Genomic DNA, 72,089 nt, shown 5'->3' on the forward strand with positions numbered 1-72,089 from the left:
CATGAATTAACATTTTCTGATTGGTCTTAGCTATCCCCATGGCTGATAATTGTATATTAGCCCTAGTGAGAACAACTGTGATCATACCATAGATAATTTGAGGGGGCCATGTAAAGGATGCAGCATTTAGGAACTACCTCTATCCATTAGTGGCATGAGGGGAAATCCTGGAGTACATTTCCTATTACCCATCCTTAGATCCAAGTTGCATTTGAATATGGATGGATGAGCTTTGCTTTATTTTTATGGATAGTTTGTTCCGGAACAGTGGTAGCCTCTGTGATATATATCCATCTTTCCACAACATTCAGTTTAGATATCGGGACTGAGTATTTCTGATGCCATTTGACTTGCTGTTGTTCACTAGGTCTATCTGTATTATGTCGGAGGATGCTTTGTATGCCAGACATGTCACCTCTAAGCACTCTGTAGGATACTGAGTATAATAATAAATCTTTGAGGTGGTCCATGCAAGACCTATTGTTTAGGACTTGTATCCTTTTAGTAAAGTATCTCTGAAGATATTCATTTTGTTGCATGGGGCTGGACAGATAAATGCCAAAGTGGGCATTATACAAAATGATTGACATATTGAGAGCTTTGTAAAGGGGGCAACAACAACTCTAGATCTAGTCACACTCAATTTGTTTATAAGCTGTGCAATATAGAAAGGCTTTATAATGCTGGGCACATGTTGGTCAAAAGTTAGGTCACTGTACACACAAGTTCCCAAATGCCAACCAATTGGATCAGTTCTCATAGGGCATTGCCATGATTTTGACACCATTTATTATTTGGGACAGACCTTCCTGCATGATGGTTAAGTCATTTGGGGATTAATAACTTCTCCTAGCTTGCAGTCATCTCAAACTTAGCTGGTCAAAGCTCTTTGGTATTTTCTTTTACTTTTGAGATGTATATGCCAAACCGAAAAAGTATCAGCACTGAACCCTGTGGGACTCCATTGGTGACTGGTCTCTTCCCCTGTTTTGATCTCCTGCATCCTGTGAGCCAAGTTGGCAATGCAGCTGGTGATCTAAGTGTTTGCTCCTACATTATTCATCTTTTGCACTACACCTGAGTAGGGGATTGTATCAAAAAGCTTGGCCAGGTCAAGGTAATGTGGTGTGAACTGTTTTACCTTCATCCATTGCTTTGGTAACAAGAGTAAAGTTTAAAATTTGCTCATGATTTTGAGCCTTTCACACTTTCCTTTAGGCTGTTTTCAAACACATTTTAGGGCCATGCATACATGTATGCATTCCTTGATTCACCTTCTTGATTGTATTAAATTATATTCCTTGTATAATACAGCACACATTAGACTTAAGTTAGAGCCCATTTTAAATTTATTGTTTAAACATTGTTCCAGTAGGCAATGAAACAAAAATGCATTAACCAATAATGACAAAACTGCCCTATTAAGAACATTTCCATCATAAAGGTCTACTTCCACACACAACTGCACTTTAAATTTATTGTTTGAACACGTTTCCAGTAGGCAATGAAGCAAACTGCATGCACCAGTATAATGACAAAACTGCCCTATTCAGAACATTTCCATGATAACAGTCTACTTCCACACACAATTGCATTTTAAATTTATTGTTTGAACGTTTTTCCAGTAGGCAATGAAGCAAACCGCATGCACCAATAATGACAAAACTGCCCTATTCAGAACATTTCCATGATAACAGTCTACTTCCACACACAATTGCATTTTAAATTTATTGTTTGAACGTTTTTCCAGTAGGCAATGAAGCAAACTGCATGCACCAATAATGACAAAACTGCCCTATTCAGAACATTTCCATAATAACAGTCTACTTCTACACACAATATATAAATACAGAATCACAGTAGTGTAATCCATAGGCATGTTGGCTACAGTAACCTTTGTGAGATACTCTGCAGGTGTGGGTATGTCTGTCTAATAACTTACAGCTTACTGTGAAAAAATCAGTACTTAAAATGACAAGAGCTCTGTATCATATACAGCAAAGCAGCAGTCACTCCCCTGCACCCTGACATATAAAATAAGCTCTTATTAATCAAAAATAAATATTTCAGTAAATTCTGAGCTCCTACCTGCATTATACACACAATGAAAAATGTTGCCAGTCTGGAAAAAGGCAGGGTCTACAACTTTGAATCTTAGGGGTACTATAAGTAATTATAGCCTGTTTTAAAAGGAACAGTCAAAAAAAATGTTCACCTTTTTATTCAAGAAATCTGGGCAAAGCCAAAAATAATGGACAGAGTCTCCAAAAAGGAACAAATTTTAAACATTATTTTTTATTTGTAAACCAGGTAAGCTTACTGAGAAAGGTAAAGAAAAAATACCTGCCCCAAAAAATGAAACGAGCAGCTGCAACTGTCCCAATGCACCTTGCCTTGGTGTGCTGTGTTTTCATGAGTGGTGTGTTTGTTAAAAGAAAAAGCACTTGTTTAAAGGGGAAAAAAGTTAAAAAAAGAAAAACAGTTTGTGGAGCAAACAGCAGTAGGTATCCATCTACACATTTACCTGAGACGTCAGTAGCCCCTGGCAGCCATCCACATAATTTCTATTATAATCAACCACTCACTCTGTTTCTGTTTTTGTTAAGCTCTTCTGAATGAAAACAGAGCTCAGTGACTTCACTTCAGCAAGCTGGTCTTCAGTATGCTGAAGAAAACACCTCGTGTCTGTATGTTTTTATATAAATGCATTTGAAGTGCTGTAATGCATGAACCTGATCACTGTATGTTGAAGCAGTACCAGTTTTTTTATAATTAATTTAAATTGTTAAAAAATATATATTTTTTGGAAATAATTGCTTCCTTTTAGATCTGGGTAATGCATCTTTTTTTTTTTTTTTTTGGTGTGGGGAGGGTAATGTGTTCTGCTCTTTGCTTCACAACAGTTGCTCATTAAATTAGAAGCACAGGTGAAACAACACTGCTCCAGACAGTGGATGCCCTAAGTATATAAAAGCTTGAGTGAAGGCAGCATTTCATTATAAATGTACAGCTGCTCTTAACATCTATCAAATCCATAAAGACAGAAAATCAGATGTCAGCTATGACTATGAGCTTTACAACAGGAGTAAAGTTTGCATACTAAAAACACCCATCAACATTGCCAGCAGCCAGTAGCTGAAGTGATATAATTAGCTCGTAGTTCAAAAGTTCAAAAAAAATCATGGAGATGCAACTGGTGCCCAGAGATATGAACCATAGCTCTATATCAAGAACTTTGTAACTGAAGTATCAATATGTAAAACAAAGCTCTCAACATTTTTTGAGGCAAAGAGAATCACTCTTTTTGAAATATGCAGTTTCAGAAAGTCTTCATACCATCCTATACTGAGAATGCTTAGCAATATTGATGATGCACAAAGACACTAAGATCAAAACACGAGTAATACAAGGGTCTACTACAACCATGTGAGCCCCATGCACTTGAAATTCACTGTCTTGAATCCTTGGACTCAAGCATTTTGTAGATCACGTAGGCTGCTACTTGCACTGAGACTCGAATGTGGGTTCAGGCATGCAGCTGTCACAGCTTACATGGACACATTATTCCAGTCCAAGCGAAATAAGTTCAGTAGATGTGGTGAAGGAATGGGTTGATGGGAGTGTTGTTTAAGGCACCTGTTGGGAAGAGAGTTTTATGGTTAGGGAGTGGGAGGGAGGTCTTAGGGTTAAGGAGCAAGATGGAGTTTTTTGGTTAGAGAGCAGTAAGGAGATTTAGGGTTAGAGTTAGAGTCACAGTAGGGATAAACAGGTTTATTGGGTACTGTTGAGAACTAAGTAGCTACAAGAGATTGTGTTAGTGGGAGTGGAGTTTGACCATTTGCCTGTTCAAGTAAGTGGCAGCAAGTGCATTGCTAGCATGCAAACATAATGCTCAGCTAACATGAAGGGAAAGGCATATATTAAACTATTTCTGATATTTAAAGATGCAAAATGTCAGAATATTAGAAATATTTGAATTAGAGGAAAAGTGAATTAAAAACAAAAAATAACATGTTCTGCCTAATACACATTCTAGTAGGGTACCTAAGAAAGTTAAACATGATTGCAGATATGATGAGCAGAAAAATATGATATAACGGTTGCATTTCCATATACAGTAGAGGTAAGGTTTCCAACCAGAATCACTGTCCTACCAAAATCAATGTCTGTGTTGTTAGAAATAATTTTCTAAATAATACATGAGTATCTCACTAAAGAAAGGGCAGAAACACACACACACACACACACACACACACACACACACACACACACACACACACACACACACACACACACACACAGCAGCTTACTCACTCTGAAAAGCAAAAAGCATCGAGATTCCACAGCACAACTGTTTCCACTCCATCTTCAGTCAGTCCTTGCAGCTAAAGTAAACCCATTAGCAGAAACTGTCCGTTTCTCCTCCCAGAACATAAGCAATTCCACAGCACAACTGTTTCCACTCCATTCCATCTTCAGTCAGTCCTCGCAAAAGAAAACCCATCAGACTATCAGCAGAAACTGTCAGTTTCTCAAACCATCCATTTCAGTTCCTGCTCGCGCCATGCGATGATGTCAGCATACTTTTCAACCATAGTCCACTCTGGAATTCAAATTCCTGATGCAGAAACCGGTCGCAAACACCTGTTGTGTCTGTGCGATGGGACGGGATGCAAAGAGCACTGCACTCTTAATGAGGAACTCTCGCTCTTTAAAAAAAAAACTTTTTTTTTTTTTAATGAAAATAAAACTAATCCCAACTAGCCGATTTCAGGGGGGGTGCATGTGCACCCCCTTGCACCTGCCTGCGGGTGCCCTTGCTCGTAACTTTGGCATTTCTACCAGAAGAGGAGGTATACAAGGCTTACTTAGAACTAGAGAGCACATTTCCTTTGGAGGGGAAATATCTAGTTAAGTATTTTGGTGACTAGTATGTTATGGGAAGGAAATGTCACTTCAGTACAAGATCTGGTTCTCTATCACGATTTCCTCCTTTGTTTCCCATTACTTTTTAGAATGTGTACGAGCAGAATGAACTGGGTTTACCTCGCACACAGAATGCAGTTGAAGAATGGCATCGCAGACTGAAATGCCTCTTAGGAGCTAAGGCGACTAACTTGTCTGTGTTAATGTAGACCTTAGCAAAAGAGCAGGGCAGGGTGGATGAATTGAGAGTATGTCTTGCTAGTGGTAGTCCACCCACTCCAAAGAGATGTAAAGCTGTGATTAGTCAAAGGAAGTTTGACACAATTTTGGCTAATAGACAGGACTATACTACTGTTAATTTCCTGAAAGCCATAGCAAGATTACTTCAGTTATGAGCAAGTTGTGACAGTGTTCACATATCACAGTGGTTTTGGACATTTAGTTCAGCGGGTGCTGTTTCACAGTTTGGGTGTAATGTAATGATAATGGGAGCAACAACATAAGTAAATGTCATACGAGTACTTCAGTGTTGGGCAGGGTATATCACATTTGACACTGGTTTTGTCAACGTTTTGGGGATTTCTATGGCTCGTCATAATAGTATTCATGATTTGCAGCTTTCGGGATAGTGGCGGTTCATGATTATAATTTCGAGATACTGAAATTCGGGATTTCAGTATTTCGAAATTATATAGTGAACCTATATATATATATATATATATATATATATATATATATATATACACCACATATTACGACAGTCCATAAACCACGAAACCACACATAACCGACAAATAACCTAACGGTACACAAACAACCACGAAACATAACACAAAACAAAATCCCCATTCCACAAAACCACACACACACAACAACACAACACCAAAACACCCTAAACCTTGCACTAACCCTATCCTAACTCCACCCTACCCACACTATCCGCCCCGCTCCTAACCCTATTACCTACCCGCCCTCTCAAACCTAGCCTCCCTAACTCGCCCCTTTAACCCTCCCCTAACCCTAACCCCTAACTCCTTCTACCCCCTATATCCCTAACTACCTCTCTCCCCCCCCCCTATCATCACAGACCGTCCAATCTCCACACCTTACCTCCACCCACCGACCCTGCACACTACACCACACGTCACAATCACCCATCATGTCACGGCGTTGTCATTGCGCCCCCATTCCTCGGCGTTGGCCCATTGTCGATGTTCTGCAACCTCGGCTGCGTCGGTCTTCTTCGCTCGATCTTCTGGGCTCGCGGGTCTTCTTTGCTTCTTCGATGCCGGGTGAAGTGTCAGGTAGAACCATATATATATATATATTCACATCACCTAAAACCCATTTAATTGACTTTCATTTCACTCATTTGACTGAATCTCATTTCACCGAAAGCTTACAGTGCTAAATTTCAAAAGACTAAATGTTAAACCGTAAACAAACATACTCAACACTAATAACTGCCTCTTTCCAGAAATTAAAACCTACTTAGTTACCCTCAACAGAAATCGGACAATATAAAACCAAACTACCCCACAATATCCCCCCATCCCCCCAACTATACATGCTAACTACAGGATTGCACTACAGTGGGGAAAGGGCATATACCTTTTACTTGCCTTACACGCTGCCACTACTGCTGGGAATGCACAAAACATCCACCATATTACTTTAGATACTTCCCATAAAAATGTAAAGAGACATACCCATATTTAAAAATACTGCAACACTACTTTCTGCATGACTGTCGGTATTGTGACAGCACTGTAAGTTACAGAAATTCTGTTTATCACAAACAAGTCATGGTTGAATGTAAACCCACATAATGTCTATGGCTTACAATTCAGTGAAATGAAATTCAGTCAAATGAGTTTTCAGTATTTTGAAAATTAGGTGATTTGGTCTCAGTGAAATGAAAGTCAGTCAAGTGGCTTTTAGGTGATGTGAAGTAGACCCATATATATATATATATATATATATATATATATATATATATATATATATATATATATATATATATATATATATATATATATATATATATATATATATATATATATGTATATATATATATATATATATATATATATATATTTATATATATTCATTTTGAATGCAAACTTTTTTGCCATGATTTTTCCACTCATCCATTTTTATTTATTTGCAATTTGATTACTGGGGGAAGTCCACTGGGCCAAATTGACCCATTTTCAGTGGTGGCCCAGGGAGAAAAGCTCCAGGATGCATTATACAATTTAGATACAACTGATAGTTAATATTAAAGATATTATGTAGAATAGTTACTCATAAATGCATTCAATATCATGCATAGTTAAATTCATTAAACTTGAAGGTAGGGATCATACAGTTTCATTTAAGGAAAACAGATCAGGGTTAGGTGTGGAAACAGTTTACATACAAACCTTTTAAGAAAATGTAAATACGCTTTACATACACACGTCAACAGTAGAATGCTATTTACAAGTTTGGGCTGTGTGAGGGTAGCTGTAGGAGTTGTTGAGAGGTTAGAGAGAAGTTATAGAAATTGTTGAGAGCTTAGATAGTCTCATAGGAAGATAACTATGAGTTGTAGAGCTTGGGAACCAGAGTAAGAACCCCCTTGGATTAGGTTGGGTGAAGGCAGGTACATTTCCATTTAGTTGACAGGTGTCTGAATAGTTGGGTTTTGAAGTTTTCTGAGTTTGGTATGGTTCTTAGTGTGGAGGGAACGGAATTCAATTTTTTGCCTAGTGAGAAAGATAGAAGAAGTTGGCCAGCAGGATGTTTAGGTTTATGGATAGTAATTACGTTCTGATTTTCAGATCCAAGAGCTCTGTTGGGTGTATAAGGGGGAAGGATGTTAGAGTGGGACATTTTGTTGAGTGAAATATGAGTCTATGTGTAGTAGTGAGTTGGAGATAGTTTAGGTAGTTTGAGAGTTCAAGCCAATTCAGGGATTGTAGGGTTAGGCAGTGATGGGTGGTATTTTTAGATTTAGAGGCAAATTTAGAGATTTTATTGTAGCAGTTTTCTAGTTTAGAGGTGATAGAGGACAACAGGTTGGTTAGGAGAGGGGCTCCGTATAAGGAAGGAAGAAGATAAGTCGAGGCCAGAGTTTGCCTGGTGGAGTCGGAGAGAAAGCAATTATTACTATACAGCATACCTAGCTTTTGGTGGGTTTTCTTAATATTTTGTTGAATATGAATATCAAACTTGAGGTGTTCATCTACAGTAATGCCAACTAGTTTAGCAGAGAGGACTACTTCCATAGGTGAGTTGGTTTGACTATAGACTTTGAAGTTGTTTTTATCGTAGGAGAGGGTCTTTGTGGGAAGGAATAGTAGAATCTTTGAATTAGTTGCATTGAGAGAGAGATGGTTTTGGCGCATCCAGTTTTCAGTTGTTGAGAAGGCAGTTTGGGTTTTAGTCAGCAATTCAGAGAGGTTTGAGGCAGAGCAAACTAAGGTTGAATCATCTGCGTATTGAATGATTTTAGCATCAGGAATAGCAGTGTGAAAGTTATTGATGAAGATGTTAAAAAGCATTGGCCCAAGAATAGCTCCCTGTAGTATGTCAGCTGGGATAGGTAGGAAGGATGAGATGGAGTTCTTCCATTTGACTGCCTGTGATCTGTCTGATAGATAGCTGGAGAACCAGGATAAAGCATTATGTGAGATATTAAGGTTTGAAAGATGACAGAGAAGGTGCTTGTGGGGAAACAGTATCAAAAGTTTTAGACAGATAGAGTAAAACAGTAGAAACTAAGTGGCCTGAATCTCGGGCTTGATTGACAGTTTCTAGGAAAGAGAGTAGAGCGGTTATTATGCTAGGGCATGGACGGAAGCCATGCTGGGTAGGAGTGAGAAGATTGTTTTGGGTCAGGAAAGGCATAAATTGGAGGTGGATGCATTTTTCTAGGATTTTGGAGATTGGTGAGAGCAAAGCAATGGGACGAAGGTTTGAGATGCTGGTATTTTTGCCTCCTTTATGAAGAGGAAGAATATAAGCTGAGCGCCAGAGTTTGGGGACGTATGATTCTTTTATGGATCAGTTGATAATGATGCTGATTGGGAGAGCAATGCCATCAGCAACACATTTTAGGAAGGAAGAGGGAATATTGTCGGGAGCATTAGAGCAAGGTTTAAGTTTGGACAAAAGTTTTTTTATAAGGTTAGTGGAGATGGGTTTGAGTTCAAACAGATGAGGTGAGTTAGAAGGGGGAGAGTGTAGAGCAGTTGGGTTATTATTGGGAACTGTCTTGGTGAGGGTAGTAATAGTGTTTATGAAAAAAGTGTTAAATTCAGAGGATAGTTCGAGGTCAGATTTACTTGGGTCAGGACAGGGATTATTCTTGGAGCCTGGATTGAGGAGTGAGTCTATTGAGTTCCAGAATTTTTGGGGTGTTTTTATTGTTATTGGACTGATGTTTGATATAGTAGGATTTTTTGTCTTTGGTGATTAGTCATTTTGCACAGTTGCGGAGCTGTTTATATTGGAGCAAGGTATTGTCCAGTTTATTGTTTTGGTAAAGCTTCCATAGTTTGTCTCTGTGGTGCAGTTTTGGTAAATCTTCCATAGTTTGTCTCTGTGGTGCATAATCTGTTTTGTCTCTTTGGATAGCCAAGGAGCAGTTTTAGATTTTATCCTTTTGTTTATTAGTGGGGCTAGTGAGTTTAAAGTATCAAGGAAGACAGAGTTGAAGTATTCTATAGCCTTGTCAAAAGGAAGGATGTTTAGAATTTGCCAGTTCATTTGTTTGAAAGTATTTGATAAAGTAGTTGGGTTGAAGCTACTGAGATTACGAGTTTGAATGTATTGATGCTGGTGTGGGGAGGAACTAGTTGAGCGATGCATGAAATGACACCATAGTCTTTGGGAGATATAAGTAAACTCCAGGAGGAAACTAGCTATGGGGGAGGGGGGATAGGTGGAGGAAAAGTGGTTGAACTAGAGGGCTAGAAGGTAGGAGGGACTAAAGGGGTGGAAAGTTGGTAGGAAGAACAGTTCCGGGGGGGGGGGCTTAATAGAGGTGAGTATGGCAGAAAAGGTATCAGCAAAGAGCAGTTTAAAGGCTGTAGTTGGAAGGTATGAGCTAAATATTTCCAGCCAGAAAATGAAGGCTGCCTTTACAGAGGGTGGTTTAGCAGGGGGGAGAAGATATTTACAGTCTAAGGATATTAACTCATAACCAACTGTTTGTGAAAAAAATAAAACTTGTTGGGATTATAAAGAATATCTAGGATTTATATTTGTAGATGATGTCACCTAATGGTAGAAGGTGATAGCAAACAGCAGGGATAGTTGGACCAGTCTTAGGTTTAAATATATTCTAGGGTAGTGATAACAGGAGGGGGAGAGGGCAAATGGTCTGCGGTAGGCTGCTAGAACTCACACACGGGAGGGCAGGTTAATTCTATAGATAATACATCAAGTCTACATTTAATTAGTGTTAAGCAACATACATTTACACAATCTTGTTGGGGGGGTCTTCTCAGTAGTATTTTTCTAAGTACCAGGCAAGCTGGCCAATTCAGGGTGTCTTCAGGTGATGGCCAGAGGTATTCCTTTTGCGTTTAAAGCAGGGAGGGAGTACCTGGGATGGATTAATGTAGAGGAGAGGGAGACAACACTGAGCTAGTTAATACTGCAGATGTAGAGGGGAAAGGTAGAAGGTAAGGGATGTTTAGAGAAGAAGGGAGGGTGTAACAAAGCACAGTAGTAGAGAGAGGCTATGGTTAGATGAGGCTGGAGCAAGTATGTAGAGGAAGATTAGGTTTAGGGGCTTAACAATGGAAAGAAGCAGACATTATGCTATGAACAGCACAAGTTAGGCAATACAGACTCCATTAAATAGAACGAAACATTCATTCAATAGTTCAGCATGTTATCAGTGACTCTAGTCCATTTGAGAGGACAGGGTTATACAGCAGTAAAGCCAAATATAAGCAGCAAAAGCAAGGGGTAAATGATAAAGTAATACTATACAATCTCTAAACAGTGCAATATATAGCACTAAAACAGACTAACACAGTAAACTACCATATGTTCATACTGTGCAATAACATGTGCTGAACAGTTTTCAAAATATAAAAGCCATGTGGTGCCATTATAGAGACAAATGGAAAAGAAAAAGCTGCTAAGCCAGTAATTAAGCTAAAGGCTCTAGCAGGACCATTGATCCATCTTGAAAGAGAAATAAAGGCCTTCAACGATATATGTATATAGGTAAAATTTGTTACCTGAAGGATGTAACATTCTGCTAATGTCAGTTTTCTTTATTTGTATCTCGGATTTGATCTGTTTTTTTATTATTTTATATGCTTGTATGCATGTATGTATTTCTATCTATGTATGTATTCTCGTATGTTTCTTATTATGTTTCTTCATATATCTTGTAAGTTTTGTGGAGCTTTTCTCCACGGGCCTCTACTGAAAATGGATATGTATCCAGCTAGACTAGACCGGTCAACAAATGTAAAATAAATAAAATATGTTCATTGGCGTCCTTTTAACAGGACATCTGGAGAGCAGACTAGGCCAGCAAAGTGTAAAAGTTGAGTCTTGTATACTCAGACTACAGTAATGCAGCTGGCAACAATATAAAGAGAGACCCACTCATCCTAAAAAGCAGCTTACAGCTGCTAAGCTGGTAATTAACCCAAGCAAAGGGCAAATGACACAGTACAAAGCAAGCAGTCAGGCAGTACAGTATATAGGGCAAAATGGTCCCCAAAACTGTGCAGAAGCTGTGCGGAGCCATTATAGTTACAAATGGAAAGAAAAATGGCTGCTAAACCAGAAGGCTTGAAGGGAGATTGTGATTCCACCTTAAGTGGCTATCCAGCACTCAGCGATGCACTTTGGTTGGTGTCCTTTTAACAGGACATCATTACACCAGGTTTCTAGTCGTGACAAGCCAGCAGTATTCAATCAATCCCCTTGTACCCATACAAAAATAATGCAGCATTAGTCAGTGTAGTAGAGAGCCCCACTCATCCCAAAAGCAGCTTGCAGAGGTCAAAAACACATGTAGGTCACAGATAAATGAAGCAGTCAGCACAGCGCCAACAATAACCTTACAACACAGTTACAGACATTGCATTGGGCTGATAGCCATCAGCACAAGGCCATCTATAACCCTAAACACAGTTACGAGTAAAAACGTAATAGATGCTTAAAGGCTTTGAAATGATAGATATGCTAAAAAGACCTACTGGGAGGTGAAAACAAGCAGGCTAAACCGCAAGACCAGCACAGAGGAGCTGTAGATGCTCAAGGCAGGATTTAAAAATGCCACTGTAGTCTGTGGGAGATATAAGTAAACACCAGGAGGAAACTAGCTATGGGGGAGGGGATAGGAGGAGGGAAAGTGGTTGTACTAGAGGGGTGGAAAGTTGGTAGGAAGAAAAGTTCCAGGAGGGGGAGGGCTTAATAGAGGTGAGTATGGCAGAAAAGGTATCAGCAAAGAGCAGTTTCAAGGCTGTAGTTGGAAGGTATGAGCTAAATATTTCCATCCAGAAAATAAAGGCTGCCTTTACAGAGGGTGGTTTAGCGGAGCAGAGCGGAGCGGGGCGGGAGGAAGATATTTACAGTCTAAGGATATTAACTCATAAGTAACAGTTTGTGAAAAAATAAAACTTGTTGGGATTATAAAGAATATCTAGGATTTATATGCGTAGATGCTGCCACCTAAAGGTGGAAGGAGATAGCAAACAGCAGGGATAGTTGGACCAGTCTTAGGTTTAAATATATTCTAGGGTAGTGATAACAGGAGGGGGAGAGGGCAAATGGTCTGCGGTAGGCTGCTAGAACGCACACACGGGAGGGCAGGTTAACTCTATAGATAGTACATCAGGTCTACTTTTAATTAGTGTTAAGCAACATACATTTATACAATCTTGTTGGGGGGGGGTCTTCTCAGTAGTATTTTTCGAAGTACCAGGCAAGTGGCCAATTCAGGGTGTCTTCAGGTGATGGTCAGAGGTATTCCTTTTGCGTTTAAAGCAGGGAGGGAGCACCCAGGATGGATTACTGTAGAGGAGAGGGAGACAACACTGAGTTAGATAATATTGCAGATGTAGAGGGGAAAGGGATGTTTAGAGAAGGGAGGGTGTAACAAAGCACAGTAGTAGAGAGACGCTATGGTCAGATGAGGCTGGAGCAAGTTTGTAGAGGAAGATTAGGTTTAGGGGATTAACAATGGAAAGTAGCAGACATTATGCTATGAACAATACAAGTTAGGCAATATAGGCTCCATTAAATTATCCACATGTCTGCCTGTTACACTTGGAGTTCCCCAAGGATCTATTCTTGGCCCTCTTCTCTTCACCATCTTTGTTAATGACCTGCCCACAATCACCCCCCATGCCACATGCATTCAATATGCAGATGATTCGACTATCATCAGCACTGCCTCCAACCTGGCAGACCTCACTGCTTCAACCCAAGACACCTTCAACCTAATAGAAAAATGGTTCTCAAGTCGTCAACTAGTTCTCAACCCCAACAAAACAAAACTACTTACTTTCTCACCCACTAACAAGACTTTTCCCCCTACCTTCTCTATTACATCCTCCAATGGAATCACTATATCACCAGAAGCTCACACAAAGCTATTAGGTGTTACCATTGATAACTCCATTAAATTTGACACCCATTTCAATCTAACCATCAAAACCGTCAATAAAAAGCTTGGCTGTCTCTATAAAGTAAAACACTTTCTCACTCCTCACGCTAAAATTACAATTGCCAGCACACACCTACTATCAACTCTTTTCTATGCCTCCCCCCTTTTTACAAACCTAAACAAGACAACCCTTAAACTTGCTTCTTGTTACAATCACATAGCTAGATTTGCCACAAATTCCACCTTTAGAATGCACCACTGCACTAACTTGAAGCAACTAGGGTGGTTAGAGTTTTCCAGCCAACTCCATTTCAACCAACTCAAAACGGCTCACCAGATACTGTATCACCCAGAGAAAACACCAGCTCTGAAAAACATCATTCACCCCTATATTAACCTGCAATCTTTACGCTCCTCCAATAAGATCTTAGCTCAAACTACCAAAGCCAATAATTCTGCTGGGGATTCTCTATTCTCAAACTTTGTAGGTAAAATGTGGAACTCCCTACCGACCACGCTCACCTCAGAACCTTGACTCCTACAATTCAAAAAAAAGCTTAAACCCCATCTCAATACTCTCTGGCAATGTCCCTGTTCCAAACCTGATTAACCACTATCATTTACCCTTCTCTTACCTCACTATCCTTAACCACTTTTTAACAAGGCGCCTCGCCTTTGTAACTGACCTATGTTTTTTTTTATATGCTGCTGTTATATTTTTCCCAAGATGTGATGTATCTTTATATTGTATTTAGAACTCAACTATCTTCCTTTTTTGCATTAACAATGTTCATATGTCTGTTATGTACCTGGAGCTTTTCTCCCCGGGCCTCCGCTGAAAATGGACATGTATCCAGTCGGACTCTTCCAGTTAACAAATGTAAAATAAATAAATAAATAAATAAATAGAACAAAACATTCATTCATGAATTCATAGTTCAGCATGCTATCAGTGACCTTAGTCCATTTGAGTGGACAGGGTCATGCAGCAGTAAAGCCAAATATAAGCAGCAGAAAGCAAGGGGTAAATGATAAAGTAATACTATAAAATCTCTAAACAGTGCAATATAGAGTGCTCAACAGACTAACACAGTAAACTATGATATATTCATACTATGCAATAACTTGTGCTGAACAGTTTTCAGAATATAAAAGCCATGTGGTGCCATTATGGAGACAAACAGAAAAGAAAAACAGCTGCTAAGCCAGTAATTAAGCTAAACACTCTAGTAGGACCATTGATCCACCTTGAAAGAGAAATAAAGGCCTTCAACTATATATGTTCATTGGCATCCTTTTAACAGGACTTCTGGAGAGCAGACTAGGCCAGCAAAGTGTACCAGCTGGCGACAACATAAAAAGAGATCCACTCATCCCAAAAAGCAGCTTACAGCTGCTAAGCCGGTAATTAACCTCAGCAAAGGGCAAATGACACAGTACAAAGCAAGCAGTCAAACAGAACAGTATATATGGCAAAATGGTCCCCAAAACTATGTAGAAGCTGTGTGGAGCCCTTATAATTACAAATGGAAAGAAAAATGGCTGCTAAACCTGATTTTAAGTGGAAGGCTTGAAGGGGGATTGTTATTCCACCTTGAGAAGCTATCCGGCATTCAGCGATGAACTTTGGTTGGCGTCCTTTTAAGAGAACATCATTACACCAGGTTTCTGGCAGTGACAAGCCAGCAGTATTCAATCAAGCCCCTTGTACCCATACAAAATGAATGTAGCATTAATCAGTAGTAAAAAGCCCCACTCATCCCAACAGCAGCTTGCAGAGGTCAGAAACACATGTAGGTCACAGATAAATGAAGCCATCAGCACGAGGCCAACAACAACCTTACAGCACAGTTACAAACATTGCATTGGCATGATAGCCATCAGCACAAGGCCATCTATAACCCTAAACACAGTTACAAGTAAAAACGTGGAGTGTAGCACAATAGTTGCTTAGAGGCTTGCAAATGATAGATATGCTGAAAAGACCTACTGGGAGGTGAAAACAAGCAGCCTAAACCGCAGGACCAGCACAGAGGAGCTATGGATGCTCAGGACAGGATTTAAAAATGGCACCACAGTCTGTGGGAGATATAAGTAAACTCCAGGAGGAAACTTGCTATGGGCGAGTGGATAGTAGGTGGAGGAAAGGTGGTTGGAATAGAGGGGGTAGAAGGTAGGAGGGACTAAAGGGGTGGAAAGTTGGTAGGAAGAACATTTCCAGGAGGGGTGAGGGCTTAATAGAGGTGAGTATGGCAGAAAAAGTATCAGCAAAGAGCAGTTATGAGCTAAATATTTCCAGCCAGAAAATCAAGGCTGTCTTTACAGGGTGTGGTTTAGCAGGGGGGAGAAGATATTTACAGTCTAAGGATATTAACTCATAACCAGCTCTTTGTGGAAAAATAAAACTTGTTGGGATTATAAAGAATATCTAGGATTTATATTTGTAGACGATGCCACTTAATGGTAGAAGGAGATAACAAACAGCAGGGATAGTTGGACCAGTCTTAGGTTTAAATGATCTATGATCTATGATCTATGAAATATATTCTAGGGTAGTGATAACAGGAGGGGGGAGAGGGCAAATGGTCTGCGGTAGGCTGCTAGAACTCACACACGGGAGGACAGGTTAACTCTATAGATAGTACATCAAGTCTACATTTAATTAGTGTTAAGCAACATACATTTACACAATCTTATTGGGGGGGGGGGGTCTTCTCAGTAGTATTTTGTTTAAGTACCAGACAAGCTGGCCAATTCAGGGTGTCTTCAGGTGATGGCCAGAGGTATTCCTTTTGCATTTAAAGTAGGAAGGGAGCACCCAGGATGGATTCATTTACACAATCGTGTTGGGGGGGGGGTCTTCTCAGTAGCATTTTTCTAAGTACCAGGCAAGCTGGCCAATTCAGGGTGTCTTCAGGTGATGGCTGGTGGTATTCCTTTTGTGTTTAAAGCAGGGAGGGAGCATCCGGGATGGATTACGGGAGGTGAAAACAAGCAGCCTAAACTGCAGGACCAGCATAGAGGAGCTGTGGATGTTCTTGGCAGGATTTACAAATGGCACCACAGTACATTTGAAAAACAAATCATCCTTTCTTTCATAACTTTAACTACCTGTCTATTACGTTGACAAACTGCATTTTAGAATGCTGCAATTTCTTTTCTAGCTTGCTTTCTAGTCTTTTCTATGCCTTCTGAGAAGTATTCACCTGACAGTGAATCTCTGAGGGACTTTCCTATCTTTGCAAAGGCAGCTATCCAGTGGTGAAGAAGAAGCACTAAATAAATTGCTTGCATAACTCTGAAAGTGCAGTACTTGCTGGATCATACTTCTCAGCATAAGGCTTTAGACTAAAAAGTATTTTCCAGTGCCAAATGATGACTTGGAGCTGACCTGCAGCCCTAGTAGCTAAATTCCTGTTCTTACACCCACATGCCAGCATTTTCCAAAACAATATTTGTAAAAATAGGGGCATATCAATGGTGCCAACATTTTACCATTATCTCTCACATGTACATTTCATAGTTTCTTCTGCAAATACATGTACCTAATTGATTTTAGTATCATTCCACTTTTAGTTACCAGATACTTATTACTCAGGAAAATATTTTAAATTATTTGACATAAAATGACATCTCTATCAAATGACTGTCTACTGATACATCATCAGTACAGTGATCCATGATAAAATTCAGGTCAGCTTATCGTATTTATGAAAGTAAACTAAAGCAACAAGACCATGCTTCCCAGATGAAACAGTTAACATCCCAGACTAACTCCTACATGAACTCAGTCAGGAACTTACAGCACCATTAGGTGCCCTATTCAACCAATGCCTGAGCACCGGCTTTATCCCAGTTAAGTGGAGGTCAGCCATTGCCATCCCTTTACACAAAGGTGGACTGTCCACTGATCCGGGAAATTATAGACTCATCAGCCTAACTAGCTTGATCTGCAAGGCCATGGAATGGATTATCATGGACCTCATTAACAAGGACATTGGCAACCTCCAAACACTCAATCCCACACAGTTTAGCTTCATCAAGGGAAGGTCATATCTGTTAAATTTGGTCAACTTTTTTGAAACAGTCATCAAAGTCATGGATGAGAGGAAGATGGTGCACACTGCCTACCTTGACCTGGCCAAAGCCTTCCACACTATTCCCCACTTGGGTATAATAGATAAACTCTCTCAATTAGGCATTAATCCATATGTTACCAGATGGGTAGCTAACTGGATCATTGATAGAACCTACCTAGTCAAAATAGGGGAAGCCACTTCAAGCAGTAGACCCATATTGAGTGGAGTACCCCAGGGTTCAGTCTAGGGGCCTTTGTTATTTAGGACATACTTTTCTGAGGTGCAGGCCAAACCAGTGGGCTATGGCTGACCAAGTCTGCAGATGACTGCAAATTGGGTGCTGTCATCAATTCCCCTTGTGACATGGGCATCCTCCAAGAGGGTCCCACCCAAACAAATGACTGGTACCAGAAACATGGCCTCAAGCTGAATACCAAAAAATGCATTATCATCCCCTTTGGGGAGAGTGATGTCCTCACACATTACCACATTAATAACAGTGTCTTAAGCACCCAATCAACTGTGAAGGATTTGGGCCTCCAGATTGATAGCAGCCTGACTTTTACCCACCATGTTTCTTCCATTGTACGGAAAGCTTTCTACATGGCCTACCTCATAACTAAGTGTTTCTCATCCAGAGACAAGGAGGTCATAGCATCCCTGTATACTTCCCTTATAAGGCCCATTATTGGGTACAACACCCGTTTGGCATGTACCTCGCAAAGCACATGCAACAGCTGAAGAGACTACAGAGTTTCCTCACCTGGAGAATCAATGGCCTCAAATATCTACCATACACAGATAAGCTAAAAACCTTATATCTCTACTCAGCTTCATACGGACTCCTCAGAGGTGACATCTGTCTGTCATACAAGGTGATCTCGGACCCCGCCTTGATGGGACTGCTGCATATCTGAAAGTCAAGCTCCATTCGAGTAACCCACATGCATGGCCTCAACCTGGTCTGTGGCATCAATAGGACTTGTTGGTGGGACATATCTGTGACCCAGAGACTCCCCGTCTGTGGAATAGGCTCCCTCTTTACATCAAACAGAGTACCTCTTTACCCCTTTTTAAGTGCAACCTGGATAACTGGATGGGAAATAGAAAATACATCCCTGGGATTCCACCTGTGTCCTTGCTGGGCAAGGGCATCAGGTGTTTGTTTTGTTTAAACATGGGCTAATAGCCTAGCAACTTCCTATGATTGTATGATCCTATGATAAAATGTGGAAACAGCCATTGTGTAAATATAAAATGTTAAAATATTATTCTTCCAGAATATAATACACAGGATTATGATTGGCTCAGGTGGAAAAGCTCACCCAGACTCTGGCACGCTTGCTGTTTGGGAAAGGTTAGTTTGCTTTTGATTTCTTGTATTTTGGTTTACTTTATTGCCTTTTCCTATTTTGAATACTGTGATATGTTTTCTTTAAACTGTGTTTTATTTATATTCTGCTTTTAATTGCATTAAAGAGACCATAGCTGTTTCTCTTTTGAATCAGACAGAATTTTTCCCACCCTTCCATCCCATTGCTGTTGTGCTCTTAAACACAACAGTTTCTCTACTTTCTAGTGGCATGTCCCTTATGTTAATTTGACCACATATCTCCTTCCCTCTCCCCTTTCACTGCCTTGTGTGAGTAAGCACAAAATTATCATTTTGTGACATCACTCCCTTTCAGCTATTTAAATTTATTGGCCATCCCACTGTATTCCATAGATGCAAAAGTGTCTACCCCTTTCAATCTATTTTGCTCTTTTAAAATTAGTGGCTCTCCACTTAGACAGCTTAAACTTAAGTCACCCCGTTCATATCTAACTGCTTAGTGCACACTGCAGTGTTCAGGATATTAAACCATTTTTTTCATCTTACCTTTAAACAAGACCACCAGTTATTGGAGATCCCACATTCTGCCTCTCAGTAGTCTTCTTGGGATTAGTGCTTCTGTTTCCTGCTGCTGAGTGAAGGAGTACAGGGACATTATTTCCTGGAGACTGCTGATCACCAGAATGCCTAATAACTGCTTTATAGGTGACAGCTTGGGATCTGTGCTTATATTCTGTTCCTGGTGAGAGACGGAGCAGAGTGCATTGATTCCTGACTGTTCCTGGTTGGACAGTGAGTGTCTGTGCTTAACATTCCTGATTGGTCTGATTGCTATTTGTGGCATCTACCAGGAAAAAGCTTCACCTAGCCTACAAACCTTTGCATCATCTGAGACAAGACTGTGGATCACTTTTTTTTGCATTTACACTTTTCTTTTTTAGAGTTTTGTCTGTCATTTTTTTTCAAACATCTTTATTAAATTTACACATATGACAAAGGCAATCTTACATTTATATAAATGAAAAACATACAAAATGATATCACTTTAGTTATAAACAGTTTACATCACAGACACCATTGAAACAACTGTATTGAGAACATTGTACATCACTTATAAACCATCCAGCCAGTGTCAGGTAAGCATTATATAACTGCTTCTTGTCTTGGAATTGGTGCTAACATTTTGCTTCTGGAGAGAGAAGAAGCAAAGGAGTATTGTATCCCAACAGAGTGAAGCTGTGGTGAGACCAGCATTAGAAGAAGCCAGGCAGTAGCCAATCACGTGACTCCCCTCTTTTTATCATTCTTGAAAAGGTAATTATTTGTTTTCAGTTAAGTACTGCTTGATTTGTTTCTAACTTCAGAATATCTGCCTAAATACTTCATCCTTAAATTTTCAGGGTCTACATATTATTTTCCACTCAAATGTTTGGCAGTGCTCTGTACAGACTCAGACACCTTGAGTGACATTTTTCCTGTAAAAGTACGATTGAAATTTCTCCAGTACCTAGTTGCATACAGGACAACCAGTTTGCAGTGACATGCACTGTCCCCATAGTTGCAAACCGGATACTCCTGACATTGATATTCACACTCCAACTGTCTAATAATAAAGAAGGGTCTGTTGCCATGGATATGAACTTTGCCACTGTCTCCGTTACCAACTAAGTGAATATGGGCATCCTGGGGCAATGTAGAAATTACCTCATGTTTACTGACAACCAGTTAATTCTCAAACAAACTGATATGGTATCTGAGAGATGTATTTACACAGTGTCACTGGAGGTAAAGCTCTCACATAAAAGTACTCCTAATGTCAATAATGTTGTCAGTAGTACACATACTGCACTCATCACACAAAATTCAAAGCAGACATATCAACCCACATATGCTGAGACACTTAAATGTAACCTTCCTAAATCACAAAGACCTCCTAGATGAGGTACACATAACAAATACCCTCAGCAGCCCCAAATGCAGTCTTTCAAAACAACACCCACATCAACACATAGAGCTAAATCTCATGGAGCCTCTACCTCTAAGCCCATAAGGCAAGCCACACAATCCAACATTCTAGTCATTGGAGATGCCATTGTGAGACACACTGATGTCCCTCTCACTAGGCTGAGTAAAGAGAAAGTCACAGTCAGTTGCTTATCAAGGGCTAGGATCCACCACATTATGCATGCACTCAGGTCATTGGACCACAAGTACCAATATGACTCATTTATAGTCCATGTGGGAATAAATGACCTGAGATGTACCTCCCTTGACTATATGAAAAGAGACATCATGAAACTCAGAAAATGTGTCTCAGGCTGGTATGAGCCTAGCACTGAGCAGCTTTTGAATATTAGAAAAAATGTTGTCTTTCCCCATAGTGCCTTTTTTTTAGGCAATGCCAAACTGAAAGTATGTCCGGCATAGCAAATCAAAACCAAGAAAATCTAAAAGTATTACTGCTCAATGCTAGGAGTCTAAACAAAAACCTCCACTCCCTAGAAGCTCTCTTCACCATAGAGAATGCTGACATCTGTGCAGTTGCTGAGACATGGTGTAAAGCCCCAGAGATCACACCAACAGTGCAAGGTTATGATGCCACACATTTAGACCAGCTACTACACAGACAGGGACTAAAGGTGGAGGTGTCTCGATTTTCATCAAAAATAAATATACTTCAAGGCTGGTCAAGCAGGACAATGCATTTGAGCTGCTCCTTGTTCAAATCACCTAGGCAAAATCCAATACTACTTCCTTGCAGGCTATAGGTTCCCCTCTATGACTCAGGAAACCTATACCATATATTTAAACTTATTAGAAACACTAACCATCCAACCCAATACCATATTCATGGGTGACATTAGGTCACTATTAACTGGTAATCCTATATGACACCAAATGTACAGGCACAGAGATTCTTGGGTTTTGTAAACAGAAACTCCCTGTACCACATAGTCGATACACCAACTAGGGGTGCAACCATACTGGATCTGGTCCTCACTAATATTGTTGAGTGCTGCACACCCCCTACTATAATGTCTTCCCTGGTAAGGTCAGACCACAAAATGGTCTCCTTTGAAGTAATAATAAAATCTGGACCCTCAGCTAAACCTGGAATATTCAAGAACTACTCTAAGGCTAACCTCCTGCTCTTAAGTGATAACCTGACAAAATTTCAAGCCCCCATAAACCCTGAGAACACTGCTGCCTATGCAGAACTGTTCGCAGAAACCCTGTAGTAGCATGTTAATAGCTGCACAGAGGCAGATGTACCCAATAGGAAGAAGTACAGAACTAACTCAAAAAAACAAGCCACCCTGGTGGAATCACAAAATCAATAGGATGTATAACAGAAGGAAGAAAATCATGACAAAAATTAGGAGGTGCAGCACTCAGCAGGATAAAACAAGGAGAAAGTTACTGTCAGCTGCCTGTCAGGTGCCAGCATCTGCCACATAATGCATGCACTCAGGTCACTCCACAACAAGTACAAATATGACTCTGTCATTGTCCATGTTGGTGTGAATGACCTGAGATATACCTCCCTGGACTACATGAAAAGAGACATGGAGGAGCTGTCTGATCTTGTAGCCCAGGCAGGTATGACCCTAGTCCCGAGTAGCATCCTGCCATCACCCAGAATGATACCACAGTACAAGGACAAAATGATTGACTTCAACAACTGGCTAAGCTTCTGGTGTCATTCTAAGGGGATCCAGTATCTGTCTGCCTGGGATGACATGTTCGACAAACCACAATGCTTTGCCAGAGATGGCCTGCATCTGTCGCCCTTGGGATTCCAGATACTGGCTAAGGCTCTTGCCACCCCTATAGTGCCTTTTTTAGACAAGATTCAAATGACAAATTCACCACTGTAACAGGTACAAGCAAGCAAAACCTGAGGGTAATACTACTTAATGCTAGAAGTCTAAACCTCAAATTGCACTCACTCGAGGCACTCCTTAAAATGGAGAACATTGACATCTGTGCAGTGACAGAGACCTGGTTCAAGGCTCCAGAGAGCACCCCTGCATTACCAGGCTATAATTCATACCACACCTTTCGGCCACCTAACCTGGACCGAAGCACTAAAGGTGGAGGTGTGTCCATAGGATATCCACACCTCCAGGCTAGTTGCTCAGCATAATGCATCCGAGATTATCCAAGTGCAACTAACTCTGGGCAAGACCGCAATACAAAGTTTAGCTTGCTACAGATCCCCCACCATGCCCCAGGACTCCCGCTCCTCATTTTTTGATACGCTGGAAAATATTAGGGTGCACCCTAACACCCTAATAATGGGCAATTTCAACTACCCCACCATTAACTAGAAAAACATTTTCTGGAATTCATAAATTCCAATGCCTTGGATCGACTTATCCACATCCCCACCAGGGGCAGCAATATCCTAGACCTGGTCATTACCAACATGGGCAACCGGTGTTTCACACCAGAGGTCAATTCCTCGTTGGTCAGATTTGACCACAAGCAAATCACCCTAGACATCCATATCCCACCCCCACCCCCCATTAGGGAAACCACCATAAAAAATTTCTCCAAAGCCAACTTCATGCTTAAGACAGAAGTGGCAAACTTCACGACACCCATGCTGACAGACAATAGAGGTATGACTGCTGAATCCTATACAATTGCAATTTATAAGCACTTACACGAGTGGATGGATCATGCAATCCCTAACAGAACCAATATGCTATCCTCCAAAAAAAGGAAGCCAATCTGGTGGTCCTCTGCCATAAACAAACTATAACAGAAGAAAGAAACTGTTGCAAAAAAAGTAAAGTCCCATGATTGGAGGAACTCCGTGGTCAGCCTCCGTAAGAAGCTGAGATCCCTCATAAAATCCTCCAAAGCTAGTTATGTATTGACATAATTATGGATTAAATGTTTATGTTATACTCACAAGGGGCAGATCAGTAATATTAAACCACTACAAACTGCACTGACACAGTATTGCATTATACATTACATCCCATACTGACTGGTGCAAAGATGTTGACATTTCTAGTTTTACCTGACCTTCTCGTTAGAGTAAGCATTCAGTGCACAGCTGCTGTAGTAAGACTGCAGTCTCATTGTGTGGCATAAAGAAACAGTTTTGTCTTTTAAGGAAAAAATAAACAAAACTTGACCTATTTTTTATATTCTCTCCGATTTATTTTGCTTGTTGTCCCTGTCAGGTTCTTGGTCGTCCCTCTCCAAATCTCACCCTAGGTTATACATTAGACTGTGCAGACTCTGAAGAAATATTTAAGGTTCTCCTCCAAAGTTCGCACAGTAGAACTTGTAATAGTCAGACCCAGGGTCCTCCAATGTGGGTTATGCATTACACTCTGCAAATTCTAAAGATATATATTTTTTGTGGTTCTTTAAAGTTCTGGCAACAGAACTTCTAATAGTTCACATAGGACAAGTTGAGGCCCTTTATCTCTTTATAAATACCACCTAACTCCTTTTGCTGATCTGTACATTTTTGTGATCACTCTACAGAATTTTAGGCAGTATCTGGAATATCCTTCTCCTTTTTGGCATATGCTAAACTGTACTGCTTTGCATATGTGTTATTTTACTAATTGTCTAAGGGATACTACTCCCTCCACTTTGTTTCATGTTTTACTCTTATTCTGATGCACAAGTTGTTCGAATAATTATTTGTAGTGGAAGGTGTTTAGTTGGTGAGTTCATTTTCAATACAAATAAATAACCCTGGGATTCAATAAACTCAGTATATATATATATATATATATATATATATATATATATATAGGCTTAGCGCGAACTCTATATGGAGTTTACATTTTTGCGTGATGAGCAGCAGAGTTAATCGCATATAATCAGGCCGGCAACAGTGTTGCTGGCCAGTAAAACATGTAAACCACCACAAACACCTTCAGACATACACACATGCTTACCTACAGGCAAACTAGTTCTGCATGATTACACAGACAGCCACAGTGGCTACCAGGGTTTAATTTAAGGCAATAACTACATTTCTCATACATTAAAGGAAAGCGTAGTCTGTGCAAAGTACAGTCAGATATGTTTTAGGCATTCTGAAATAAAAGTTTCAGAGGAGATCATCAAAGGTACGTAAACTGCATTAAAATACACTAGTCTGTGGAAGTGTATGTATTGAAAATGAATGGTAGGAATGGAGAAAGGTGAAGACGGCAAGTGAAACATGGTAATGTACAAGAGATAAGGGTGTGTCAAGGTGAAGACGGCAAGTGAAACATGGTAATGTACAAGAGATAAGGGTGTGTCAATGTGCTTACACCCCAAAGACAAGACAGTTGTAGCATGAACAGTAATCACATATGTACCCAATACAGTACATACTGCTGCTTACACCTCTTGTGTGGGTATATTCACACCTCTTGTGTGGGTAACACAGTTATTGTATATTATGTGACTGTCACACAAGGTCACATATCAATGGAGGTGATTTGTTGTGATATAACTATCCTGACATGATCATTAGAGAGGACATTTATCAAGGATTTCATATACAATAGTGAATATGTGCATATTGTGAAGATGTGCAAAATGAGTTGCTTGAATATGACTGTAATGTCAGCATAGGTCTCAGTCAATCAGGACACATAGCAATAGGTTCATGGACAACAGTAGACAGAAGCACACACAGTCATGGAGACTATCAGAATAATACCACCATTAATTGTGTCACTGGCATAAAATCTATAATTGTGAGTTATTACATCTGTTCTGCATAAAGACACATAAAACTGTAATGATTTGTCAGTAATCTATAGGGGGAATAAAGGACACCTTCCTCAAAAATTACCAATTTTTGTATGTGTTAAGAGGGACACTATTACTTCTGTTGTTTAAATTGCAAGTAATCTTGGCTTGTTGAGAGGTTTGTATGACGTATACACGCCATAATCTACACTTGCAAGAATATAACCCATGTTATCGATGCTGTCAATGAGCTAAGGATTTACTGGGTGCATCACAGGACACTTATCAAGGGTCTGTATCATTTAATCAAAATATGTATTCATCGAATACATGTGCATCGAACACTAATCAGCAAAACTCATTTCAATGAACCCCACACTTTTTACCATATTTAGGAACCACTTGCCCACCAGCACTCTGGAACAGACACTGCACTAAATCAAACCCACTCAAGTAGTGGGCTTTGCACCCCACCAACTATATATATATATATATATATATATATATATATATATATATATACCAACTCTGAGAGCACACTACAGTGGGGAAAGGGAAATGTTGCAGTGATGGCCAAGTGCTTCCTAACCCTGGGAAAAAGCCTGGGGTTTGCTGAAATGAATTTCGCTAATTAGTGTTCATGAATATGTATTCGACAAATACATATTTAGATTAAATTATATAGACCCACATATCACACATGCATCTTGTATAACACCTTGAAGGGAAGTCTGCACTGTCAAAGTCTAATGGTTATGCATCACAAAGAATACTTATGTATGGCTGATAAGATGTGTGGCAGCTCACTGTGGCAAAAGTGATACACTTGAGTAATTTATCCCTTGAAGATGTGTGGTGAGGTACATGCAAAAGATGCATTGTACTCAATTACTTGTGTGATGACAGCTGAGAACAATGGGACTATAATGTCCTTTAAAATGGATGGCCTGCCCATACTTAGGAGTTGCGCTACTTGCAAGGGATTTGTCACCACTGTAGGCACATCAAAGTTCTGCTTACTATCTACCTGAGTACCCAGGTCATGTACCACTGGATCTGCTCATAGGTGTGTGCTGTCTATATTGTAAATAGCTTGTGTATTTGCTTTCATAAAGGAACTAATCATGATTTTTGTTTATTTATTGTGTCTCAATGGCTCCGGAAACAATCATTTGTGGGTATTAATACTTTTTTCAGTATATCAGTAGCATTCTTGGATTAAATGATTGTCCACAATTTGCAGTCATCCATAAAGCTGGTTAGACAAAGGATGTATAAGTTTGTCCTGACTTATGAGACTTGAATACTGAGCAGGAAAGGGGCTAGTACGGAACCCTGAGTTATGGACTTGGTCAGTGGAGTCTAGCTAGAGGTGACTTCACACACTTTGATATAATGTGTCCTATATGTGATCCATTTGTCTGCTCACTTGGTGATGTAGGTGTTGATGCCCACTTGAGATAGTTTTGCTGTATTACCTGAGTGTGGACTTGGGTCAAATAATTTCATCATGCATACCCTTAGTGACCTTCTTGGAGATGTCAAACAGATTTAACAGACATGATGTAGCCTTAATAAATCAAACATAGGTTTTGTACACAGTCAGGAGATTGCATCTGTCTTTTTGATACTGTCCATGATGAGTTGTTGGTCTGCCTCACAGTCAAGAAAGTCAGGATTATGAGTCTATAAGCCCCTGCATCAGGTGATGGTCCCACCTTGTTTAGACATGTGACTGCTGCTGTACACCCTTATGCAAGAACATAGGGTATTTGGTGGCTCTGTTTTGTTTGGATCCAACTATGTCTGCTAGGCCAGGTTTTAAGTCACACTATAGGCAGCATGGGATGTTGTCAGGGCCCATTGATTATGGGTCTTTAGCTTTAGAGAGTGCACAGATGGGTTGTACTCCTGAGAAAATAAACTGAGTGATGTTTGCATGTATACTTTGCCTGATGAACATTGGTGACAGAGGGTTGAATTGTAAGCCAAACTGTCAGCTAACAGATTGTTTATTTTCTCTGGTTAAGTATTGCTAGTGGCATCCACAAATGGCTCTGCACTTAGTTGCATATTCCCCTTAATATTTCACACTTATTTAAATAAATGATTTGTGACAACACCTCCAAATACAACCTTAATTACGCATCACATGCCACACAGTAGTACTGTTCACAAAGTCATAAAGCTGTACTAGTGTCATGTAATTACATCAATTGTACAACATATGCCTGTGTTTGAGTGGACTGATACCATATAAGGACACATAACAAATGAGTTGGTTGTGGGTCATGCAGAACATTTACTGGCACAAATGCTGATAGTCACTCAGTGATGCTGGTGACCACCTCAGTAATCCTTGGGAATAGCAGCACAATTAAACATGCAATGAATACCACAGGGTTCAACTGAATCAGAATTTGTGATATTTGTGTGAATATCACAGATTTACATGTGGATGAAACAAGACTTATGTGCCCATGTAATCAGTATGAATTTATATTGATGTATGTCACAGAGTATTTAATGAAGGTAGGTAAACATGTGCACACCTGTGCCAAACTGCAAGTGTCACTGTGATGGTTGAATGAGAACTACCTAGAATGTTCATCTGCTCCATTGCAAAACCACATGCCTTCCTGACAACAATATACCTAGCATCATCCAATGTCAGCAGTTTTCAGGAGGCATACTACTACAGCTGTTATGGAACAAACATGTAATGAAATAGCAGCAGTAGCCACCAATACATTACATCACATCACAGCTTGTACTATCCTCTTGTAAGCATACTGTACATACACACCTCAACTTAGCACATGTCGATGACAGCAACACTAACATCTGAAATGTTCATAGGGTCATATGACATTACTAAGCTAATGGCCAACATCTCATAATATCTTAGATTTCATTAAAATATTTAAAACAAACTCCATATATCTATATACTGAGAGATAGTAGGGTTATGTGCATCATGTGTGTATTGTTTCATTGTAATACATAATGCCTCTCTCCATATGTGACATGTGCAATACCCAATGACAGAATTAGAAATCACACATCCAGTGGTCTGGAGATGGTTTGCAGAAGCTCATGGAAGGACTATGCTTCATGATGTGTGTATGCATCTATGATATAAGGACATCCTCCACTCCTCTGCAGGAAGGATGTCATATGGCCACTGGCCAGAGAGAAAAGGGGGATGCTGGATGCAAAAGGCTACATTATAGGTTCTCCTAAGTGGTAGTGAAAAGAAACGTGATTTAAAAGATCATACAATGATGTTAATGTACCACTAACCACACACACAGCAGTACAGTATGTCTGAGTTGAACATTACACCTGTGTAGCTATTAAAGCTAAATTCCATAAACTGTAATGGTAGCACCAGCACATATGTCTGACTTTATCAGTGTCACATTGCACTTTATGGATTATGATAGCATCACTGTATGCTGAGAAAAATATGTTGGGAGGAGAGTGTGACATGGAAGTGGAGTCACATTTCAGTGTAAAATTATCTCAAAAGTATTATTTGAATGTATACACACTCAAGTTACCTGGTGTCATATTAGAACCCATACATATCTAGTTACAGAAGCTGGAGAACACATTACTTAACGTTATTGCCACAACACAATTTTGACTTGAATAATGGCAGAGTGCACTTAATACAGGACGACACCATCAGTGTATGTTACAAGAAGATGTTCAGAGGAGTGTCTGACATAGCTGTGGACTCGCATACCATTCTAAAACTGCCAACATACTGGTTTTTGAATGAACACACATCAGCTGACAGCAGTAAGACTAGAACCCTACCTAACTATCTTAAGTACACAGCACTTAATGCAAGTGCCACAGCACAAGTCTGACTTTTAGAGTGTCAGACAACACTTTATAGCTGATGGCATATGCTTGTAAGAAGGTGTTGGGAGTCCTGTATAAAATGGCTGGGTAGGCATGTACATCTGTCCAAAGATTTGTTCTCCATGGACTTCATTGCTGTTAGTAGGATACAGACTCATGCTCTTATGATTATATAAACACATCAGTTGACTGCAATATGACTGGAACCCTCACCTAACTAGTAATAAAAGCTAAAGAATTCAGTACTTAACACAAGCACCATGGAACAAGTCTGACTTTTTCACTGCTGCTGGACAACTTATAGTGGATAATATCACTGGATGTTTGAGAGAAGATGTTGCAAGGCCTGTATGAAATGGATGTGTAGGTATGTATGACTGTCAAAATATTTGCTCTTCATGGGACTAAATTGCTAATGATCTTCAGACTACACACACACCATTTGACTGCAGTGAGATTAGAACCCCTACTTAATTATCTATACAAGCTAGAAAACTCAGTGTTTAAAGCAAGGACCACAGCACACATCTTTTACACTGCAGTGGATGATGTTATCATTGTATATTTAGGAGAAGATATTGGGAGGCTTGTATGAAATGAGTGCATAGGCATGTATATATTGTAAATATTAGTTCTGCATGAAACCAGACTGATGACAGTAGTATACAGACCGATGCCCATCTGACTATGCACACACACTCTTAGACATATAATGTGGCTGCTGTGGTAAGTTAACTCTGCTTCACTGAGAAAATTATAATAGTTGAATTGGTTCACCTTCCTCTGCGTAAACATGATAAGTGGAGAGGCATGGCAGTCAGCACTTTAGACCATAGAGAGTGTATGAAAATACCTGCTGCCTAGCTGTCTCTGTGGAAGCAGATATAACAGTACTGAGCTCTTATTTTGAGCACAAATGATTCAGGGTTTGAATCCAGCTCAAACTATTTTTTTACATATGTATTCAAGAAGGCATTAAATAATTACATGTGATAATTTTTGTAAATGTAACAGGGAATGATTACAGTGAAGTACTGCATAAAAACAAACACTACTCGATTTATGTCAACAATATACATACAGATTTGGGTTTAAGCAACCTTGCATGGAGGTATCCATACCATGCCATAAGACATGAAGAGCCATTCACCATCGCTTAGCATTGGTGCATGATGCCAAATTCCACGCAATTACAGAGGACAAAAAGTGAAGGGCTTTACTAGGGATTTATTATGTGTGTGTTGTGTGATTCTATTTTTTGATCACATCAGCAGTGAAAATGGGGTAGATAGGAAAGCAGTGAAATGTGGGACAAACATGGAGAAAGAACAACAGGGAAGCAATATTCAAATGTGCAGGAGGGAATTAGGAAAGAACTATATCTATCCACTTTTTCACCAGTGTAAAATGAATGTGGATAGAATATTCAATGAATTTGGACAGTCACCGCAACAAAGATTGGTGGCAACAACAAAGTCATGTTGTATAGCCAAATAAACCATGTGATGCCCCTGTACTGGCCCTGTAATCAAGGAGCCTCAATCTTCATCACTGGCAACAGGTAGGGGATGTACACACTGGGAGGATGAGAAGAACATACACACAGAAAAGTAGAATTTCCCTTAAGAGCACACAGAGATCACAGTCAGTCTGGGGCTGGTTTCTCCCTCTTTCTCCAGATCTGCAATAAGACTCCCCACTGGCACAGCTATAACATTAAGATCTCAGCTGAGGGGTCAAGCCAAAGCCTCCAGCACCCTTTCTGTCCAACCAGTGTTTTGTGTCCCTACCCAAGTAGCTGACATAACACACACACACACACACACACACACGCACGCACGCACGCACGCACACACACACACACACACACACACACACACACACACACACACACACACACACACACACACACACACACACACAAACACATACACACTTTGATATCTGATTTATATACAAACACACACACACACCTGGGGTAGGCTGGCATAGGTTTACTAGCTATGCCACTTCTGCCCAGACTATAACTTAGTTTCCACTGCTACCAACCCCTACTTATCAGCTACAATAAGGCCCTTACAAAGGGTGTCCAATCCTACTGTGTAATGTTACTATTATCCAAATGATAGTCTGACCAAGAAAAGCTATTGGAGTGGCCTGTATAGTGTCACCAAATAGATATGCAAGTATACTAAGAGCTTAAAGATGTCTCACAAATATCATCCACAAAGATAAGTTGAAATATATTTAATAATAAATAATAAAAGAACAAGACAATACTTAGTCAATTAACACAGTAACTTCAGAGTTCAAAATCACACGAATATTTTAAAACAACATTTCAGAACAGTCTGAAATAAATACAGAAAACATCTAACCTCATATTTACTATATTTCTATCTATATCTAAAAGAGATATCATGCCCTAAATCTTACTTACAGCAAGGAAAGTGCAGATGATGATGATGAGTGGATGTTGTCAGAGCCAAAGAAAAATGCAGTCTCTCTCTGAAAGAGTTCTCAAATTAGTATCAAAATATTATTGCTGGATTACCTTGGATGACATCACTTTTTGTCACCTGACTTCAGTTCCCAGACTAAAACAGAAACTCACAGAATTTAACATCTCTGTGTTAAAAATACATATCTTGCAGAAGTTTGCAAATCTTGGAAGTCGTAAAACAATAAAACGCTTTTCCATTTTAAACCTAGTAATTACTTCTCTTTCAAGATAATACAAAAACTTCTTGCTCTAGACATTGTGTCTGCTACTGAACTGAAAATGACAGATAACATATTTTGTTTATGGCCCAGCTATAAAGTAACTTAACCTCAACTATTCTTAAGTTTTGTAGGTTAATAGGTTCATAGGTTGGTACTAGGCTATCAGCCCTAGGCCCTATACAAGCCTAACCATAACAATTCCCTGGATATTTCTTCCCACAAGTCTTCTATGTTCCAGCAGGGTACACTGTGAATACATCTTAGTTCAGTACATAACATACAGTTCTCTATAAATCATATCACTATTTACAAATGATATAAAATTATTTACAAAATTCTAGATAGCTGGGCTGGCAATATTTCCCTATATCACATCCCCACAAAAAACAACTCAATCTAGTTTTTCAAGTGGCCCTGAGAAACATTGCTTGAGAGGGTTGAGTCTATCAAGGAATACCTTACCCCATTCCCTGTCTTGAGAGCCAATCTGTGTTGATATTTCTAACCCTACTGCAGTGCTGCACTGTCATATCATATGCTTGTAACCCTAGGCTCCAGCTTAGTAACTTGGCATTTTGCTGGCTGGCTCAATGTAGTCATGTTAAGGGATGTTGGTCTGTAACTACAGTGAATTTCCTTCCATACAGATAAGGCTGAAGTTTCTGCAGTGCTCACACTATGGCTAGGCATTCCTTTTCTACAGCTGCATAGGATTCCTCCCTGGGTTGGAGCCTACGACTGAGAATTTTTATGGCTAGGCTTGTATAAGCCCTAGGGCTGATAGCCTAGTACCAACCTATGAACCTTTGAACATATATACCACTGGGTGCTCTCCTCCCTCTGAGGAATCCTGGCTAAGTACAGCCCCCACCACATGGTTTGAAGCATCCACCTGCACAGCAAATTCTGTAATCTGGACTGGCTAGCACAGTGGGCACTCCCAAAGCTCCTTTAAGCCTCTGGTATGCCTGCTCACATGCTGGGGTCAACACTACCTTATCTGGCTTGTTTTTCCTTGTCAGGTCTGTGAGGGGAGCAGCTATGGTACTATAATTGGGGACAATCTTTCTGTAGTACCCTGCTGTCCCTAGGAATGCCCTCACCTGCTTTTTGGTGACAGGGGCAGGTCATGCCTGAATGGCTTCTACTTTGGCAGGTTCTGGCATGGTCTTACTACATCCCACTCTATGTCCCAGGTAGAATATCTCTGCCATACCCACCTGACATTTGCTGGGCTTAATTGTCAGCCCTGCCCTCTGTAGTCTGCCCAGCACCTCTCTGACATGCTGAATGTGCTCATGCCAGAATTGGCTGCAGATGGCAATATTATCTAGGAAAGCAAAGGACAAAGTTTTCTGCCCCTGCAAGGATGCAATCCACCAGCCTCTGGAATGTCACTGGGGCAATTTTCATCCCAAAGAGCATCCTTCTGAACTCATACAAGCCAAAAGGAGTCAGAAAGGCTGACCTCTCATTGCACTGGGGGTCAAGGGCACCTGCCAGTAACCCTTGGTAAGATCACTGGTGGTAAGATACTTACCCCCACACAGCTGCTCTAGGGCTTCATCTATCCTAGGCATGGGGTATGCATCTGACTTTGTGTGACTATTTAATTTCCTGTAGTCCACACAGAACCTGGTGCTGCTTTCCTTCTTTGGTACCAACACCACTGGGGAGGCCGAGGTACTGCTGGACTCCTAAATTACTCCTAGTTCCAACATTTCCTGTATCTCCTCCCTCAGAGTCTGTTTGACACTCTCAGGCCCCCTATAAGGGGCCTGCTAAATAGACATCTGGGGTCCTGTATCCACATGATGCTGCACCAGGTGTGTGCACCTTGGTTTCCCAGTGAGCATGCCCCCAAAATCCTGTAACACTGCTCAACTTTCTCAAACCTGGGAAGGGGATAGCTGCTGGGGCATTGCTTCCCCTTCCACTGAAGTGTCAGTCTGATCCTCATGAGGAGATCAGTCACCAGATCCCCCTCAGACTCCTCCTGCCATCTACTGCAGATACTCAGCACAAGGGCCTCCCTATCATGGTAAGGTTTCATCATGTTAACATTGTTCAATTTGTGCCCCTGCCTCCTGCCTAGCAGTTCTACCATGTAGTTAACATCACTGACCTTCCTTACCACTTTGTAGGGTCCCTCCCAAACTGCTTGTAGCTTGTAGTGTCTGACATGAATGAGAACCATTACCTACTGTCTTACAGCATATTCCCTAGCTCAAGCATTCCTGTCATACCAGACCTTTTCTGCTGTTGGGGTTTTGCCAGGTTTTCCTGGGCCAAGCCTATGAGTTCCCTGAGCCTTGTCCTGAGGTTAGGACATATGCCACAACAGACTCCTTGTGGGATTGACACTCACCCTCCCAATCATCTCAAATCAAATCTAGAGGTCCCCTCACCCTATGCCCATACAGCAACTCAAAGGGTGAAAAACCTGTGGATTCCTGGGGAACCTCTCTGTAAGCAAACAACAGATGGGGCAAATATTTGTCCATCTCCCTCTTAAACTGGTCTGCAAATGCCCATAGCATCATCTTGAGTGCAGTGTTTAACCTCTCAACAAGACCATTATTCCGGGGGTGGTAGGGGGTGGTCTTTAGGTGCTTCACTCCACAGTATTTCCACAGACAAGCCAGCGGGTCTGACATGAAATTGGCACCTTTGTCAGTCAGTATTTTGTTTGGGAAACCTACCCTGCTGAAAATCTCTAACAAAGCATTTGTCACCTTCTCTGCCTCATTGGAGGACAGAGCCAATGCCTCAGTGTATCTGACAGGGTAATCTAACTCTAGGCTATACTTTTTCCCTGTGGAATTTGGAGTACTCAGAGGCCCCACAATAGCCATAGATACCCACTGAAATGGTTCCTCAATCACAAGCAAAGGCATCAAAGGAGCTTTCACCTTCTCTCCTTCCTTGCCTACCTTTTGGCACTGCTCACAGGTCCTGTAGTACCCTGTTATATCTTTAGAAATCCCCAGCCAGTAAAAGTTCTGCATAATATGTCTCTGTACATTTTATGCCCATATGACCTGAAAAGGGAATATCATGGGCTATCGCTAGAAGTGTGCCAGACAGTAGGCTCTGAGCACTACCAACTGCTGTATTCTCTCACCTTCTATCCCTCCCTCAGGGGTCCACTCTCTATACAGTAACCCTTTGTCCCAGTATACAAATTCCACTTTCCCTTGATAATCAGGTGCCTCACTAGCTACATCCCTTAGGCCTCGTAATGTAGGATCTGAGAGCTGAGCTTGTCTCAACTTTCTCTCTTAGTAACCCTTCCCAGCTCCAGTTCCACAGGAAGTCTGGTATTCTCTAACAGCAGTTTCACTTTCAGCCTGGATACTACTACTCACATCTGCCCTTGCAGTCACTGTGTCCAAAGGAATATCAGTGCCCACAAGCAGCTGTGGCTCACCGTCAGTCTCACTGCTTCAGGGTAGCCCCCTCCCTGAAGCAACCACCTCACCAGTCCTGGCTGCAAGTGTGCAGTCTGTCTGGGTCTCTCCCAGGCTACCAGACCCACATGCTTGTCCCCAAGCCTGACTGTGTGTAACTGCATGCACACATGGTACTGCATTATCAAAATCATTCCCTATCATGACATCTGCAGGGATGCACACCTACCTGCTGCCTTCCTTTTGCACCCTCACAGTCAAGGTGAACCCTAGCCAAAAGTATTTCAAATGGGTTCCTTCCTAAATCTCTGACTGCAGTGGACTGCCCAAGTAAGTAGTGCTCCTCTTCAACAATGGCAGGCCTCACAACATTTAGGTCTTATGCTATGTCTCTCTTAACATTGGCCTCATTCCCATCTACTAAGATAAAATATATCTTCTTGTGGTAGTTTGGTACCCTTGTTGTCTCAAGATAACTTACTGCTGACATTTTGTCATTCCCACTCATTGACTCTCTCACCTTTTGTTCTCTACCTTGCCACCATGAACATCTATCTATATGCTACATGGCCCCATTGGTTGCATTTAAAACATTTAACCCTTGGTCCTGGATGTGTACATGGACTAGTGGCTTTCCCTGCTACTGGCAGACTCTGTTGGGGCAGTCTGGGCTGCCCACCATGGGTTCCCTTAGACCCATGAGCAGCACTGGGTGCCACTTTCCTGTGCAGTGATCCCTAGTTTGCTAGGTGTGGGTTTCCCTTCTTCTCCAACTCATCTGCAGTAGTGCATCGTCTATCAGCTAACCAGATCCTCATGTCCTCAGGTAAAGTGCTAAGGGCTTGTTCCCTCACCAAAAGGCCTGTCAGCCCTTCAAAAGTGCTGACTTAACATCCACTCACCCACCTGTGAAAATAGGTGCTTAGTTCAGCAACATATTCAAACATATTTTCATCTATCTTGCATCTATGCTCACAAAACATTTTCCTATAAGCTTCAGGTGTTAACTTAAAGCATTCTAGAAGACAGTTTTTTACAATATTATAATTTAAGCAATCAGTATCAGACAATTTAGAAATAGCAGTTACAGCTTTACCATGGAGTAAGGGGATAAGGAACTGTACCCAGAGCCCTTGGTTAACATTATACTGTTTACATACCCTCTCAAGCATGTGAATGAATTTATCAAAATTATCCCCCTCTGTAAATGTGGGAGAAATTTACTGACCTTTATTGCTTCTGTGGTTTGATTACTCCCTACCCCTTTACCTACATGACTCTGGAGAAGAGTCAGCATCTTCTTTTCATGTTGCCTCTGCCTCTCCTTCTCCTCAGCCTCTAGCCATTGCAGATTTTCATTTTCCTCAGCCTCAAGACATCTCAGTTTCTCATTTTCCTCAGCCTCTAAACATCTCAGTTTCTCATTTTCCTCCACCTCTAGATGTCTCAGTCTCTCTGCTGTTTCCAAATGCTTGGCCTTTAGCTCAAGTCTCTTTAACTCCAGATGGATTTTTAAGTCCTCTGTGGAAAGGTTGAGCTGTCCATTTTTTGAAAATTTTACATCTCAAAGGCCAGCCTGGTTGTCCTCCTGATCTCTGGTCTGTGATGCAGCTGTGCCCAAAGCTTCAATCATTTCTGCCTTAGTCAGGTTGGCATGCACTAATCCTATAGCCTGGAACATCTCAGCCAACTGGTTCTTTGTCAGCTTGCCACACTCCTCTGCTGACATGCTTGCCTGTTCTCCCTGACTAACTAAACTAACAAAAAAAATGTGTCATGAAACTCTGAATGTTCACTGCATGGCTGATTGAGAGTACAAACACCTTCAGTGACTACTGTACACAGGCTACGGGAATTCAATATCCACACCACTACAAGCCAATTAATATGTGATGTGGCTATCTCACCACTGTCAACCAATTAATATGTGATGTGGAAATCCCACCACTGCCACCAATTAATATGTGAAGCTCCTACATTGGCCCAGTAATCAAGCAGCCTCAATATTTACCATTGGTAACAGCTAGGGGACATACACTCTAGGAGGATGACAAGTACACACACAGTAAAATGCAATTTCCCTTAAGAGTACACAGAGATCAGTCAGTCTGGGGCTAATTTCTCCCTCTTTTGCCAGGTCCCCAATAAGTCTCCCCACTGGCACAACTACAGGGTAAAGATCTCAGCTGAGGGGCTAAGCCAAGACCTCCAGCACTCTTTCTCTGTCCAACAAGTGCGTCATGTCCCTGCCCAAATAGCTGACACACACACACACACACACACACACACACACACACACACACACACACACACACACACTTTGAGATTTGAATTATATACAAACACAAACACACACACACCTGGGGAAGGCTGGCACATGTTTACTAGCTATGACCCTTCTGCCCAGACTATAAGGTAGTTCCCACTGCTACCAAACCCTACTTAGCTACTATAAGGCCCTTATAAAGGGTGTCCAGATATTAGTCAAGCAAGGCTATTGGGGTGGCCTGTATAGTGTCACCCAATAGATATGCAAGTACTCTAAGAGCTTAACTATGTCTCACAAATATCAGCCACAAAGATAGGTTTAAATATATTTAATAATAAATAATAAAAGAACAAGACTATACTCAGTCAATCAACACAGTAACTTCAGAGTTCAAAATCACAGGAAATATTTTAAAACAATGTTGCAGGAAAATCTCAAATAAATCTAGAAAAGATCTAAACTAATCTTTACTATATTCTTATATATATCTAAAATAGATAGTATGCCCTAAATCTTATTTACAGCAAGGCAAGTGAAGATGATGATGATGAGTGGATGTTGTCAGATCCTAAGACAAATACAAAATACACAGTCTCTCTCTGAGAGAGTTTTTAAATTAATATCAAATATTACTGCTGGGTTAGCGTGGATGACATCACTTTTTTGTCACCTGACTTCAGGTCCCAGGCTAAAACAGAAACTAACAGAATTTAACATCTCTGTGTTAAAAATACATATCTCTCAGAGGTTTGCAGATCTTGGAATTTGTAAAACAATAAAACACCTTTCCATTTTAAACCTAGTAATTACTTCTCTTTCAAGACAATACAAAAACTTATAGCTCTAGACATTGTGTCTGCTATTAAACTGAAACTGGGAGATAACATATTTTGTTTATGGCCAAGGTATAAATTAACTTTAACTAATCTTAAATTTTGCAGGTTAATTTTCTGTGTTTCAGCAGGGTACACTGTGGCTATATCTTAGTTCAGTACATAACATACAGTCCTGTATAAATTATATCAATATTCATAAATGACATAGAATTATTTATAAAATTCCAGATAGCTGGGCTGGCAATATTTCCCTATAACACAGAGTGAATCAAGTGTGAATCAAGTGTGTCAAGAAGACACATGTGTGAAGTGGAGAGCTGTGTATGGGATTATTTTTTTTTGTGGGACAGGTGTCTATTTTTTCTATTTAATTGTAGTAAGAGAGGACTGTTGGGTAAGGGACGTATGTATGTGAGGGTCAGGTAAGTTGGGAATGTGAGGAAATGGTTTCAAACAGGACAAAGAAGACAAAGACAGGGATGGTGAGGGACACACAAGGATGGGGGCACTATGACTGGGGCTAGGGAGGGGACATCTGATGCCCATGACAGTCAAGCATGGGGACAGTGAGACTCTAGTCCTCACCCTCAGAACTGAAATCACTGTCTACTTCCTCAGTTTGCTGTTGGAGTGGTGGACATTTTTCCCAAGCATTCCAGCCAGCATAGTTTCTATCTGGCTCAGACGTGCACTAATGATTCTTTCTATGACCTCATGCACATGCCTGGCATCTCTTTGCAGGTGATAAAATTACCACCTCTACCAATGCTCCTTGAGGATACCAGTACACCAGCTGCAAGGATAATTCTACCTGATACTGAGGGCTCAGGTAGTGCATAGGCTGCAGTGGCAGTACTGCCAGGTTGAGTCCCAGTTGTGCTGCATGTCTGTTTAGCAGCCATTGGATGGGTGACAGGCTAAGCCACACTGGCTCACCTACCTATCTGTGCTGGAAATCATTTTGTGAGTTGTCATAAACTGATAACATCAGAATGTTGTGATCACAGATATAAAAATGAAAACAAGAAATAAGGGTGGGGTGAAAGACAAAAAAAAAGATAATTAGAACCATCATATGTCACATACAATAAGGGTGGGGTGAAAGACAAAAAAAAAAAGATAATTAGAACCATCATATGTCACATACAATAAATAACTATGATATAAATATAATTTTACTTTTGCATTAATTATGCTTTTTATAAACTACAAACTAAGACTGATAATTGTTCCAAGTATGGATGTTAGTCATACAATCTATATTGGAGCGTTTCTCATTGGGCCTCAGCTGAAAAAGTGCTACTTAGCTCAGATGGACATTCCCGGTCATCAAATATAAAATAAATAAATATATAATACTCCTTGCAATCTGCATACATTGCACACATGCTTTTTAAAATAATACAAATTAAGTTAACAACATAACATTTATGCCAACTTTGTTGAAATTAACATTTAACTTTTTATTATTTTAGTATGCATCTGTTACTTGTGGGATTTGAACTCACAATATCTGAATACAATATTACAATTAATTAGTACAATTTTTTGAGCTACAGAATGAAGCATGCATACTTGATTTTACAGTTAAGATATGCATGCCTAATTTACTACTAATGTGTAGAACAGCAATACTTTTCATTCAGTAATAATTGTGTTGTCACCTCTTACACTCAGTCACTATCTTCCTTCATACAGCAGAGACTGCAGTAGCTATATCTCACTTCATTACATCTGACCTCAATATTGCAGGAGCTCTACCACAAGGCCCTACATCTACAAGTTTACTGAGAATGTTGTCAGTGTTTAATGTAAGCTTATTTGTCATGAAGAATCTTGCTGAGTATTACCTTTAATCATTTGCATACATGCCTGCTCTCTGATTGAAAGTCTCTGTAAAATAGTCCATGTACTCTAAGGACCTCTAACTAAGTTGGCCATTTTCCCCTTTTGCTTAACTGGTAAACTATGCTGCATATGACAGTCATTTGGTCTCAGGAAATGACAGACAACCTGTTTTACTTGCATCTCTTTGTTAATTACATTGTTCAGGCTATAAATTGATTGATCTCAGTTGTAAATTGACTTGAGGGTTGGAAGCTCTCTATGCTCAGCTTCACTTCACTCTCTTACCCTACCCTCAATTCCCACTCACCTAATCTTACTCTAAACTTATACATCCTACATGCACATTTCACTTGTGACTCTTATGTCCTTCCCAAATGACCTTACTACTTCTGTACATACACTTCTATTTCTTATTTCCTACTTCCTGATATTTCATTATTTGCTCCATTCCCAACTATCTCTCTCCCTCCCATACTGCTTTGCACTATATCCATTTATAATCATAACCGTCCCTAATAGTACCTATCTATTCCACATTTTACTTTTTCTTTTCCCAAATAAGCTCTCATTTCTTCTTATTTTGACTACATTATTATACTCTAGCATTTACTACCCTTCTATTCCTTGTATTCCACAGAAGATACCAGGACAACCTAACTCTCTTCTTTTATAGAACATACTTCTATCCTCTTCCATCTTTCAGAATCCAGCATTACTGGATCTCCTACTGTCTTGTAACTTCTTGTTTCCTTCTTCATTGGTACTTCCCCACCACCTGACATGTATAAAATACAGATTCCTCTACTTAATTATGCTACTCTTCAGCTTATCATTTATTCTTCTCCTCCTACTGTGCCATCTTTCATCCTACCATGATTCAATAATATCTCACAACATCTGTCCTACTCTGTCCCAACTACCTATCCATATTACTTCTATATACTCTCCATACATTGCACCAAACATATTTAATAGTGCCTCTCAGCTTTATGCCAAATATAGGCTGATTAACTACACTCCATCTCAAACCAAAACAAAATTAATTGCAAGAACCATCTCCAAAAAAACTATGCTTAATTCCCCAATATAGTAAAATCCTTCTAGGAGGAGATATACACCCTAATCTTGGCTCCATCTATCAAATAAACATACAGATAACTCTCCCACACACTTATATAACCCAACAACAGCCAGTCCCTAGCTCTGGTGATCTAATTTTTGTTTCAATAAATTTTAGAATTATAAGAAATAAAACTGCTAAACTACATGCCTGGATTACCCAACATAAGCCTGATGTTCTTATTGTAACTGAAACTTGTCTTAAACCCAGAATAAATTACTCTGACATTATACCTCCTGAGTCTATAAAGAGGAAAGGTGGTGGTATTGCTTTAATAGTTACCATTACCTAACACATTTCCCCTTACAGCAAACCAACACCACAATTCAGTTCAGAAGAGCATCTTATTGCTTTCCTCAAAATAAATAATTATGAACAAATATGTATTGCTGTCCTTTATATCCCTCCTGGTGACAATACAGCTATACTGGATGATAGCCTACAATGGATATGCATAACATTTCCACAAGAAAAAAATATTATTAGGTGATGCAAATATCAATTGGTTGGACATAACCTCAACTCTCTACATCTAGTATGAACTTATATGGTTTGACACAACTAATTAACAGCCCACACATTATAACAAGACATCAAATTTTCTATTAGACTGGATCCGTGTATCAGGCCCTAGCAAATACTCCACCACAGGTACAATGTCAAACTCTGTCAGTGATCATCTCCCAGTCTATATGACTAGGCATCTCATACATCCAGTTAAACAGCATATTTATAAAACAACACGTAAGCTTTCCAAGTTTAACCCAGAAATGTTCATTACTACACTATCAACTATTAACAGGAACTTACTAAAAATCCTCCCCTTAGATGATGCTGTAATTGAATTCAATACAACTTTTCTAAATATCCTAAATATCCACACACCTCCTAGAAGGAAGACACTGAAAACAAGTAATGCAATTAGGCTTTCCAAAAAGAGTAGAATGCTAATCCAGGATAGAGGAAAAACTATGCAAAGAATGGCAAAAATATAAAACACCTCGATATCTTGAAAACTTCAGAATGCTTCACAATCATACTAAAAAGCAAAAAAATGAAGACAAAAAAACTATACTATAATAACCTTTAGAATAATACTAAACACAACCGTAAAATATTTTGGACATCCATTAAAGAAATCTTACATCCTGGCCAAAAAATCAACCAAAGCCTCTCTCCCGATAACTCACCACTCAAAACTGCCATACAGTTCAACTCTTATTTTATAGATAGTATAGCATCTCTAACCAAGGATTACTCAACATCTAATTCCAACCCTGCCCAACAGCCACATATCACCACATCCACTTTCACCTTCAAACCTGTGCCCAGATCCTATATAAATCTACTCTTAAACAAACTTAAACTATAATTTTCTTCAGTTTATGATCTTTCAAGCAAGTACGTAAAAATTGCAATCAATAGCATTCCTATCCTATCTCAAGCCTTATAAATAGGTCAGTCTGGGAATCCCAGGATCCCCTCACTCTCTCGAAAAAGGTCACACATTATCACTCTGCACAAAGGACGAAATTCAACAGACATTAATAGCTTTAGACCTACAGTAATCTTATTTCCCTTCACCAAAATTCTTGAAAAATGTATTCAAAAATAATTCCTAGAATATATCATGCAGGAAGAGCTCCTATACCCTACACAACATGACTTCCATCCTTCCCATAGTACTAGCACTGCACTTCTAGCTTATATAGATACTGTCAATAAAACTAGAGGTAGTGGTAAACTAGTATCGTCCTTGTTTCTAGAATTGTCTAAGGCCTTTGAAACAGATTGTCACAAACAAACTTCTACTGCAATTGTCTTCACTAGGTCTCTCTCAGTCAACCCTTCTGTGGTTCAAAAGTTACCTGTCCAAAAAGTATCAGTCAGTAAAATGGCACTCTATGCTCCCTACTTACCTTCCATTCAGCACTGGTGTACCACAAGGCTCTAACCTTGGTCCCTTCCTCTTTAACATTTTCACCAGCACCCTCTATGCTTCAAAACAATATGCCAGCCTAATACAATACACTGATAAAATCCACTCTCATTTGCACATCTCACAACATGGTACACCTCCAAAACATTACTCAGGAAGCTTAAACAGCCACTGAAACATTGCTTCATAACTCACATCTCAAGCTGAAGCCAAAAAAGACCAAACTACTACTTTTTTCCCTAAATCTCTCTCTCATGAAAATACAAAATTTATAAAACACACCCAGCAAACTGAGAATTCCAAACAGAAGACAAAGAAGCTGAAAAACAGGAACCACTCGTGCAATTTATTGAGCGCTTTCATCTCCACCATGGAGACTTCTTCAGAATGAGTAAAATCATCCCCCAACAAGCTTTAAATACAACAACCATTAAAATAATCAATTAACCACATCATAATCCCCTTAAAGGAACCATACACTTAAAAGCATATCCTAAATAATAACAATTAAATATGACAGTTACCCTATTAAAAGGATGTAATATATGTTTTTGAAGCATACTAAATAAACCAGGCATACTATTGCCTGTATTAATTTCACAATAAAATAGTGCCTTTAGTCTAAGAACAGAACTGATAGACACCGCGCTAAGACCAGGAAATTCACTTGCATTGGTCCTAATCTGCCATCTAAGCTCAGATAGCTTTAGAAAGTCATTGAGTGGCCCACCCCTTTCCCCCATTCTTATCTGATCTATAATGGTGAATCTAAAACTATGGCCTTCATTAGCTGTAGTATGCAATGCCAAAGCATTTTTACTATCTCCTCTTTTTATATTATAATAGTGTTGGTACACCTTGCTTCTAAGAGCATTTTTAGTTTTTCCGATGTAAAAACTCGAATACTGGGAACATAAAGCAAGGTATACGACTGCTTTTCTGCCACAATAAAACCTGCCACTTAGTGTATATTTTCCATAATTGGGAATGTTAATTTCCTTGCCTTCAATTATATACTGACACTGCATACAATAACCGCATCTTGTCATACCTCCCTCCCCACTGAAGTTATGTTTGCGTCTTTCCAACATATTCTTAATACAAGAATCCTTTTTATAAACAATATTGGGCTAGGTTTCTACCAGTTCAAGTTGTTCAGCGTTTGTGTGACTGCTATCAAAATGTAAAAGTCAAAATTTTTGATTTATTATTTTAATGGTTATTGTATTTAAAGCTTGTTGGGGGATGATTTTACTCATTCTGAAGAAGTATCCATTGTGGAGACAAAAGCGCTCAATAAATTGCACAAGTGGTTCCTGTTTTTCAGCCTCTTTGTCTTTTGTTTGGAGTTCTTGGTTTGCTGGGTGTGTTTTATACATTTTACATAAATTAATACAGGCAATAGTATGTCTGGTTAGGGTAATATTTAATTGTTATTATTTAGGATATGCTTTTAAGTGTATGGTTCCTTTAAGGGGCTTATGATGTGGTTAATTAATTTATTATTTTAATGGCTGTTTTATTTAAAGCTTGTTGGGGGATGATTTTACTCATTCTAAAGAAGTCTCCATTGTGGAGATGAAAGCACTCAATAAATTGCACAAAAAACAAAATTTAAAGTCCTTTTTCTTGATAATACAACCATTGAAGTCACTTCTCATAGCAAACTATTAGGAGTAATAGTGGATGATAATGTTACATATGACTTGCATATACAAAATTGCATAACAAAAATTCATTAAAAACTAGGGATGTTTTACACAGCCAAAACTCTCATTGACGCTAAAACTAAAACTACACTCGCCACTACTTATCACCTCCCCACTCTTCTTTATGGCAGTCCCATCCTTACTAACCCCCAGGCTTCACAAAAATTAAAAATTGAACAATGCTATAACAAAGTTGCTAAATTTGCAGCACATACCCCTTTCAGTACCCACCACTGTATAGCAGTGAAAAGCCTTAATAGGTTAGAATGGCCACAACCAATGTATATACAACTTCTTACCACCTGTAAAATTATCTAGCATTCATTTGCCTGTCCAGCACTAAAAAGATTCTACATAACTATGTTCCCAGTTGGTCACTGCAATCCAGTGGCCAAAAATTCCTGTCTATCTACAAACCTAGCAAATGTACTGGGCATTGTCTGTACTCGTACAAGGTTGTTAAGGCTTGGAACTCCTTATCTGTATCCATCAGGTCTACACCCACCCTCCTATCTTTTAAAACCACTCTGAAAGAATTTCTAAATAAAAATCTGGCTCTGTACTTGCTCAAAACTAGGATAAACTATATCCCTAAATATGAACAAATACCTTTTCTTTTCTTAAACCTCCTTGCGCTCTCTTCTTCACTTACTTCCTTTCTTCTATCTAATTCTCTTCCCTGACTTTCTCTCTAAATATATCATAAGCCTGTTTTTCCCTCACTTCATATTACAGTTTCTATTTGTATTCGACTAACTTACCATTAATTTCTCTAAAAACCGCGTAAAATTTCCCTAAATATTAAACAATTGTCATATACCTTGTGTCAATTCTTAGCCTATATTTTTTATATTATGTCTAACTTGTTATAATTATTTAAACTGCATATGTTTTTGTTTTATTTTTGAAGATTGTAAAATCATTGTTCTTAAAATGTTTAGCAACAGTTTGGAGCATTTCTCCCCGGGCCTCCACTAAAAATGGGTTTCTACTCAGTTGGACTTTGCCAGTAATCAAATGTCAATCAATCAATCAATCAATCAAAAAATAAATAAAATAATTATTTTGTGCTGCATACATACCTCTTGCTTCTCTTAGCCTTTCTAAACATTCAGCATGGGCTTTCCTATTCAGTGCAATCTCCTGGGCAGCTCTAAAATGCAGAGGAGAGAAAAAGAGAACAGCATTATGCATATCAGTCTTGCCTATCTCCAGCTTTGAGTATAATGTAAAGTATCTTTATCTGTGTACTTACACAACTGTGGGATGTCAGTAGTCCTAAACTCATCCAGCTACTGGTTGAGTTGTGCCTGCTTGCAGATTTTCAGGTCATTGAAGTGGTGCCTGCATTACTCTCCAGTGAGTGTAATGACGTCACACTAAAGACAGCCTTGGTAAGACTATTCCAAGCTTTTGATTTTTATTGGGACCCATAATGAGACCCAGTATAGTCTCCCTGCAATAGCCAATGGTTGTGGCACATTACAAGGAGTCTATTGAATATTCTGGATCGGTCTACACTCCATCTTTGAAACCTAAATTGGGCGCCTTCCTTTCTTGCTCCTGCCATGTCCTCACAGGTCATACAGTAACAGTTAAAATGCTTTTCTGCCAATTTGTGATATCACATTTAACACTCAGTGTGCAAACTTGCACAACCATGTCAATTGCATTTGTGCAATGTTAAGTGGAGAACAACAATGTCAAAAAAGAGAGGAAGGCAGTTTTTGAATTAGGAAGGGTAATTTGACAGTTGGCATTAATTTAGGGGTTGGATGCTGATGCACTTTTTAGATGAGCTAACTTTTCAGACATGTATTAGGGTGTATACATTTTATGACCTGACATATTTTTTGGGGTAGCTTTACACACTTGATAAAAGTAATTTGTGCAATGTGGGATTCAAACCTATGTAAAATAGACAACACATAATCTTCCACATAGGTGTTTTTATCTCCTTGCCACAGCGGAAGTGCTTGTCAGACATATATAGACACATTTAAGAGTTTGTGATTAACCATGTATGTGTGTGACCTGACAATGTCTTGGTTTATACATGCATGTGTATATGACTATCACTGAAGTATGAAGTCCATCCCAGGGCAGAAAAGACACTTTAAGTAGAGTAACATAATTATCAGGATACCTTCAGTCACACATATAATTCATATGATATCCACTGCTATGCATAATCATTTTATGTAAACTTATATTCATATTGTTAATTTTAATATAAAGTACAGTGGAACAGCACTAATAAAATTTGGAGTTTGCTGGATTGGAACCCTGTCTCACTTGTATTTTGGCCATAAACTTGCACAATTTGTCACAGGGAATGCTGGGCAACAGGATAATTTACAGTCATTACTTTGCACACTGATCACTAGGACATGTTTGTCACACATGCTCATTAGTTATATATGAACATTAAAGTGTTGAGTGATTAACCATGTATGTGTGTGACATGAAAGTATAGAAAAAAAAACATTTAATTGTAGAACAATGATTGTACTGATAGTTAGACATACAATATATATGATTAGAGTGTATGCTCCATCCACCTGCTATTCATAGTTGTTTTTATGTAAAATTATTTTTATATTGTTAATTTTATGTACATTAAAGTGGGCCAACATTAATAAAAGTTAGAGTTTGCTGGATTAGAGCTCTGGTTAACCTGTATTGTGACCATTAACTGACAGGGTCTATATTAGATGATCGAACTTTCAAAAGTTTGACTGTCATATGGTTGACACCATATGATTGAATTTTTGAAAGCTTGAACGTTTTAACGGAGATCTTCGTACAGCGCAGAGTGGGAAGATTTGCCTTTTCTACGCTGTAATGTGATCTCGGCGTTGGTATATTTAAAGAGGGGGGATGTGGGGGTGCCGGGGGCCTTGCCCCCCCCCGATTAAAATATTCAGGTAGGTTATTTGTATAGTTTATTTTTTTTATTAGATATTTGAACTTTTAAAAGTTCAGTCATACGGTATCGACCATATGACAGTCAAACATGTCCAATATGAGTATCTATTTTAGGTAGAGACTAATTGTGATTTCAGGGAAGGAGATAAGGTGCAGGTACTGTTCCAGTTGGAAGATAGAAAGTCTTTTAGGGAGGTTTTGAAAGTATCAGTATTTTTTGCAGTTCTAATAGTCAAAGGTAGGGCATTCTAGGCTTTGGCTACCGAGCAAGAGTATAGAAGCTGTCCAGCAGACAGGAGCGGTTTGTGAACCAGCAAAAAGGTGCTGATTCTTGGATCTGAGAGCTATATTTGTTTAATAGGCACTAAAAATATGGCCGAGGACAGGGCAGTCTAATGTTTTAAAGGTTATTTTGTGGGCTGTAGACAATTGTAGGTAGGAGAGGTAGGAGAGGTAGTGAGGCAATTCAAGCCAGATGAGATAAGTGAACAGCAGTGCAGTGGGTAAAATGTTTGGTATTAGAGGCAAACGTAACAACTTTGTTCTAACAAGTTTTGAGTTTAGTTTTTAGGGAGGATGAGAGATTAGTAAGTAGAGGTGCACCACAGAGTAAGGAAGGTAGTAGGCACGTGGAAAAAGGACTTGTTTAGTGGAGGGGCTAAGGAAGTTTTTGTGCCTATAGAAGATTCCAAGCTTTTGGTAGGTCTTCCTGATGCTGTGGTGTATGTGTATGTCGAACTTCAGGTGTTCGTCTATAAACACTCCTAGCAGCTTTGGTTGAGTAACAACCTCAATGACTGTGTTACTTTGTGAGAGTATAGTGAACTGTACTTTGTTAAAGGAAATCGACTTCTTAGGTGTGAAGAGCATGAGTGTGGTTTTAGTACAGTTGAGGGAAAAGTTCATGTCGCAGTAGTAGTGAAGGCTGACAGGGTTAGTTGTTGTAGTTTGGTTATGGAATTAGAAGCGCATATAATTGTAGAGTTGTCAGCATATTGAATAAGTGAGCCTTCACCTAGAGAGGAGTGGAAACTATCCAACTCTCTGCTTTATTTCACATAGGATTATAGCACCTGAGCATACAAATCCACATAAGCCCCCTTTCATTGACCCTAAAAACTATGTCATAGTCCAGGCATTCAGGTGCCATGGTGCTTTTCTACTTGAGAGAGTATGTGGGGATATGGCTGACTGAATGCAGATTTGGAACCAGATATTCAAAGATGTAAATGCCATAGGAGGGCATCATAGAGCCACTGCTATGATTTTATCAACCTGGAGAAGAGCAGCTGCAGTTGCCCATGAACAGCTGGCTATGGGGGGGGGGGGCTGCTAGAGAGACAACACTCACACCAAATGAAGACTTTCATTCCATTGTCAGAGATTTAATGGGCTCAGTGGAAACTGCACACAAACATGTGATTGATATTGGTGTTGGTGTTTCTGGGAGGACAAGTATGTGCCAGGAGGAGGTTCCAGGTAAGCTTATCTATGTCAAGTTGTAAGATTTGGTTGTGTAGCAAAATACAGAAAAATGTAACTAATAGTTCATGGTGTTTTTTTATGAACCTATTGATAACTTACGATACTTAATGACACATTTTAATTCATTACACATGAGCTTTGGCTGTCAGCCAAGTTTCACTTAAAAATATTGCTAACTGACATATAGGCAAAAATTGTATATTCATTGTCCCTTTGTGATAGAGCAATTGTGATGACTACATCCTTACCTTGCTTCATTTCTTCCAGGACCATCCTCCACGTGAGGATGTGAAGTATTGCCAACTACTCCAGGAGAAGTAGGGCAGTGGATGTGTAACATATGCCAGCACAGCTAGCTTGAATTTTGTAAAGAATTATATTTCGTTTGCATGTCAAACTGATTTGTACAGATGCTTGTGTTGAAAATGTATTTTAAAGCTGCTTGTGTTAAAAATGTACCAACAGTGGGTCCTGTATTGCAACTGATTAAATGTATATGTTTTAACAGAGGATACTAGAAGAGAAGATGTTAATCCTAAAGATTGTATCTTACAGTTTTGACTGCAGCCAAAGATGTAATGTCTGTGCCAGAGAATGGTTTATTAGCTCCTGTAGGAAGAGTAGAAGTGTTTTATGGTTCTATAGCTCCCAGATGCTACAGTATAACACATCTCAGCACATCTCTATCTTTGTGTATGGTAACACATATGTGCTAAATGCCAAAAAGCACTGCACGTGGAGAAACAATGCACTGGACAGCTTGAGATAAAATCCAAATATGTGCTAAATCCTGTCACCTTCTAGCCAATGGGGTAGTATGGAAACCAGAAGACATATGGCCAGATGTATATGATGTCATTCTGTAATTTAGGACAAAAATGATGTTCTAATAATATATGAGACTAAAGTCTAAAAGGAAGAACACTCACCTACTTCATCTTGCCTTGCTTTAGTAACTAAACCAGGAAATAATAATTCTTTGGATCAGTCAGGAAAATATAATGAGATTAGTTAAGTACTGCTTTTCTTTAACTGTGTGAATCTATTCATCTGTGTTATTTTAATATTTCCTGTGAATGAAACACTGGTGTTTATTGTAAATAGATATTTAGTAGTGTCATGTTCTTTTATTATTTACTATTAAATATATTTAAATGTTTAATTGTGGCTGGTCCTTTAGATAATATTTTAACCTTTGGGAGAACTTATATTTATTTGGTGACTCTGTGGCCACTCCTGAAAGCCTTGCTGTTTGGTCGATATTACCATTTGTACTAATATCAATTTCACTCAGTATAATTGTATACCCTTGTAAGAGCCTTAGAGTAGCTGGCTTTGGAGTGTCTGGTGGCAGTAATTACCTTATAGTCTGGACATTAGGGAGCATAGCTAGTAAATCTTTGCCAGACTTTCCCAGCAGTGTGTGTGTGTGTGTGTGTTTGTGTGAAAATCAAATCTCAAAGAGTGTGTGTGTCAGCTGTTTGGAGCAGGGACATGAAGCACTGGATTCACAGAGAGGGTGCTGGCAGACTTGACTTGGACACTTGGCTGAGGACTCGATTCTATAGCTAAGCCAGTGGTAAGTCTTAATGGACTGAGTGTGTTCTCTGTGTGCTCTTAAGGGAAATTGTGCTTGATGCAGAGAGCTGCATCTGGAAATACTGTATGTATCCATTTTTGTTCCAAGTGAACGTCCCTCTCCAGAGTCAGTGGTGAGGATTCAGGCTTCTTGATTACTGGCCCAAAGGGGGGGGGGCATCACACTCCCTACCAAGTATGGAGCCATCTGCACATGGTAAGGCAAACATTTTTATTTCATTATTAATGAAAATTTGTCAGAGATATACATTTATCTGTATGTGTGAGGTAGGTGTAATGAGTGTTGTGTGCATTGTTGTACCATCTGCGATAATGTGACCAGTATTAGTTTGTTATTACATAAATTGTTTTAAATATTTAGTGTAGGTAATTTCTTTCATGTGTTTGTTGCTTATCACAGCTGATCCTGATAGTGGAACTGTAGAACTCTTACCAACTGATGTCAGAGTATTAGCAGACTCTGATGATGCTGGTAGGGAAACATAGGAACAGTTGGGAGATGTGGAGGTTGAATCTGACACTGAGGTTGACGTTCGGCCATTCTCTGTATTTCTCTATGATACAGTAAGTAGGCCTATGCATATCTATTCCACTGAGACCTCAGATATTAGTGGAAGGTAACACACTTGATCAGGTTTGTGTGGTTACTGCAGCTGCAGTGCCAGTTAAGTCTGGCTGTAGACAAAGTTTGTGTGAGGTGCCATGCAGGAGGGTTGTAAGGAGTGCTCGGAGAAGGTCTGCTGTCCACCCTCCACTTGATCCTCATGTGTCTTTACATGCCACTCAACATATACTTAGGGCCATCATGGAAGGACAGGCATGTTCCACTAGGGCCTCTGAGGACATGTTTCGGGTTGTAGATGTGGCACAGGCTGATATGCGGGACTGCCTCTGCTGTGTGACCGATTCAATGGATTGGATGAATGGCACGACAGAACAGGCAGTGTCTGTGATGGAACATCTGCTGGGAGGGGAACAGCATCCATGTGGATGTAGGTCAGCATTATCATCTGATGCTAGCCAAAGTGGCCGTGCCCAATCATGCTTGTGTAGTGGCACTACTTCCACTGCTCTGTCAGTGATTGAGGAGTCCACATCCAGACATTGTAGGCCATGGGGCCATGTTCCTAGGCATACTCATGAGGAGAGGTTGTCCAGCAGACATCAGTCACATTTAGGTAGCAGCAACACATCTGATCATAGTCATAGACATGCCAGTAGAACTCCTGGGAGACCCTGTTCTCATAGTCGGGGGCAACGACAATGAAATGTTACCTTTACCAGGCATGTCTCACACCTGTCCAACCTATCAGTACATACAGCTAGCACAGAGCTTGGCTGTGTTCTTGCAGACACTGACATACATGTTTCAACCTGACTACCTAGACAGACACAAACACACGCACGCACACACACACACACACACACACACACACACACACACACACACACACACACACACACACACACACACAGTTTTTTTTGTCAGTCTCAGCCTCCTGCCCCCCCCCCCCAAAAGAACACCCTGTGCAAATTATAATGACTGTGCCATAGCCTTGATTTTCTATCTTTTGGATAGAGGGATACATAATTATTTTGTCTGATGTCCGGGGTGCATAACTGACTGAGTGCTTGTTATATATTTGTTTGTGATGGTCTTTTGAAAATTGTACTGCTTTCTTACATGTTTTTGTAATGTGTGTATCTTTGATGCATGAGGCCTATTAGCCGATAATGAACACATCTATTGACATAAGTCAGTGCTGTCACATACTGATGTCATTGCTATAAAAATCACCCACCTTCTAGTTAGTTACATTAGCAAGTAGCATTATTCAAGGATCTGCCATTTATTTATATTATTAACAATTTATTTTCCTATTCCAGGTTCAGCACTTAGCTTGATAGTCCTGCAGTTATAAGTGTTTTAAATTAGTGCTGACTCTTTGTGATGCTAGCCATACACAGCCATTATATGAGTAAGTAGAGTTTGCATGCACTGCCTGGCATCCATTTTACTGTATGAATGTGTATAGGATGGAAGTTTTACACCCTTAGGTGGTAAGCATGTGTGCTATCCATTGCCTTTTAGCCAGGGTGAGGGCATATTGTGTATGTCTACATCTATCTACACCCACAGCGGCTGTTGGTTCCCCCTCTGACTCTTCACCTGCGTGAGGCTGTGGTGACCTTGCCAGTGGCAGTGGGATGTGCGCCCCTTCCCACTGGTGATCCTGCTGAAGCTGTTTTCTCAGGATAATATTGTGAAGGACAGCATAGATATAAACATTTCAGCACAAGTATAGGGATTGTACTGCAGGACTCCCCTTGATGTATCTAGACAGTGGAACCATGACTTCAGCAGTCCAAACACACACTCTATGATATTTCTTGTTTAAATATGCCCCTCATTGTAGCATTCTTCGGTGGGTGGGTGTGCATTTCCGATGGGCATCATCAGCCATGGATCAAGTGCACCCCCTGCATCCCCCAGTGAATGACTTTGTGGAATATCCACCCAGAAAAACTCTGATACAGTTGAGAGTTGTGCCAGATATGGGAGTCATGGTAACTGCCTAGGTTGCCAGTGCAGACATTCAGGATGATTCCCTTAGTGCTACACACAACCTGGCAGTTAATGGAGTGGAAGCTTGTATACATTTCCCTGTTCCTTGGGTGGTTCTTTGATTTCAATGTGTGTGCAGTCTATGGCACCCAAAACTTCAGGAAAGTGTGCTATGGGGTAGAAATCTTGCATAGTTGTAGCTCATTATGTAGTCACTGGCATAGCCCTCAGGAATTGATGTAGGATCCCGAATACTGATCCCTGTGACACCTCCAGCATATCCCCTGTTCATCTCTGGAAGGTTCTTGTAGCTAATATTATAAGTGCTACACATACTTTGGTCTCCACAGGTATTGGTTCCCCCTTGGTTTGCCCTTGCTTTCAATTGAGGACGACAGAGGTTGCACAGTTCCTGTAGTGTGTCTCTATCCACTCTGTAGTTCTCTAATTTCTACCTCATGCAGAATGGGAAAAGTTAAATGAGGTCTAAATGCTCTTCTCCTTCTTGGCCAAGGCCTATTAGTAGCAGCACAGACTAGGGCCTGTTGCACATATACATGTATAAGAGCGACAGCAGCCTCTAACATTATTTCCATGTAGAGTAGCTTCCGTGGCTGTATTCTAATTGATTTTGGAATTCACAGACAAAACCTGTACTGAATCTACACAATTGCTTTATAGCTTTTTGAATAGCTCCTTCATCTTGGATTGGCTGATTAGCATACAGTTCAGCTGCTTACGTAATAATTAACATGTCACAATGTTTACTGTGTTTGTGCAGCTCTACACACTTGTAGAGGCACTTACATCGAGCCATGATGCTCACATGGTTTTTAGTGCACCATGTAGGCTTCAATGAATCCTGCCCTAAGTTTATATAGACCCTTCTGAATCTTACCTTTACTCTGCTTCTCAGTACTTTTTTATCTTGTGACTGATTTCCTTTTTTAGAACCACTTCTGTCATGTTAAGTTAGTTCATGGGTCTTTAAATACTCATGCAGATTGTTTATCCTCAAGTTTTGCCCTACTACTCCTCTGCTATTTTATTTTGTTTCTTGATTGTGTTGAACTTGTCTGATTTTCCTAAAAGGAATTTGTCTGTATGTTGTCTGAAAATTTTGTGTTATGGGATATATCTGGTTATATTATTAAATAGTATTTGCTTGTGTGCCTTTTATGGTAACCATTTCATCTACACAACTCCACTGGGTCAATTTTCCTTTTTTTTAATCCTTTTTGTCTGTGGTTGCTTTTGGAAATAGCAGAGGTAACAATGAAGAGATCACTGTAAGGTATTTCTGGAGTCCTGTAGGAGTACAGCTCATCCTATCTTTCCAGACCATTTTCCTTATTATGAGCCCAGAACATTTATAGTTTGTGCTTCATTTTGCATCAAACCTCTCAACCTCTTAGCACAAGAAACCAGGCTAAAGCCTAAAATAATGGAGGGCAATGACCCAAAACTAGGCACAGATTTTATGTATTGCACTCATAAACTTAGAAAGTTGATAGAATAACAAAGTTTGTGTTGGTATGCATTTCCCTTTAGGATAAGAAGTCTGAAACTCAGACGTATTTATTGACTTCAGTCCTCAGTGATTTACCATAAACCAAAACTTTTATGAGGAACAAACCAAAAATATATGGCAAAAATCTAGACAATTGAGAGGTATGCTTTTTATATATTTTATAGCAGTGCTATACCATTGCTACAATTTCTGAGCTAAACATTCAGAACTAATAGTCATGACCTTTGCTCTGACTAGTAGAATCACCCAGATACCTGACAACTCAATGGGATGGGCTAAGCTACAAAATTATTTTAGCAAATAATGGTATCATAAGAGTCTGTAGCATAGCAAAGGTCAGTTGTAGAACTGATTAATATAACAGAAACCCAAAATACAGAAGGAAAATGATAAATGCTTTTGTATAGTAGGTTGTAATGTCAGATAAAGTTTTGCCTTTAAGAGCAATGATTTATCCCAGGGTGTATTACATACTGATTCAGGAATGTAATTTATGAGACGCAGAGAGAATATAGCTAATATCATTCTTTGCCATAACTGCCAAATGAGCAGATCAGATGACTGAACATGCAGAGAAAAATGTAGCTAAACAAACTCTTCTAATTATTAGAGCATAGAACTGCTCTGACATGGGTTGGCCTCCATGAATTATGTCCTTACAGCAGCTTAGAGTTTCACCATGCTTTTGGACAGGCTTAGTTCAATGGATAAAATGTGATGAAGATTTAATATAAACGAGAGACAGAAACAAATGCACCATTTAGGAATTGCTGTGAATAAGCAGGCATGCTAATGATTAAGAATACAGTTATGTTTATCCTAAAAGATCACAGACTAGCCAATCATGCTGATCAAGGAGCATCTCAAAAGTGACTAATACTGCAACAATTTAGAATCTGACAAATAATCTACTGCCTTCATTTGCTTGTTTGTTGAGCTGTATCTGTTGCCAAGCAGTTGCACATCTGCACTTTGAGCTTTGCTGGCAATGTCTCAGTATTAAATAGAAAACACTTTAGAACTTATAACCTAAACAAGGCATTTTCAAAAATGTGTAGTTATCATTTTTGTTAAGGTGATGCATGGGTTCATCTTTATTTAAAATACTGAAAGAATTGTCAATGAACTCATAGCTTATTCTAGCAATAAGGCACAAGTGGGTATGGGTATTTCAAGATTTACACACAGCTGCAGTGGTTTGATCACGAGGATGAAACCTGAAGAATTAAACAGAGATAACTGTGGGTAAATCTTATACCCATTCACATGACTGAGTAAGTGGTATAATACAATGCCCATATTTAGAAAAAACAATGGCTTACCTTTCTTAAATAATGCATTTGTAAAATGGCACCATAATACTCCTCCATACGGTTTCTACCGCTCTGCATTTTTTGATGTACTGAGCATGCATATGGGAGTTACGTTCCCACACTTGCACAGTACATTTAGAGCACATCATTTAGGTTTGTAGGCTGACGAAATCACTGATACTTTGAGCTGCAGCCGTTGTATTACTAAAGCACAGACTGACATTACTCTACATTAACGTTCTACCGGATCTCTCTCGTTTAACTTTAAAAATGAGTTTCTGCTTGTCTGTCCTGTCATCAAAAGGTCACTCTTTCATGAACTCGCAGTTTATGAGTTATGGCTTTCTTCCTTAATAACCAAAATACCGCTTTTTCACCTTGCAAAGTTCTTTTCAGATGTAACAAGCAGGACTTACTCCTTGGCCTTCACTGTCACTGCAACGGTTGTAGCATGAAAATTTAAATGCAAACCTGCTAAACACACACACACATACACACACACACACACACACACACACACACACACACACACACACACACACGTGTACATGCAGCTATACACACATAAGTACACACACGCACACACACACACACACACACACACACACACACACACACACACACACACACACACACAGGTGTACATGCAGCTATACACACACACACACACACACACACACACACACACACACACACACACACACACACACACACACACACACACACACACACACACACACCTCTCCTCCAGTGTCTAGTTTTGTTATTCTCACTGTAACTGCAGCACCACTGCCTGTTATACCTGCACATGGCAGCTGCAGAACACATATGATGATGTACTCTGAAATGTAAAGTCCTCAACCCAAAGGGTTCACTAGTATCTTTCCTAGTAAACTTGTATAACTACAGTGCAAAGCTTTAATGTTCCTTCTTAGAAGAGGAGAAGATTATACAACATGCTTTTCTTCACATACTGTTACATTCCAGAGCTGCCAGAAACTGTATTGCCTCTATTGCTTGGGACCAGTAACTACCTTGTGTTTTTGCTCCCTAAAATCATAGAGTCGTTCATTATTTTTTTAAGATAGTCATGCCATTTTATTCTGACCATAATGAAGAAATATTATGTTTAAAAATGTTAATTTCTAAAGAGACCCGTCTTCCTCAAAATATCTTATAGATTAGAATAAAATATGAAAAAAATACATTTTAAATATAATAGTTTTAAGAATTTTGATTTCACTTATTTTTAATCATATTTTATAAGATATTGTTTAAACTTAATGTTTAGAGTAGACGGCGTTCTGTACCTTGTTATAATAAGATGGTTGCTTGCCTTGTTCATATTAAACTGAAGTTCTAGGAGTTTTGTCTGTAGATTTCTCAGGTATCATTCTAGATGGGATATGATCCTTGAAAATTTTGGAAACACTACTGCAGTATCCACCATGTCTAAAGGCATGGTAAGTGTAAACCCCTGGTATGGAGAGAATGCTTCTTTACATTTAAACCAAATCTCAATAACTATATATACATGGGCATGTTCCAGATGCAAAAGTCCATCAAGATAGGGCAATTTGCTATTCAAACTCCAGGCATTCAAAGGAACTATCTTAATGAGGTCCAATTTAGAGTTTGAAGAATTTGCTTATCTGGGATTTCCACTATATGAACACTGCCTAAAAAAGTTTTTTGCCAGTACATGATATATGCAGGCAGCACTCGTAAAACAAATAGGACTATCTATCATCTCATCCCAGACTGATACATACTGAAACCCCCTGGAATTACAACAGCTAGTAAACCACTTGTTAAAGTCAATCAGCTGCTTCTTATACTTAATCTTCACTCTTGGTGAATGAAGCATTCCACTTAGGCCAGAGGTTTACCTGCATGCACCCCATGCCTAGAGAGTTCTAATGTGTCTTTCTGCATGTCTCTTAAGAGTACGGTACCCATGTTATTCACTTCCACATGGACCACAACATGTTGTATTCCTGGAGACCCTTGTAATTTTTGTGATCCTGACTCACAAGAGGCAGCTGACAGTAACACTAACCCTCTCCAGCATGATGAGTGGGGAACTGATATGTCTAACAAATTTGTCACAAATTATTGCTTTAGCATTATTTCACTGGGAGCAGCTATGCCGTTGGTGACTTGTCATTGTAGGTGTGCATATAGTAGGTAAGTTAAGGGACTATTGCAGAGGCTTGCTGTTACAAGGTCTAAAAGGCTTTAGCAAGGATAATTTTATGGCATCAGTATATGACATTTTAATTTGTTTGGTTTGAAAATGTAATAGGAGCTCATTATCAGAGAGCATGAGCCAGTAATTACACTGCCTTACAATGCCAAGTTCTAGGAGGCTGGCAAAGGAAGGCGAATATGTTTGCTGGCCCTAAATATACTCCAGTGCTTTACGAGTTATCTGACTGAATACACAAGGAATATCAATGTTACCTGAATAAGTGATGTCAAGAGTGACATTAAACACTCTGATGTTCCCATTGCAGCTAGAAATAAATCAGATCAGTCAATCCAAGATAAATAAAAATGCTGCTCTCAGCACAATCAAGCAAGTGATAAACCCCAGGGAAACACTGACAGTTTGCAAGCATACCTTTCAATTGTCTTGATTTGCAGGACCACAACTAATTACTCCTCATGTTTTTGCTTCATCCCACTTAAAGCAGAATGTTATTTTGAGATGTTCTGAGTTGATAGCACCAGCATTTAAAATGTATTACTAATCTGGGGCCTTTTCTCAAATTAGTTTTTGTCTTGTCCCTAAATGTGAAAGTTAAAGTTGAGAGGTATGTTTAAGAGAATTAGTGTAAGGGAAAATGGAAATGCTCTCACTACTCACTATTCAGCTGCAACTACACTGGTGATCCATATACAGCAGCTCAGCACTCTGCCACACCCCAAATAGCAATTAAATAAACAAAAGAAACAAAACTCAACCAGAAAACATGTCTGGAAGAGCTAGCAGTGCAAAGACACATAGAAAATGGCAGTAATTAACCTCTTGCCACTACTTATCTCCTCCCCACACTTCTTTATGGTGCTCCCATCCTTACTAACTTTCAGACATTACAAAAATCAAAACTTGAACAATGTTACAAAAAAGTTGCTAAATTTGCAGCTAATCCACCTTTCAGAACCCAATACTGTATAGCACTTCTTCTTTCGGCTTTTCCCAGTTAGGGGTCACCACAGCAGATCACCTGTCCACTCATGATTGGCAGTGGAGTTTTACAGTGTCGAGTTGCCAGCCTGGCACACAACCTTTCACAGAAGGCACACACACACACTCATGCCTAGGGCCAATTTAGAGTGTCCAATCCACCTACAGCATGTCTTTGGGATGAAACCGGAGCACCCGCAGGAAACCCACGCGACCAGAGGGAGGGCATGCAGACTCTGCACAGAAGGCACCCCAGCCGAGAATTGAACCGGAAAACCTCTTGCTGTGAGGTGGCAATGCTAACCACTGCACCACCATGGCCACCCTAAAAAAAGTCTAAATTGGTTAGAACTACCCCATCAACTAACATATACATAGCTTCTTACCACCTATAAAAATAGCCAGAATCCATCTGCTTGTCTGGCACTAAATACCATTCTACAGAACTATGTTCATAATCAGTCATTGCAATTTAATAACCAAAAGCTCCTGGCTGTCCACAAACTTATCAAATCTGCTTGGCATTGTCTGTACTCATACCATGTTGCTAAAGTCTGGAACTCCTTACCTGTATCCATCAGGTCAGTACCCTCCCTCCCAGCCTTCAAAACCATTCTGAAAAACTTCCTAGCCAAAAGCTGCCTCTGTTCTTGCTCAACAGCAGGATAAACTATATCCCTAAATATGGACAAATACCAATTCTTGCCCTACATCTCATTATTCTCCCTTCTTCACTCACATCCTTACTTCTATCAATTTCCTTTCCCTGTTTTTCTCTCTAAGTATACTATAAGCCTGCTTTTCTCTCACTTTGTATTGCAATTCCTGTTTGCATTATGCTAATTTACCTTTAATTTCTCTATAAGCTGACTACAATTTCTCTATTAAAATCATTGTCATATAACTTGTATCTACTCTTAACCAATGTTTTCAGATTATGTCTAATTTGGTATTGTTGTGTCTTTCGGCTTTTCCCGGTTAGGGGTCGCCACAGTGGAACTCCGGTCTGCTAATGATTGGCAGTTGATTTCTATGTGCCGAGTTGCCAGCCCTGATGCACAACCTTCAACAAAGGTACACCCATTCACGCATGTCTCCATGCAGAAGATGGTCTAGCTGAGAGTTGAACTGGTCAGCGTCTTACTGTGAGGTGACAACTTGGTATAATTATTTAAAATGTATATATATGTTTTGTATTATTTTTAAAGACAGTAAAACAATTATCCTTAAAATATTTTGTAATACTTTGGAGCTTTTCTCCCGGGACCACTGCTAAAAATGGGCTCCTACCCAGTCAGACTTTCCTGGTAATCAAATGTCAATAAATAAATAAATAAATAAATACATTTTCTCACAAGAGTAATGACTACAAATTCCAAGATAGCCCTTAACATCTGGCTAAGCAACGTGTTTTATTCAAATAAAAATAATGCAGTTGCAGATTAAATGCATCAAAAACAGTTCCAGTAATGGAAATAGCAGAAGAAAATCAAGTACAAGATTACTGTCACTTCCTTGGTGTAGAGATACTCATAAAAATGTTAATTTAGCTTGAAAATCTCTCCAAACCAATGCACTAAGGAGTATTAACATAAGGTGCTCAATTCCATCATTTAAGTGGTCTATAGAGAACAGGGTATAATATATAGGTTCATAGGTGTGTACTAGGGTAATGGCCATGGAGTCTTTTCAAGCCTAGACCCAAAAAATTGCCCAGACACTGTGCCACCTGATGTTAGTTCACAGTGCCCCTATCCAGTAGGGCAACTGGAGTGATCCTTGGGGTGAACTTTCTGTTACCCATCCACTTGTCAAGATTTCTCTTGAAGAGGGCCAGCTAGGTGCTTTGCTTGACATGAATGGGAAGCTTATTCCAGGGTATGGGCAGTCTTTGGGAGATGAAACTGTCCCTCCAGCAAGTTCTGTTATTTGTGGTAATGAGGTTGTGATCTCTGGAGCGTGTGGCACGGGGGGATTGGGATTCTTTTAGGTGTAGCATTTCAAGTAGCGCTGGATCAGACATGGCTTTGTAAGTCAAACAGAGATCACCTCTAAGTAGATGATAAGAGACTGAGAACAGCTGAAGTTTCTTGAGTCTGTCCGTGTAGGACATGTGTTTAAGGCTTAGGATCCTTTTTGTGACGTACTTTTGTGGCCTCTCCAGCTGTTGTAAGTGTCTGGTCAGGTACATGCCAAACAGGGCATTATATTTGATGACTGGTCTAATGAGGGATGAGTAGAGAGGGATGATACACATATAATGTGTCCAAAGGCCAACCGGACACTGCCCACACTCCCACACTCCCACATCTGGCACATATGTGACTTACATCAGAGATTTGTGAAGGGTGATTTTTCCACAGGAACATCTTATTTTAGATGAAGCACCTAGGGCAGAAGCTGCAGGACTTATTGGAAAAATGTTAGACCAGCTTGATCTGGCTGTTGGCACACAGAGTTTGAGTTGTCAGCAAGTCACTTAACCAGACATTACTCCTAGGTCATAAACAAAAACCACAAAAGAACCAAATATAACAAAAACCACAGACCAGTGACCACCACAACTCTTAAGAACTTTATTCTCTCTGATATCTCGGCTAAAATGCCTTCAAGGAAGATAAACAAAAAATAACACACTCATTATTTATAACACACCCTATGAACTTATGAACACCCAATTAAGCAATTAAATACTGAATTAGAGTGATTAAACACTTAAAGTAAAATTCTCCAATTAAATTCAGCATTTATTCCTTTAGGTATCAAAGTATCAAATTTCAATATATACAAATCTTCTTTATATAAAAGTCTGTTTTTTATACAAGAATCTGTAAAAACCTGTTCAATTTATTCTAAAACAGTTCTCTGTAAACCCACTCTAGAACCCTGATGTGCTGTCTGGAAATGTACTGCCACTGAACTAGATTCTTTAGCATTTTCTATATCAATATGCTCTAATAATCTAACTTTAAATGCCCTTTTAGACTGTCCAATATAAAACTTATCAAAGGGACACTTCAGTGCATAAATGATACCCTCAGTATCACATTTAAAGTAGCCATTCACCCTAAATTTAAGCCTATTAATACTATTGAAACTATTTACAATGTATTTACAGGCTTTGCATCTCCCACAGACCTGTGTACCTAAACTAGGGGTCACACTATACACATTTATAGGGGGCATAATACATTTCCCTTTCACTAGGAAATGTTTTAAACTTCTACCCACTTTATAAAAAATCTATCTGGTAACCATGACTGAGAATCTCTAGTGGATTGCATATAACTCCACTAATATTTAACCAAAATAATCAGTATTTCGCTAAAACAACTATATGTAGTCACAAAATATATATCTGTCAAATGTCCATTTGATTTAAAAATAACTTCATTATTATTGACATAACCTCCCCTATCCATATTATTAATCTTTAAAACTGCTCTAGTATTGACAGATTTATTATAACCCCTAGATTCAAACATATAACTAGTTTTAGAGATTTCTTCCTGAAGTTCTACTGCATCGTTACACAGTCTGTGAATCCATATCATTTCACTATATGGCAAAGCATCTATAGTATAGGGGGATTACAACTGGAAGCTTTTAAATACTGAATGTTCCCCTCAAATTTCCTATAGACTTCAGTATGTAGCCCAAATGGTTTTGAAATATCTAGATCAACATCCAAAAAGGAAACTTGTTTAACTTTTTGTATACCCTCAAACTTCAAATTAAATCTATTAAGCTGCAAGGTTTCAATAAACCCATCAACCTCCTCTTCTCCACCTTCACACAGAAAAATAAGATAGTCAATAAATCGGGTGTAATATCTCAAATATTTACAGTAAAATGCAGATCTATATGCATATTCCTGTTCAAATAATCCAATACTCAGGTTTGCATATGAAGGCACGAATGCCACCCCCATAGCGTCCCCATTAAATTCAAAAATTTTTTTTAGTTAAACAGAAATATAGTAATTCTAAAATATACTCAGTGGGAGGACATTCCCCAAGAAAAAAATCTGACAGCCTCCATACCAAACTTATGTGTGATGATAGTATAAAGGCTACTAACATCCATAGTAACCCAGTACATGCTCATATTCAACTGTACATTCTTTACTTTACTAAGAAAATCAAATACATCTTTAACATATGCAGCAACAACATAACCTTTGGAAATAACAAGTGATGTAACAAACATCCTATACTATAGGAAAAATATTGTTTTCCTGATACTATAGGGTGTCCAGGAGGACGCTACAGATTTTTATGCATTTTTGGTAAACAATAAAAACAAGCAATACTGGCATCCTCAATATTAAATTTCTTTTTAGCATCTTCCCTAGAAATATATCCCAGTCTGCCACCCTTGTCAATAAGCTCTAAATATTCAGTTAAAGATGATTCATAAAGTGAAAAGTGTACTTTTTGATAAACATTTATATCATTCAGTTTATCATAACATGTCTAGATACCTGGAGGTATCCAAAATAACCAACTTGTTGCCTTTGTCAGAAGGTTTGAAAATGAGACTTTTGTTGTCTCTCAAAGCTAGTAAAGCAGACCATTCTCTTTTAGTAAAATTATATACAGTATTACTAGAGCTGTTAAGAAACTTATTCACTTCTTGTTCCACAGAAAAATTCAACATTTTATGAAATTGCGTAATAGTTTCATTATTCAGTGTTGGAATAAACTTGCTTTTAGTTCCAATCATACTCATATGAAACATATAATAAGCATTCACAATTTTATCAAAAACACCAGAATAGAAACTATCATCCTCTGAAAGGGACTCAATTTCCACATTGCTAATATTAGAGCTAGAAGTTTTATTAATATCAAAATAGCATTTTAATTGTCTTTCCCTAACAAATTTAAAAATATCACACTTTATGTCATATAAACATGGAATAATGGGGGTATAAACTTCAATCAACATTCTAAAACCAATTTTGCAGCATCATTCAATGAATAACCAGACAAATTAACAATATACAATATACATATCACAACTACCATTTGCCTTTTTTATGTTGTTGAAACTGTTGAGGCTGTTGCTGCCAAAATGAAGATTGTTGTCCCTCCTGTTGACGTTTTCTACCTTTCTGGTCACCTTGGCGAAAATTCACACCATTCCAAAAGGTTTGTTGAAATTCGCCTACATTCTGGAGTTGTGGAAGTGGTGGGAAATCTTTTCTGTTCTTAACATTCACATTTTCCTCCTCCCCAGAGGAAGCTAGTTCTGTTGGAGAGGGTACTGATGAAAATGAAAGCGGTTCTTCTTGGTTACTTCCTTCTTGGAAGGACTCATGACGGGAGGCTTTTTTACGATTGGTTCTAGACAAAAAGGGCCTACTTTTATCATAATCACGGGTGTCGCGCATTAGTTTTTCTTCTTTCTTTACATAATTTCTTCCTCGTGCCCCTTCAATTTCATATTAATGTCTTCCAACACTTTGTCCAAAAACGCAGGACCAGTTTTAGCAACAAGATTAGCACAAGTAAAACTTATTTCAGTTTGTAACTCTTTTTGTTTCACGCTATCTTGTTCTACTAGAATGGAAACCCTCCTAGGTCATTCCTGAAAAGAGACAGTGTGCTTACCTGGTTAACAAATGGGAATTATTATCATTATTGTCATTATTCAATGACATAGCACCATGGCTAATTACACTGGTTGTAAATCCACAATCCATGGCAAAGAATGGCTACAATAATGCCCAGGTCATTGCTGAATGTATGTTAGGCCTGCTAATGTCTCGCTTCAACTGTCTGGATATATCTGAAGATACACTGCAATATGTCCCTGGGAGTCTGTAGTGTGTGTGCAAGAGTTATAGCAGGCAGAAGCATTCAGGGGGGTAAAGTATCAGACTGCACAGAGGAGGAGGTGCCTCCTGATGAGGAGCATGTGAGGGATCTGGCTATATATGATGACTGTGCCAGACAGAGGCAGGTGCAGTACACTGTGGCACTGGCTAGGAGGCATCATCTGATTCATAACTATGGACCAGAATATGCTACCAATGTCTTTCGGCTTCTCCCATTGGGGGTCGCCACAGCAGATCACTGGTCCACAGATTGACTGGCAGTGGAGATTTTACTGTGTCGAGTTGCCATCTCGGTGCCCAGCCTTCACAGAAAGCATACGCATGCACCTACTGCATGTCTCTAAAACTCGCTTGACCATAGGGAAGACATGTAGACTCCACACAGAAGGTACACCAGCCAAGAATTGCACCAGAGAACCTCTTGCTGTGAGGTGACAACTCTAACCGCTGCACCACCATGGTCTATATGGACCAGAATAAGCTAAACATATAAAATAAAAACTGATAAATGCAAACCTACACCATCTAAACAATCCTGTCTTGGTTTGTGATTTATTGATCTTTACTCTTAAAATGAGGTGCGACTGTGAGCGATGAGCAGAAGCTGCTGCATGCAGTGTAAAGGAATTCCAGCTTTTGTGTGATTTGCATAACTTGAACAGTCAGAGCAACAACTTGACTGTACTTAATTTAATATTTAGTTCTGTATTGTTTGTGTGATTTTTCTGATAGAAGCTGGTTTAATTTCTCTTTGAATTCTGTGATAGTTGATTTTGATTATTTTTTTAAGAGATACGTACTTCTCACACAGAGATGATACAATTCTGTTGGTATTTGTTAGCGTGTGAACCTGAAGGCAGGTGACAAAGAGTGATGCCATCCAAGCTGACCCATCAGTAATGTTTGATACTAATTTAAGAACTCTCTCAGAGAAAGATTGTTCATTTTGCATCTTGTCTTGGACCTAGAAACATCCATTCAGCACTTCTGCCTGCATGTTGTCTGTAAGTAAGACTAGGGTACAGTAATCTCTCTTAGATGTAGATAGGAATATAGTAAAAATTAGTTTAGATATTTTCTGTATTTATTAGAGACTGTCCTGCAATGTTGTTTAACATATTTCCTGTGATTCTGAACTCTGTAGTTACTGTGTTGATTGAGTATTGTCTTGTTCTTTTATTATTTATTATTAAATATATTTAAACCTATCTTTGTGGCTGATATTTGTGAGACATATTTAAGCTCTTAGTGTACTTGCATATGTATTTGGTGACACTGTACAGGCCACTTCTAAATAGCCTTAGTCTTGGTCACACTTACCATTTGGATAATAGTAACATTACACAGTAGGATTGGTCACCCTTTGTAAGGGCCTTTAAGTAGCTGATAGCTGATAAGTAGGGGTTGGTGGAAGTGATAACTACCTTATAGTCTGGGCAGAAGGAGGCATAGCTAGTAAACCTGTGCCAGCCTTCCTCAGGTGTGTGTATGTGTTTGTATATAAATCAAATCTCAAAGTATGTGTGTCAGCTACTTGAGCAGGGACACAAAGCACTGGTTGGATAGAGAGGGTGATGGAGGTCTTGGCTTGACCCCTCAGCTGAGATCTTAACCCTATAGCTATGCCAGTGGGGAGTCTTATTGAGGATCTGGAGAAAGAGGGAGAAACTTGCCCCAGACTGACTGTGATCTCTGTGTGCTCTTAAGGGAAATTGTACTTTACTGTGTGTGTACTTGTCATCCTTCCATTGTGTACATCCCTCACTGTTGCCAGTGGTGAGGATTGAGGCTCCTTGATTACTGGGCCAGTGCAGAGGCATCACAAAGTGTAATAAGAGATATGTATATTTAAAGGTAAAACCTGATGACATGGTGATCTGTGTTCCTCATGTCAAAAGTTGGATGATTTGCTTACCATTATTAGTTAGAAATCTAGACTTACTGGTGATGATTGCACTTGTACAACTGACACAGCTTGGAGAACTGTTATTACATATGTTAATGACTAGACTAATAAGATAAATAATGTTAGACAAAGAGCAAATAGAGCACATTTAGGAAAGGATGTGTCTATTGTCTGTAAAGTTCACCAAACACCTATGAAACCAAATAATGCCACTGACAACTTTGGAATTCTGGATACAAGTATTCAGCAATCTGAGGATTCAGAATATAAAGAAGGAAATAAAAAAGAAAGAAAGGAAGAAGTTCACAACAACTAACATGGAAGAAAAATAAACTGATAAATGTCTGGAAAGCAAAGAGAATACATATTAAAAAAGACACTGGTTTGTTATGTAACACACAGGTTACATGGAATGATACATATTTCTAACCTACAGTCTACAGAAAAAAACATACATTTTCCAAAAGAGAAGGTGGAAAAAAGAGGCAAGGGGCAGGTGAAAAGGAAGAAATTAAAACTGAATGTGGAAAGATCGAAGAACATTACTGTAAGAAAAAAGAGGAGAAAGATAAACGTAGACAACATGGCTCAAGCTGTGGATGTACAAAGCCAGCTGGATCAGAAATGTATGCTTGCAAATGTAATCATTTATTTATTATTTATTTCTTTTTGCTTGCCTGGAAAGCCAGACTGCGTAACACCCATTTTCAGCGGAGGGCCAATGAGAACAGCTCTATTTGCTTATATTGCATTATACTAAGTTCCAGTTAAACACAGAGTAGTTATATTACTTTTTCCATTTATACACATACAACAGTTATATTTATACATTCTAAGATTTTACAGAGGTAGACATCAATAAAGAGAAAGCCCATGTGTAACTCAATGGATTGTACAGGCAGCAGTTATGCATAAAAATGGTTTTGCCATTTCAGTGAGAGGTTGAGAGCATTCTGTTTAAGGAGAGTATTTGGAGAGTATCATACTTATACACAAAGTCTTAAGCTCGTGATGAGAATGTGCAGGACCAGGAATGATTAAGATATTGTTTAAGCAGTAGTTTAAAATTATTGACTTTGTTGAAGAGTTTATTTGTGTGGGGATACTATTCTAGAGTTTAGCAATGCATTGGGAGTAAAGTGAGTCTCCTGCAACATTATTTATCTTATTTGTGAGTAGTGATAATTTGCTACTAATATATTAGAATAAGGAATGAAAACAATAATCTTATCTCCACTGTCTAAAATACTTGAAAAATGCACCCACAAACAGCTTCTTGATAATATTCTCCAAGAAAATCTCCTTATCCCTACACAACATGGCTTTTGGCCAAAGCACAGTACTGCTACTGCTCTGACTTCTTTTATTAATACTATCACAAAAGCACATTATAGCAATAAATTAGTTTCCTGCCTGTTTCTAGATCTATCCAAAGCCTTTAATACCATCTTTCATAGACTACTACTATCCAAACTTGCTTCTCTCAACCTCTCTTAACTCTACTATATCATAGTTCTCCAGCAATCTCTCAAATAGATCCCATGCTGTGAAATAGCAATCCATCTTCTCTCCCTTTCTACCAGTACAAGCTGGGGTGCTCCAAGGCTCCATCCTCAGTCCCCTACCTTTCAACATCTTCATTAGTAACTTTCACTCTTCTTGTCCACTCTCGACCGTTATTCAATATGCTGATGATTCCACAATTATCTCTTGCTCTAACAATATCACACACCTTCATACTCTCACCCAAGAATCCCTCCACTCTGTCGAAAGATGGCTTACTTTCCATCAATTACTATTGAACCCTAAGAAAACTAAACTCCTCTTGTTTCTCCCTACCTCCCTTCACCATCACAAAACTTCCTTCTCTGTCTTCTCTCTAAATAATACTATCATCTCATCTGAATCCCACACCAAACTCCTTAGTGTTATAATCAATGATCATTTCATATTCGATATACATACTCAGCAGTACATTAAAAAAACCCATCAAAAACTTGATCTGCTCTATAGACATAATAAATACCTTACAAATGCTTCCAGACTCTTCCTTGCACAAGCCTTTCTACTCCCGACACTGCTCTATGCAGCCACTATACTCATACACCTCCAGTCAAACATTCTCACTAAACTAGAACTCACCTATAACAAAACAGCTCGATTTTCCTCCAACCTACATTACCACATGCACCACTGCATTGCCCTAAGAAACTTGCAGTGGCTAGAATTTCATCACCAAATCCTAATACCACAGCTTCAATTGGCTCATTCAGGTCTACGTCAACCCTCTTCCTGTCCCTCTCTCTGCACTCTCATCCAGTCCTATACTCCCAATCACTGTCTCCTTAGCTCTCAACAGAACCTATTGCAAGTCTACATGCCCAACAAAAATATTGGTAAATTACTTTACAGCTATTCCATAGCAAATGCATGGTACAAACTACCTCATAACGTCAGATGTATCACTGACCCTAACACCTATAAAATAGCAATTAAAGACTACTTCCACAAATCATGGACATGTCTCTGCCATGACCCCACATTAGCTATCTTCCTCTACCATAGAATGCTGCCCTCTCAGATACTACCATACTAGTCCTGTCACTGGCTCCCTACCTGTTCTCTTTCTTTCTATTTCTTCCTCCATAAACTTTTTCCTCTGTTTTACGCTTCTACCTATACTAGCTTCGATCATAGATCTTAGTACTATTTATCTACCTAATATACTCTTTACTTTGTGCTAGTTCAATATTCCTATTTCTCCTACCACAACTTTCTTATAAATGTACTTAAAACTGATCAAACTTTGTTATCAACAAATTTATGTATATGCCCATTATCCTGAATTTTTTCCTGATGATAAATCTCAGAGTTACTTGTACTTTTATTATTTTCTACAGAATGTCTTTCTTATGTAAAAACTGAACTAGTTATGTACAGATAATGTTAGTTATTCATTGTTTTTTTTTTTCTTTTGCAACAGCTCTCTATGTTAATTAATATTTAAGCAATATAATATTAGAGCTTTTCTCCTCGGGTCTCTGCTGAAAAAGGGCTCTGCCCAGTCAGTCTGACCCAGTTAACAAATGTCAAATAAATAAATAAGATTAATAAGACCAATGGTGATGAAGATCATTCGTTTGTAACAACTGATTGAGAAGATATTACTGATTAGAAGCTGAAGATTCTTTAGAGCTGGTCAGAAAATATATTCTTGTAATTGGAGTTTCAGTCATTAGAGGAACTGATACATCTGCAGAGAAGATAATGAACATTGAATAGTGTTATGCTTGCCAGGTGCAAAAATAGAGGATGTGAGGCAGACCTTAAAAAGCCTTAGTGCAAGGAAGTGCAGATCTGTTTTGATTCATGTTGGTATAAATGATTTCATCCACAAAGGCTCTTTGACTGTTAGTATGGAACTAACAGCCCTCTTAGATACCATAGCTTACACAGGTGTTATGAAGTATAGGTTCATGGGTTCATAGGTGTTTACTAGGCTAATGAGCACAAGGGCCTTTTTAAGCCTAGCCAGGCATCCCAGAACATTTTCACATATAGAAAGGACACATATCACTATGAATGAAAATATTTTTGGGGTAAATATCCACATGAAAAAATGTCCTGTCATGTGTAGAGCATCTGAGACTAATTCTAGGCACACGTGTTCATAAAGGGTGGTGTGCACTTGTCAAGATCAGGGAAGAGAATTTTTGCAGCAGATATTTTGCAGTACTTGACAAAAAAGGCAAGATTTTTATCAGGTTGAAAATGTTAACAGTTCACAGATAGCAACATTTGATGCATCCTTGATGGTTGCTTTTGTTACTGGAAAATGTGTTACGTTCTCACAAGATTGATGTTGCTACTGTTTATGAAAATTGGAAACCAGTCCTGTCAGGGTATAAATGTTTTAATTGTAAAATACATTCTAACAAAAAATCAGGTAGAGGTGTTATAATAGGGATTAAAGATACTTATGAGACCTGTGATTATTGCATGTTCAGTGATAACACCAATAATATAGACTGTGTAACTGTAATAATAAAGACAACCTTTGAACATATAACAATTGTTGGAGTGTATAGACCATCAAAATCAGGTACTGACGACTGGGAGGAACTCATAGATTTCTTGCATGAAACACAAGAGGGAAGAATAATAGCATCTGAGGACTCAAATTAACAAGAAACAGATTGGAATAATATTGTTTCAACAACATTAGTAAGGAAATTATTCACAACATATGTTCAGGAACAATTGCTTCAAATTGCAAAAAAAAAAAAAAAAAAACCTACCAACATTTTCTAATAA

The sequence above is a fragment of the Protopterus annectens genome, chromosome 2.part2 (genome assembly GCF_019279795.1).
Source record: "Protopterus annectens isolate FY-2018-M chromosome 2.part2, PAN1.0, whole genome shotgun sequence".
Classification (NCBI taxonomy): Eukaryota; Metazoa; Chordata; order Ceratodontiformes; family Protopteridae; genus Protopterus; species Protopterus annectens.